This window comes from Heptranchias perlo, unplaced genomic scaffold (assembly GCF_035084215.1).
Source record: "Heptranchias perlo isolate sHepPer1 unplaced genomic scaffold, sHepPer1.hap1 HAP1_SCAFFOLD_55, whole genome shotgun sequence".
NCBI classification, from domain to species: domain Eukaryota; kingdom Metazoa; phylum Chordata; class Chondrichthyes; order Hexanchiformes; family Hexanchidae; genus Heptranchias; species Heptranchias perlo.
In genome coordinates this window covers 300,429-361,276 of record NW_027139570.1, presented here as the reverse complement: position 1 = coordinate 361,276, position 60,848 = coordinate 300,429, and the positions used below count along the sequence as shown (strand labels likewise).

General features: G+C 46.3%; 2 protein-coding genes and 1 long non-coding RNA gene across 9 annotated transcripts in view; 2 read left to right on the top strand and 1 right to left on the bottom strand.

The window, feature by feature from the left end:
• The first annotated feature begins 5,360 nt into the window (after positions 1-5,360).
• On the top strand, positions 5,361-41,997 carry LOC137315461 (NACHT, LRR and PYD domains-containing protein 4C-like). 7 transcript variants are annotated; one of them, XR_010961443.1, is made up of 10 exons: positions 5,377-5,958; positions 8,543-8,709; positions 12,125-12,291; positions 19,865-20,030; positions 29,589-29,684; positions 31,848-32,014; positions 32,330-32,501; positions 32,607-32,672; positions 38,780-38,866; positions 40,052-40,141. XR_010961443.1 is itself a non-coding variant. In XM_067980147.1 (9 exons), exons 5-9 carry the CDS (start codon positions 29,669-29,671, stop codon positions 35,829-35,831), a joined length of 777 nt encoding a protein of 258 aa, XP_067836248.1. In that variant the 5' UTR covers positions 5,370-5,958; positions 8,543-8,709; positions 12,125-12,291; positions 19,865-20,030; positions 29,589-29,668; the 3' UTR covers positions 35,832-36,990. The 7 variants fall into 7 exon arrangements, 5 of the variants coding, with proteins under 5 accessions (XP_067836251.1, XP_067836248.1, XP_067836249.1 ...); XM_067980147.1 differs by lacking the exons at positions 38,780-38,866; positions 40,052-40,141 and adding an exon at positions 35,476-36,990 and having other exon boundaries at positions 5,370-5,958; XM_067980150.1 differs by lacking the exons at positions 19,865-20,030; positions 38,780-38,866; positions 40,052-40,141 and adding an exon at positions 35,476-36,990 and having other exon boundaries at positions 5,361-5,958.
• LOC137315462 (uncharacterized) lies at positions 8,387-12,532 on the bottom strand. Its single transcript, XR_010961445.1, has 2 exons — positions 11,559-12,532; positions 8,387-9,956 (listed from the first exon to the last, which is right to left on the bottom strand). It is a non-coding gene; the product is annotated as an uncharacterized lncRNA (long non-coding RNA).
• An 11,351-nt stretch (positions 41,998-53,348) lies between the features above and the next one.
• LOC137315459 (NACHT, LRR and PYD domains-containing protein 3-like) overlaps positions 53,349-60,848 on the top strand; it is an 8,857-nt gene continuing 1,357 nt past the window's right edge. Inside the window, exons 1-6 of the mRNA XM_067980146.1 lie at positions 53,349-53,945; positions 57,398-59,135; positions 59,577-59,663; positions 59,783-59,953; positions 60,118-60,288; positions 60,516-60,683. Of these exons, the coding sequence (XP_067836247.1) occupies positions 53,411-53,945; positions 57,398-59,135; positions 59,577-59,663; positions 59,783-59,953; positions 60,118-60,288; positions 60,516-60,683 (2,870 nt within the window). The 5' untranslated portion in view covers positions 53,349-53,410. The remainder of the gene's footprint in view (positions 53,946-57,397; positions 59,136-59,576; positions 59,664-59,782; positions 59,954-60,117; positions 60,289-60,515; positions 60,684-60,848) is intronic.

Below are 60,848 nucleotides of genomic sequence, written 5' to 3'. Positions count from 1 at the left end.
ATTCTCCATTTGGAATCTATAATTAAGGATAGGGTGACTGAACACCTCGAGAATTTTCAGTTAATCAGAGAGAGCCAGCATGGATTTGTGAAAGGTAGGCCGGGCCTGACAAACCTGATTGAATTTTTTGAAGAGGTGAATAAAGTAGTGGACAGAGGAACGTCAATGGATGTTATTTATATGGACTTCCAGAAAGCATTTGATAAGGTCTCACATAAGAGATTGTTAGCTAAGTTGGAAGCCCATGGAATCGAGCGAAAATTACGGACTTGGTTAGGAAATTGGCTGAGCAAAAGACGACAGAGAGTAGGGATAATAGCTAAGTATTCAAATTTGCAGGACGGGACCAGTGGAGTCTCAATTATTCACAATATTTATTAACGATTTAGATGAAGGCATATCGAATTTGCCGATGACACAAAGATTGGTGGCATTGTAAGCAGTGCAGATGAAAACATAAAATTACAAAGGGATATTGATAGTTAAGGTGAATGGGCAAATCTGTGGCAAATGGAATTCAATGTGGACAAATGTGAGGTCATCCACTGAAGATCAAAAAAGGATAGAACAGGGTACTTTCTAAATGGTAAAAAGTTAAAAACAGTGGATGTCCAAAGTGACTTAAAGGTTCAGGTACATAGATCATTGAAGTGTCATGAACAGGTGCAGAAAATAATCAATAAGGCTAATAGAATGCTGGCCTTTATATCTGGAGGACTGGAGTTCAAGGGGGCAGAAGTTATGCTGCAGCTATACAAAACCCTGGTTAGACCGCACCTGGAGTAATGTGAGCAGTTCTGGGCACCGCACCTTCGGAAGGACAAATTGACCTTGGAGGAAGTGCAGCGTCGGTTTACTATAATGATACCCTGACTTCAAGGATTAAGTTACAAGGAGAGATTACACAAATTGGGGTTGTATTCTCGAGAGTTTCGAAGGTTAAGGGGTGATCTGATCGAAGTTTATAAGATATTAAGGGAAACGAATAGGGTGGATAGAGAGAACCTATTTCTCCTGGTTGGGGACTCTAGGAGTAGGGGGCAGAGTCTAAGAATTAGAGCCAGACCTTGCAGGAGGGAGATTAAAAAACATTTCTACACACAAAGGGTGGTAGAAGTTTGGAACTCTCTTCAGCAAACGGCAATTGATACTAGCTCAATTGCTACATTTAAATGTGAGATGGATAGCTTTTTGGCAACCAAAGGTATTAAGGGATATGAGCCAAAGGCAGGTACATGGAGCTAGATCACAGATCAGCCATGATCTTATGAAATGGCAGAGCAGGCAGGAGTGGCTGAATGGCCTACTGCTGTTCCTATGTTCCTAACCCCTGGAGTCTGTTACATCGGAAGGAGGAGTTCATTCAGGCCCAAGAGCCTTCTACAAATGAACAGGAGGAGGCCATTCAGCCCGTGAAGCCTGTTACACAGGTAAAGGAGGAGGCGTTTCAGACACTGGAGCCTGTTACATCGGAACAGAAGGAGACCATTTGGCCCCTCGAGTCTGTTGGACAGGAAGGAGGAGGTCATTCCGCCAGTAGACCCTGTTTCACAGGAACTGGAGGAGGCTTTCAGCCCCTCGAGCCTATTATACAGGAACAAGAAGAGTCCAGTCAGCCCCTTAGAAAGTTTTACATAGGAACAGGTGTAGACCGTTCAGTCCCTCTGACCTGGTACCATGAACAGGATGTGGCCATTCAATGCCGCGAGCCTGTTACAAAGAGCAGTAGGTGGCCTTTCAGACCCTCGAGCCTGTAACAGAAGAATAGGAGAAGACATTAAGCCTGCGTGAGCCTATTACAAAGGAACAGGAGGCCATTCAACCCCTGGAGCCTATTACACAGGTATAGGAGGCTATTCAACGTCTCGACCCTGTTACACAGGAACTGGAGGAGGCCATTCAGCCCCTCGAGACTTTTACAAAGGAACAGGAGGACGCCGTTCAGTCCATCGAGCCTGTTATACAGGAGCAGGAGGAGGCCATTCAGCCACTGAAGCCTGTTGTACAGGAACCGGAGGCCAGTTTGCTTCTGGAGCCTGTTACATAGGAGCAGGTGCGGAAAATTCAGTCACTCTGGCCTGGTACCAGGAATAGGACGTGGTCATTCAACGCCTCGAGCCTGTTACACATCAGAGGCAGACTTCAGGAGGACATAGACAGATTGTTGACATGGGCAGGCACATGACAGATGCAATTTCACACGGATAAGTGTGAAGTGATGCACTTTGTGTGGAACAACATGGAGAAACAGTATAATCTGAATGGTATTTTAAGGGAGGTGGAAGAGCACAGGGGCCTGGCGGCGCATATGCACAAATCTTTGAAAGTGACAGGGCAAGTTGATAATGCGGTTAAGAAAGCGCCTGGGATAATTCGATTAGTGAATAGGGACATTGAATACAAAAACAAGTAAGCCATGCTATACCCCAGCTGGAGTATTGTGTACAATTCTGGTCATCACACTTTAGGAAGAATGTCAAGGCCTTGAAGAGGGTACAGAGGAGATTTACCAGGATGATACCAGGGGTGAGCGACTTCAGTTATGTGGAGAGATTGGAGAAGCTGGGATTGTTCTCTTTAGAGCAGAGAAGGTTATGGGGAGAACTAATAGAGGTGTTCAAAATTATGAGGGGTTTTGACAGAGCAAATAGGGAGAAACTGTTTCCTTTGGCAACTTGGTCAGTGACCAGAGGTCATCGATTTAAAATAAAATCAAACGAACTAGAGGGAAATTGAGGAGAAATCTTTTCACACAGATGTTTGTGAAGATCTGGAACGCACTTCCTGAAAGGAGCTTTCAAAAGGTAATGGGACAAGTAATTGAAGAGGATTAATTTGCAGGGTGATGGGGATAAAAGTTGGGATGTGGGACTAAATTGCACTGCTCTTCCAAACAGCTAGCAAAGGCAAGATAGACTGAATGGCCTCCTTCTGTGCTGTAAGATTCTATGGTTCTTTGATTTAGCCATAATCTTCCAAAGCTCTCTTGATTCAGGAAATTGTCCTTTTAGATTGGAACTGGAGGAGGCCATTCAGCCCCTCGAGCCTTTTACACAGGAACAGGAGGCCATTTAGCCCCTCGAGCCTGTCACATCGGAACAGGAGGCGGCCATTTAGCAACTGGAGCCTGTTAAATAGCACGAGAAAGGGACCATTCCGGCCGTCGAACCTGTTACGTTGGAACAGAAGGAGGCCATTTCGTCCCTTGAGCCTGTAACATAACAACAGGCGGCGGTCATTCAATCGCTCAAGCCTGTTTTTTCGGAACAGAAGGAGGTCATTCAGCCCCTCGAGCCTGTTACATAGGAAAAGGTGAAGGTCATTCAGTGCCTGGAGCCTGTTTGCTGGTGGTGCACTGCTCAGATCTGTGCACCTGTGTTGACGTTTATGGTTAAGTTAAAAAAAATCCTTCCCCATTGATTTCTTATTTAAATGATGCATTAGGACCGTAACTGGCAGGGTTCGAACCTGCAAAATGAAACCCCAGTGGAATTCACCGTTTGTCCACGATTAGGAGCAAGACAGTAGGGAAGTGAGATGATGGCGGTGGATGGGGACCGGCTGATCCTCTCCAGGGGGAAGATGGCGGTGTATTGAAATGATGGCGGTGGATGGGGACCGGTTGATTCTCTCCAGGGGGAGGAAGGCGGTGGATTGAGATGATGGCGTTGGAAGGGGACCGGTTGATCCTCTCCGGGGGAATATGGCGGTAGATTGAAATGATGGAGGTGGATGGGGACCGTTTGATCCTCTCCAGGGGGAGGATGGCGGTGGATTGAGATAATGGCGGTGGATGGGGACCGTTTGATCCTCTCCGGGGGAATATGGCGGTGGATTGAGATGATGGCGGTGGATGGGGACCGGTTGATCCTCTCCAGGGGGAGCATGGCGTTGGATTGAGATGATGGCGGTGGATGGGGACCGGTTGATCCTCTCCAGGGGGAGGATGGCGGTGGATTGAGATGATGGCGGTGGATGGGGACCGGTTGATCTTCTCCAGACCCCTGAACGCTCCCATCAGTCACCTCGCGACCACGCCCCTCGACACACGTCACACTCGCGCTGTTGCCGTGTTACTAACGACACACATGACAGCTTAAACCGCCGCACGCGTTTAAAAATCAGGAGCCACGTGACCCCTGTGCGGGTGTGGGGCGGTGTTCGTGGGCTGGGCCGGGCACCTGATTATTGGACAGAGATGTCAATCAGGTTTGACCCAATGGCATGGACCGACTCTATGGTGGCGGGGGGAGAGGGCGTTTATTGCTGCCGAGTCCGCAGCGCGCATGACCAGCCGCGCCGCCCCCGATCATCGGATGGTCCCAAGGGGGAGTGGGAAGAGGGAAAATGACAGAGAGCCCGTTACTTTAATCAGTGAAGGGCGTGGGGTGGGGGAAAAGGAGAATGAGATGGAGCCCCTTACATTTATCAGTGATGGGTGGGATGGGGGGAAGAGGGAGAACGACAGAGACTTCAATAACATTAATTTCCAGCAACTATCCTGCAACCTAATTTTCTGAGTCTGGCCCTCACTGTTGTTGTTTGTTTTTTATACTACTGTTTTCACAACACGGGAGGGTCTAAATCATTGGGGGTAAAATTGGACACTGGCAGCGGGCGTAAAATATTCGGAATCGCTTTTCCCGCCACTTACACCATTCACCTGATATTGAGCTGTATTGAATTCAATGGGACTGTATAACGGGTCAGCCATGAGAAACCGCTACTTTTTCGTCCACGCCCATGTTCAATTTCACCCCATTCAGCGTGTAAGAGCGTCCAAGACCATAGACTTCCCTACAAATTAGAGGGGAGGTGGTTGTCCATAACTTGGAGAGGATGCAGAAAGGATTTCCCAGAACCGTACCAGGGATGAGGGACTTCAGTTATGTAGCGAAACTGGAGAAGCTGGGGTTGTTCTCCTTGGAGCAGGATAAGGGGAGATTTAATCGAGGAGTTTTGATTGGGTCGATAGGGAGAAACTGTTTCCACTGGCAGGAGGGTCGGTAACCAGAGGGCGCAGAGTGATGATAATTGGCAAAGAAGCCAGGGGGAGATGAGTGGAATTTTCTTTACGCAGCGAGTTGTTCTGATCTGGAACCGAATACCTGAAAGGGCGGTGGAAGCAGATTCGTGTTTAAAATCTACCCCAATGACTCTGTGTATAACTGATGCTCTCTCTGTCCAGTCGGTCCCAGTGAAATAAAGCAGTTTAGTGATGTTCAAAATAGAATCGGATCAATAATTGTAAAGGAGAAAGTTTGCAGGGCCATGGGGAAAGTGCAGGGGAGCGGGACTAAATGGATCGCTCTTTTAAAGAGCCAGCACAGACACCAGGGGCCGAATGGCCTCCTTCTGTGCAGTTTGATTCAAATCAATGGGGTGATTGTAAATCGAAGCATTTACATCATTTGAGCATTTAATAGAAAATTTAACCCGCATCAAACCCACGTGAATCAGCTGGTAGGAAGAGTAAAGGGAACCCGAGGTTTCGGGTTTTGCCCCACACGAACTTTGTATGTCAGTAACATTTAGCGGAAGAGGTGACAGCGAGGTTGATGTGCGCTGACACTTCCTGGAGGCTCCACTCAGATTGTGTCGAGCGGACAGCAAAGAGGGGAGATCAGCCAAATCCCCGAGTACCAGAGTCCTGACTGGGGACAGGGAGAGCAAGGCGGGGAGATCAGCCGAATCACTGAGTATCAGCGTCTTCACTGGTGACCGGGAGAGCAAGGCGCGGAGATCAGCCGAATCCCCGAGTATCAGAGTCCTGACTGGGGACAGGGAGAGCAAGGCGGGGAGATCAGCCGAATCACCGAGTACCAGCGTCTTCACTGGTGACCGGGAGAGCAAGGCGCGGAGATCAGCCGAATCCCCGAGTATCAGAGCCTTCAGTGGGGACAGGAGCCGTGCGGACCGGATCTCATGTCGCTTCAGTCTTTTCAATGGATGAATTGGGTGAGTGACTGAGAATGTCTCAGAGTGGGGGATTATTTCGAAGGAAACACATTTCTACATTAAGTGCACAGCTCGTCGCACACACGGTTCTGGGTAGAAACCAGATGGTGATCAGAATTAAAGATAAAACCTTATGCAGAGAATGAATCAACACCAAATGCGGGTGATCCCATTATTCTCAGGTGAATGTTAGGGTCGAATTGAAACCCAGAGCTACTTTAATCAGAACACAGTGGGATTGAATAAACCTTCTGGTAAAAAAAAACAAATTGAAGGGGGAACTGAGTGCGTCTCAAAATGTCTGCCCCTGAGTGACACAAATTAAAAGCAACATGCTGAAACTTGCAGAGACAGAGGCGAACGGTTTCCATTTGTGGGAACTCACTTCCTCCAGCTTTTTATCGATAAGAGAAAGAGGTTTTTGCACTTTTCACGTTGTCTGCCCTTGCTATGTCTGATTCAACGTTTGATATGGACACGTGTCTTCTGGCAATTTAACTTGTTAAATACCTGTCTGTGTAGGATTTTAGATTTGGTTGATGGTTAAAGGTTAGATTTCATCATCCTGCTGCTTCTCCCCAACAGAAAATACACACAGGTACTCAGTCACTCACTTATATACAGAGGCATCCTCTGTCTCCCTCTCTGATGCGCATACTCACTCAGATATGGAGAGCCATTTTCTCTCTCTCTCTCTCTCTTCCTCTCACATACGCACACATTCAGTCAGTCCCTCACTGATACACTGTGTGTCTCCCTCCATCACATATGCACGCACCTGCTCAGAGTCACTCAGAAAAACAGAGCCATTTTCTCTTTCTCTCTCCTCTCTCTGCCTCTCACATACGCACACACTCAGTCAGTCCCTTACTGATACACTTTGTGTCTCCCTCCATCACATTACCACACACCTGCTCAGAGTCACTCAGATATACAGATGCATCCTCCCTCTCTCTCTTTGTCTCTCTCATACACACGCACTCACTCAGTTGTTCACTGATACACTATGTATCTGGCTCCCTCACATAAACACACATTCAGAGTCTCACAGTTATACAGAGGCATCCATTCTCTCTCTCATACTCACACAATCCTCAGTTGCCCACTGATAAAATCTGTTTCGCTCTCCCTCTCTCTCATATGCACACATACACATTCAGATTCATTCATTGATATAGATAAGTAAGCACTTCCCCTATCTCTCTCTATGAAACACACACAGAGTCACTGACTGATGTACACACGCCTCCTCTCTCTCTCATATGGTGCACTGCCATCGTTTGGGGTCGGTGCCCTCGAGTGCCTGCCCCGCCTCTTGTGTAAGGAACAGTAAACTGTCATCCTGTGGTAACACAGTGCCCTCCCCGCCCCGTTGTGTCAGGCACGGTACAACGTCATCCTTTGGTGACACCGTGCCCTCGCTAAAGTGTGAGTCCTTCGATCATATCCATTGTGTTTGGAGAGTGGCCCCGAGAAATCTTTCAACTCTAATTCCCCATCAACTACTGATATTTTTGGAGATAGTGATTTTATTTATCCTAAAACTAAGAGTAGGCCATATTTGTTTACACATTCTACTTCAAATCATTCACTTACTGATCCTGATTTTCTCTGATCAGAGATATTTTATTACAGGCATGTGAATGAGTTGTAATCTATCGTCCAGTTGTGTACATCAATGACCATTTATAGCAAAATAGAAACAAGTTAATTGCTGAGAGCTTCTATTTTCTTTTGTTCTCTTAAATATGGTCAAAGTTCCCTCCACATTCCCACACTGAGGTGTTGTTATTATAGTTAATATCTATTTGAGGGTAAAGTATTCTGATTAAAATGTCTCACTTGTCGTTACAAACGTTCCGTCCCCACCCACACATACCAGCACTTTGGAATTTGCAGCTAACTGGAGACACATCCAATCTCTGAGTCAGGAAATGTCAATTCAAGACGGTTGGAAACCCAGTCCACAGCTGTCAACAGGACTTTTACTCATCGGAGTGTCCACAATAAACAGTAACACTCACAGCAAGGGAAACCCCTTCTTTCTATGATAAATCAGTCCCATGTTATGTTATATAATTATTCAGTGAAGTGAACTCTCTACAATAGTGACACTTCCCAGTCACGGTGTTGGGGCAGTACAGCTGCCTTCTGTGGGTAGAACCATGTCGCTGAGGATATTGTCCCATCAACTCTCCCTGTTTGTCGATGATGCCACTAAAATACACTTGGAAACTAGGAGTCTGGCCCCTCGATGAAGTTCAGCCAGAAAATATAAAGGAATGGCCACTGATTCACAAATAGCAAATGTGATCCTAAAAACAGGGGCAGCACATGTAGAAGGAATTGCCTCTAATTGTGGCTGGACAATGAAACGATCACATATTGTGGTCGGGGTGGTAAAGAGACATGGAATGTGGGAACAGAGTTCATCAAACAGTGTGTTTATTCAATCAAATATTTGATATTCAATCGTTTCAGATTCAATTCCTTTTATTTTAATTCAATATTAAAGGAAAAGTGTATTTTGCATTCGACTTCACATCGTCAATATTGGTCTCATTTTCTCCCCTGCCATAATTAGATCTCCAGGTGAATGACAGAGTGATTGAGAAACGTCCACAGCTGGAAGTAAACAGGGATTGTAGACTGATGAACAACAGCATGTTAAACAGCACAGGATTGTGAGAGCAACAACCAGAGAGAACCCTTCCGATTCAAAGAGCTTCCAAAGTTCGACTGGGGAGAAAGGTAAGAGAAAGTCCCATTTCCTCAGATAAACACTGTTCCTGTAGACAGTCCACAAAGGTTACAAGGTAAGGGGGGAAATGTTGAGAATGAGACTGGGAGAGTCTGATCACCGAGTACAATTATCCAGCATGAGGCCGTGCAATGAAATGTGAAGTGAGATCAGTTTCTGTCTCAAAACACACAGTCACAAATTAATCTTGTTTGTATTTTAGAGTGAAGGGGTTTGATCTAAGAGGTGACTCCATTCTGAGGCAGAGCCCAGCAGATAAACTGTGTCTCCCCGCCCCCAGCACCAACTCGGAAATAACCCACCATTATCGCCCCGATAATATCGATATTGCACTGTATGTTAATGCAGTAGCAAACACTGTTACCGAATTCAAATATATTTCATATCCAAATATCAAAATCAGTCCTCTTACAATTCTGAACTGGTTGGTGGGTTTTACTTAATGTTATTTCCCATCAGTAAGTCTATTTCTGGATATCACAATTGGAGTTGAAATAAATGATAATTTAAATATAAATTGGTGATAAAATAATACGTAAATTGTATTCTAATATTGATTTGTAAAATTTTTCCATTTGATTATTTTTTGTGTTGTCAGAATAAATGTTCCGGGTGATCACCTGATCCATCTCCCGGCCTCGGCCGAGGGTTCTTTTTATTCAACTGAAAGCGATGTTTCTCCAGATACAATCTAGATTCATTTCCGTGCACTTTCAATACATTTACCTGATTATTATGGGGACCTGCTTCTGGCAGAAAATATAAACACCGACTTTCATCCCTTTTAACACTAACTGGAGGTTCCAGAAATGTGGTTGGTCCAAATTTTGTAACATTCCAGATGTACAAAGAATGTGACGATCAGATGTTTTGCCATCGAATTCAGTATTGTGGCAGTAATTTAAATGGTCCCTGTTAACTGTTACAGGTTTAGATGGCTTAAGACAATCAGATTTACAGAGCAGACGGGGTCTGTTTTTAACAATGTGACTATTTTATCGATGTCCTTCTGTAGATGCGGTGCTGCTTAATATTCTGAGAAGCTCGAACTGATAGTGAATTCAGTAAATCCCCAGTATCTGGTCTTGTGGTGTAAAAAATCCGTTACTGGAATCGCAGCTTCATGGGTAGAAAAAGTGTCTGAAAGTTTAGGGTTAATCTTCATCTTAACTGAACTCCAAGTACGTGATGGTGGTTTTTGTTATTTCCGGTTGAGTTATTTTCGTTGAGTGATTTCCTGTATTGCCAGGGAAACAATCTGTCAGATCTCAGTACAAGAGGCGTTGGTTCCAATTTATATCCGAAAGACCATGAAACATTCATTTTGAACTCCTATCGATATATTCTGACCATGAAACATTCAGTGTAAACTCCTATCGATATATTCTGACCATGAAACATTCAGTGTAAACGCCTATCTATATATTTAGACCATGAAACATTCAGTGTAAACTCCTATCGATATATTCAGGCCATGACACGTTCAGTGTAAACTCCTATCGATATATTCAGACCATAAAACATTCAATGTAAACTCCTATCGATATATTCAGACCATGATACATTCAGTGTAAACTACTATCTACATATTCAGACCATGAAACATTCAGTGTAAACTCCTATCTATATATTTTTAGTGTAACATTGAGCACTGTTGCCTTTGCTGATTATAATATTCAATAACCTTTTAAGTGTTCTGTTATATATTTCAGAAATCTTATATCAGTAAATTTAAATTCATAATTCCTCATTACTTTAATTTAGGCAAATGTTACGCAGTAAGGATTTTTTATTAACACTTTGACATTTCACCAAATATTTCAAACTGAAATGTATGGCCTGATTTGTTACTGTTCTCTAGATATTACATTTCTAAACTTCCAGTTTAAGCTGAACAATTCTCAAAACTAGTCATCTGTTTTTTCTGTTTATGATCTTAAAGGAAAGTTTGGAAAACTGCAAAACAGTTTTGCACTGATCAGTAAAGAAGGTTTCTGTAGTTGAACTCTGAGTAACTTATTGAACTAAACTTCCCCATTTATAGAACATATCTTCTGGCAACACGCAGAGAGGGAAGGGATCGTGTCCTTTAATGGGGTGGTTTTAAAACCGTTACATTTTTCCGTGAAAAGTTGCTTACATCTTGTCCAAACGATATAGATCTGAAGCCTGAAATATAGAGTTTGTAAAACGTGCAGTTTATTGGGATAAAAAGCTGTGGCCTTTCAGTGGGATTTTCTTTTCCAGCTGAAGTGTGTGTCCCTCGGTCACATCCATTGTGTCTGGAGTGTGGCCCTGGTAAATCTTTCAACTCCAATTCGCCAGGAACTACTGATATTTTTAGTGATTTGATTTATCCTAAAACTAAGAGTGGGCCATATTTCATTAAACATTCTACTTTAAATCATTTGATTACTAATCCTGATTTTCTCTAAACAGAGATATTTTATTACAGCCATGAGAATGAGATGTAACCTGTTGTACAGTTGTCTACATGAATGACCATTTTTAGCAAAATAGAAAAAAATTAATTGCTGAGAGCTTTTATTTTCTCTTGTTCTCTTAAATATGGTCAACGTTCCCTCCACATTCCCACTCTGAGGTGTTGTTATTGCAGTTAATACCTATTTGACAGTTAAATATTCTTATTATAATGTCTCACTTGTAGTTACAAACGTTCCCACACCCACATGCCAAAACTTTGGAATTTGCAGCTAACTGGAGACACACCCAGCCTCTGAGTCAGGAATTGTCAATTCAAGACGGTTGGAAACCCAGTCCACAACTGTCAACAGGACTTTTACTCATCGGAGTGTCCACACTAAACAGTAATACTCACAGCAGGGGACACCTCTTCTTTCTGTGATAAATCCGTCCCATGTTATGTTATTTTGTGTAAATATTCAGTGAAGTGAACTCACTACAATAGTCCCACTTCCCAGTCACGATGTTGGGGCAGTACAGCTGCCTTCTGAGGGTAGAACCATGTCACTGAGGATATTGTCCTATCAACTCTCCCTGTTTGTCGATGATGCCATTCAAATGCACTTGGAAAATAGGAGTCTGGCCCCTGGATGGAGTTCAGCCAGAAAATATAAAGGAATGTTCACTGATTCACAAATAGCAAATGTGATCCTAAAAACAGGGGTGGGGCATGGAGAAGGAATTGTCTCGAACTGGGGCTGGAGAATGAAACGATCACATATTGTGGTCGGAGTGGTAAAGAGACATGGAATGTTGGAACAGAGTTCATCAAACAGTGTTTATTCAATCAAATATTTATAGTTTTTCAAATGTTTAAGTTTCAATTACTTTTATTTTAATTCAACATTAGAGGGCAACTGTATATTACATTCTCCTTCACACCATCAATATTGGTCTCATTTTCTGCCCTGTCATAATTAGAGCACCCGGTGAATGGCCGAGTGATTGAGAAAAGTCCACAGCTGGAAGTATACAGGGATTGTCGACTGAGGAGCAACAGCAGGTGAACCAGCACATGATTGTGAGAGCAGCAACCAGAGACAACCCTTCCGATTCAAAGAGCTTCCATCGATCGAATGGGGAGAAAGGTAAGAGAAAGTCCCATTTCCTCAGATAAACACTGGTCCTCTAGACAGCCCACAAAGGTTACAAGGTAAGGGGGGAAATGGTGAGAATGAGACTGGGAGAGTCTGATCACCGATTACAATTATCCAGCATGAGGCCGTGTAAAGAAACGTGAAATGAGATGTTTCTGTCTCAAAACACACAGTTACAAATGAATCTTGTGTGTGTTTTAGAGTGAAGGGGTTTGATCTAAGAGGTGACTCCATTCTGAGGCAGAGCCCAGCAGATATACAGTGCCTCCACCCCCTCCCCGCCACCCTCCAACCCCACCCCGACCCAGCACCAACTCGGAAAGACACCACCTTCATGGCCCCGATAATATCGATATTAGGCTGTGTGTTCAGGTAGTACCAGACAGTGTTATTGAATTCAAATATATTTCATATCCAACTATCAAAATCAATCATCTTACAATTCTGCACTGGAAACTGAGTTTTACTTAATGTTATTTCGTATTAGTAAATCTATTTCAGCATTTCACAATTACGGTTGAATTAAATGATAATTTAAATATAAGCTGGTGATAAAATGATACGTAAATCGTATTCTGATAATGATTTGTCAAATTTCTTCCAATTGATTATTTTGTGTGTTGTCAGAATAAATGTTCTGGGTGATCACCTGATCCAGCTCACGGCCTCGGCCGAGGGTTCTTTCTATTAAACTGAGAGTGATTTTTTTCCACATACAATCTGGATTCATTTCCGTGCTCTTTCAACACAATTATTATGGGGACCTGCTTTTAGCAGAAAATATAAACACTGTCTTTCAGCCCTTTAAACACTAACTGGAGTTTGCCGAAATGACGCTTATCCAAATTTTGTAACATTCCAGATGTATAAAGAATGTGACGATCAGATGTTTCGCTCTCGAATCCAATATTGTGGCAGTAATTTAAACGGTCACTGTTAACAGTTACAGGTTTAGATGGTTCAAGACAATCAGATTTTCAGAGCAGACAGGGTCTGTTTTTAATAATGTGACTGTTTTATCCATGTCCTTCTGTAGATGCGGTGCTGCTTAATGTTCTGTAGGGCTGGCACTGATAGTGAATTCACTAAATCCCCACTATCCGGTCTTGTGGTGTAAAAAAATCCGTTATTGGAATCGCAGCTTCATGGTTCGAAGAAGTGTCTGAATGTTCAGGGTTAATCTTCATCTGAACTAAACTCCCAATACGATGGTGGTTTTTGTTATTTCCGTTTCGTTATTTTCGTTGAATGATTTCCTCTGTTGCCAGGGTAACAATCTGTCAGATCTCAGTACAAGAGGCGTTGGTTCAAATTTATATCCGAAAGGGAGGGAAGGGGATCAGGATCAGACTGTGCGGAGAGTGTCTGGGACTGGGGAGGGAGGGGGATCAGGATCAGACCGTGCGGGGAGTGTCTGGGACTGGGGGAGGGAGGGAGGGGGATCAGGATCAGACCGTGCGGGGAGTGTGTGGGACTGGGGGAGGGAGGGAGGGGGATCAGGATCAGACCATGCGGGGAGTGTCTGGGACTGGGGAGCGAGGGGGATCAGGGTCAGACCGTGCGGGGAGTGTCTGGGACTGTGGGAGGGAGGGAGGGGGATCAGGATCAGACTGTGCGGGGAGTGTCAGGGACTGGGGGAGGGAGGGAGGGGGATCAGGATCAGACCATGCGGGGAGTGTCTGGGACTGGGGAGGGAGGGGGATCAGGATCAGACTGTGCGGAGAGTGTCTGAGACTGGGGAGGCAGGGGGATCAGGATCAGACTGTGCAGGGAGTGTCTGGGACTGGGGGAGAGAGGGAGCGGGATCAGGATCAGACCGTGCGGGGAGTGTCTGGGACTGGGGGAGGGAGGGGGATCAGGATCAGACCGTGCGGGGAGTGTCTGGGACTGGGGGAGGGATGGAGGGGGATCAGGATCAGACCGTGCGGGGAGTGTGTGGGACTGGGGGTGGCAGGGAGGGGGATCAGTATCAGACAGTGCCGGGAGTGTCTGGGACTGTGGGAGGGAGGGAGGTGGATCAGGATCAGACTGTGCAGGGAGTGTCTGGGACTGGGGGAGGGAGGGAGCGGGATCAGGTTCAGACCGTGCGGGGAGTGACTGGGACTGGGGGAGGGAGTGTGGTTTTTGGGAGGTGTATGTGTGAGTGACGGTTGAGGGTGGAGGACATGTGATTGAGGGTGGAGGGTGGGTGACGTGAGTGAGGGTGGAGCGAGGAGGCTGTGTGAGTGATGGAGGTGGTGATATGTGAGTGAGGCTGGAGGGAGATGGATGTGAGTGAGGGTGGAGGGAGGTGAATGTGTGATTAACTGTGGATTGAGGAGGATGTGTGATTGAGGGTTGAGAGAGGGGGATGTGAGTGATGTTGGATGTAGAGCGATGTGAGGGGGAGGGAGGGAGGTGTGAGTGAGGGTGGATGGAGTGGGATGTATGAGTGACGGTGGAACGAGTTGGATGTGTGAGTGATGTTAGAGGGTGTGGGATGTCACTGAGGGTAGGGAGTGTGAGATAAGGTGGAGGGAGATGCATGTGAATGAGGGTTGTGTGTTTGGGATGTGCAAGTGAGGATGGACGGAGGGCGATGTGTGAGTGAGAGTGGAGGAAAGGTGATGTGTGAGTATCGGTGGACTGAGCGGGATGTGTGGTTGAGGATGCAGGGAGGGGGATTTGCGTGATGGTGGAGGGAGGTGGATGTGAGTGAGGGTGCAGACAGGGGGATATGTGAGTGAGGGTGGAGGTTGTGGGATGTGAGTGTGGAGGGAGGGGGATGTGACAGTGATGGTGGAGGGAGGCGAATGTGTGAGTGAGTGTTGCGGAAGGAGTGTGTGTGTGGGTGTAGGATAAGGAGGGAGATGTGTGAGTCAGGGTGGAGGGAGGGAAATGTAATTGAGGGTGCAGTGAAAGTGATGTGAGTGAGAGTGGAGGGAGGGAAATGTGAGTGAGGGTGGAGGGATGGGGATGTGAGTGAGGTTGATAGGGGTGACGTGAGTGAAGGGGAGTGAGGGGTTTGTGTGTGATGGTGGGGGGAGGGTGATGTGAGTGTGGATGGAGGGAGGGTGATGTGTGATTAAGAGTGGAGTGAGGTGTTTGTGGGTGAGAAGGGAGGGAGGGGATGTGAGTGTGGGTGGGGGATGTGAGTTAGAAAGGAGGGAGGGCATGTTAGTGAGCGTGGAGTGAGGGGTATGTGTGTAGTGTGGTGGGAGGGGGACGTGAGTGAAGGTGTAGGGAAGGGGCTGTGAGTAAGAATTCGAGAAGGGTGATGTGTGTCAGGGTGGAGAGACGGTGATGTGAGTGAGAAGGGAGGGAGGGGATGTGAGTGTGGGTGGTGGGTGGGGGATGTGAGTTAGAAAGGAGGGAGGGCATGTTAGTGAGCGTGGAGTGAGGGGTATGTGTGTAAGTGTGGTGGGAGGGGGACGTGAGTGAAGGTGTAGGGAAGGGGCTGTGTGTAAGATTTCGAGAAGGGTGATGTGTGTCAGGGTGGAGGGACGGTGATGTGAGTGAGAAGGGAGGGAGGGGGATGTGAGTGAGGATGGTTTGAGGGGGATGCTTGTGAGTGTGGAGGGAGAGTGATATGTGTGAGGGTCGGGGATGATTTGTGAGTGAGGGTGGAGGGAGGGGGATGTGAGTGAGGGTGGAGAGAGTTGATTTGTGAGTGAGGGTGGATGGAGGAGGATGTAAGTGGGGTTGGTGGAAGGGCTAAGTGACTGAGGTTGGAGGGCGGGGTATATGAGTGATGGTGGATGGTGAACAACATGACTGAGTGTTGGTTTAGTTAGTTCGGGAAGAAGGAGGAGTATGTGAGTGAGTGTGGAGGGAGTGGAATGTGAGTGAGCATGTAGTGAGGGGATGTTCATGAGTGTGGAATCTGGGAATGTGTGAGTGAGGTCGGAGGGAGGGTGACGTGAATGAGGGTAGAGGAAGGGTGACGTTGGTGAGGGTGCAGGGAGTTGGATGTGTGAGTAATGGGGTGGGAGAGGGAAGTATGTGTGAGTGTGGAGGGAGGGGGACGTGAGTGAAGGTGGAGTTAGGGGATGTGAGTGAGGGTGGAGGGACGGATATATGAGTGAGTGTGGTGGGAGTAGGATTTGAGTGAGGGTGGAGGGAAAGGGATGTGAGTGATAGTGGAGGGATGGGACGTGTGAGTGAGAGTGGAGGGAGAGTGATGTATGAATGAGGGTGGAATGAAGGGTATATGAGTGCGGGTGAAGGTGATGTGTTTGAGAGTGAGTGTGGAGGAACGGGATGTGAGTGAGGGTGGAGGGAGTGTGAAGAGAGTGAGGGTGGAAGAAGGGGTTTTGAGTGAGGATGGAGGGAGGGGAATATGTGTGTTTGGAGGGAGGAGTTTGTTATTGAGGGTGGAGGGAGTGGATGTCGATTGAGTGTGTAGGGAGGGGTTGTGAGTGAGGGTGGAGGGAGGGGGATGTGAGTGATGTTGGAGGGACGGGGAGGTGAGTGACGATAATGAGATGTTAATGTGAATGATGGTTGTGGGAGTGGGATGTGTGAGTGAGGTTGGTGGGATGGTGTGGGAGAGAAGCTGGAGAGAGAGAGATCTGAATTAGGATGGAGGGAGGGGGATGTGTGAGTGAGGCTGGAGGGAGAGGGATGTGAGTGAGGATGGAGGGAGGTGATTGTGTGAGTGAATGTGGAGTGAGGGGGATGTTTGATTAAGTGTGTAGGGAGGCAGATGTGAGTGATGTTGGATGTGGGGCGATGTGAGTGAGCATGGTGGGGAAGGGATGTGAGTGAGGGTGGAGGGAGGGAGATGTGTATTAGGGGGCGGGAGTGGGATGTCTGAGTTTGGTTTTTGGGAGGGGATTGTGTGAGTGACGTTTGAGGGTGGGGGGCGTGTGATTGAGGGTAGAGAGTGGGTGACGTGAGTGAGGGTGGACGGAGGAGGCTGTATGAGTGATGGAGGAGGGGGATATTGAGTGAGGCTGGAGGGAGAGGAATGTGAGTGAGGGTGGAGGGAGATAAATGTGTGAGTGACTGTGTGATTGAGGGTCGAGCGAGGGGAATGTGAGTGATTTTGGACGTAGGGCAATGTGAGAGAGGGTAGCGGGAGGGGGATGTGAGTGAGGGTGGAGGGGTGGGATGTGTGAGTGACGGTGGAACGAGGTGAATATGTGAGTGATGGTGGAGGGTGGGGGATGTGAATCAGTGTGGAGGGAGGGGCATGTGTCAGTGAGGGTGGAGGGAGGTGGATGTGTTGGTGGAGGTGGAGTGAGTGTTGTGGAAGGGGTTGTGGGTGGGGTGGGGGGTTAGGGAGGGAGATGTGTGAGTGTCGGTGAAGGTTGAATGAGGGTGGAGTGAAGGGGATGTGAATGAGGGTGGAGGGAGTGGAAGTCGAGTGAGGGTCTAGGGAAGGGATGTCAGTGAGGTTGGAGGGAGGGTGTTGTGAGTGAGGATGGAGGGAGGGGGATGAGAGTAAGTGCAGAGGGAGCTGATATTCAGTAAGGGTGGAGGGAAGGGTTTGTGAGTGAGGGTGGAGGGAAGGGGTTGTGAGTGAGGGTGGAGGGAGAGTGATTTGAGTGTGGGTGGAGCGAAAGTGGGTGTGAGCAAGGGTGGAGGGAGGGGTATGTGTGTGTGGCTGGACAGAAGTGAATGTGAGTGAGAGTGGAGTGAGGGGTATGTGAGTGAGAGTGGAGGGAAGGCGATGTGAAATAAGGTGGAGAGATAGGGATATAAGTGAGTGTTGAAGGAGTATGATGTGAGTGAGAGTGGAGTGAGGGGTATGTGAGTGAATGTGGAGGAAGGGGGATGTGATTGAGGGTGCAGGGAGGGGTATGTGTGTGAGGGTGGAGGGAGGGGGATGTGTGAGGGTAGAGGGTGGGGTATTAAGTGAGAGTGGAAAGAGGCTAAATGTGGGTGAGAGTGCAGGGAGAGGGATGTGAAAGAGGATGGAGAGATGGGGATGTGGGTGAATGTGGAGGGAGGGGCATGAGAGTGACTGCGTTGTCCCTCTCTCTGGGCCCGGGAAAGTTTGGTAGCTCCGGGAATTGTGGTTGTGGCTCAGAGAAATCTCCCCCTCCCTGAACCCTGGGCCTCAGTCAGTTTGGAGCTGCACTCCCGCTCACCCCGCCTGGTCTCACTGCCTGGTCTCACAGCCCAGTCCATGCCCTGGGTTACCTCATAAGAACGTAAGAAATAGGAGCAGGGGTGGGCCACAAGGCTCCTCGATCCTGCTCTGCCATTCAACTCCACTTTCCCGTCTGATCCCCATAGCCCTTGATTCCCTTAGAGTCCAAAAATTTATCCATCTAAGCCTTGAATATAGTCAACGACTGACCATCCACAAGTCCCTGGGGAAAAGAAAATCCATAGGTTCACAACCCTCTGAATGAAGATATTTCCCCTCCTCTCAGTCCTAAATGTCTGACCCCGTATCCTGAGAATATGCCCCTTGTTCTGGACTATCCATCCAGGGGAAACAACCTCTCAGCATCTACCCTGTCAAAAACCCTCAGAATCTTATATGATTCAATGAGATCACCTCTCACTATTCGAAACTCCAGAGAGTATAGGCCCATTCTACTCAATCTCTCCTCATAGGAGAACCCTCTCATCCCAGGAATCATTCCAGTGAACCTTTGTTGCTGTGCCTGTAAGACAATACACCCTTCCTTAGATAAGGAGACCAAAACTGTACACAGTACTCCAGGTGAGGTCTCACCAGACCCCTGTACAATTGTAGGAAGACTTCCTTACAATAAAGGCCAACATGCCATTTGCCTTCATAATTGTTTGCTGCACCTGTATGTTAACTTTTTGTGTTTCTTGTACGAGGACACCCAGATCTCTCTGAACACTAATATTTAATAGTTTCTCACCATTTAAAACTTATTCAGTTTTTCTTTTCTTCTTACAAAAGTGAATAACCTCACATTTCCCCACATTATATTCCATCTGCCACTTTCTTGCCCACTCACTGAACCTGTCCATACCCCTTTGCAGACTCTTTATGTCCTCCTCATAGCTAACTTTCCCAACTAGCTTTGTATTGTCAGCAAACTTGGATACATTGCACTCGGTACCTTCATCTAAGTTATCAATATATATTGTAAATAGCTGAGGCCCAAGGATTGATCCTTGTGTCACTCCACCAGTTACAGCCTGCCAACCTGAAAATGACCCGTTTATCCCTACTTTCTGTTTTCTGTCCGTTAACCAATTCTCAATCCTCAATATTACCTCCAACCCAATGAGCCCTTATCTTGTGTAACAAACTCTAATGTGGTAACTTATCGAATGCCTTTGAAAATCCAAATACACAACATCCACTGGTTCCCCTTTATCTGGACTGCCAGTTTCATCCTCAAACAACTCCAATACAGATTGTCATCAACGAGTGAATTCCGCCCTTTCTGTTGCTTCAAAACTAGCGGGGGTGGTGCTGTGAAAGGGACCAGGCTCTGATTGGCGGGTGGGGGTATCAATCACTTGTTTTGAACCAATAGAAGGGGCGGACTCCGTGAGGGACATTAATTTCTGCAGCGAGGAAAAGTGCAGATTAGATTCTCCTTCACACCGTCAATATTGGTCTCATTTTCTGCCCTGCCATAATTAGATCTCCGGTGAATGATGGAGTGATTGAGAAAAGTCCACAGCTGGAAGTAAACAGGGATTGTAGACTGAGGAACAACAGCAGGGGAATCAGCACAGGATTGTGAGAGCAGCAACCAGAGAGAACCCTTCCGATTCAAAGAGCTTCCAGAGATCGACTGGGGAGAAAGGTAAGAGAAAGTCCCATTTCCTCAGATAAACACTGGTCTTGTTGACAGTCCACAAAGGTTACAAGGTAAGGGGGGAAATGGTGAGAATGAGACTGGGAGAGTCTGATCACCAAGTACAATTATCCAGCATGAGGCCGTGTAATGAAACGTGAAGTGAGATCAGTTTCTGTCTCAAAACACACAGTCACAAATTAATCTTGTTTGTATTTTAGAGTGAAGGGGTTTGATCTAAGAGGTAACTCCATTCTGAGGCAGAGCCCAGCAGATCTCCAGTGTCTCCCCGTCCCCAGCACCAACTCGGAAAGAACCCACCTTTCTGTCTCCCATGATGTGAATATTACACTGTGTGTTAATGTAGTACCAGACAGCGTTAATGAATTCAAGTATATTTCAGATCCAACTATCAAAATAAATCATCTGACAATTCTGAACTGGATACTTAATGTTATTTCCTATCAGTAAATCTATTTCTGGATTTCACAATTACTGTTGAATTAAATGATAATTTAAATACAAACTTGTGAGAAACTGATACGTAAATCGGATTCTTATAATAATTTTTAAAATTTCTTCCAATTGATTATTTTGTCTGTTGTCAGAATAAATGTTCTGGGTGATCACTTATCCATCTCCCGGCCTCGGCCGAGGGTTCTTTTTATTAAACTGAGAGTGAAGTTTGTCCCGATACAATCCAGATTCATTTCCGTGCTCTTTCAACACAATCACCTGATTATTATGGGGACCTGCTTTTGGCAGAAAATATAAACAGGTCTTTCAGCCCTTTAAACACTAACTGGAGTTTGCGGAAATATTGTTCATCCAAATGTTGTAACATGTACAAAGAATGTGACGATCAGATGTTTCGCCATCGAATTCAGTATTGTGGCAGTAATTTAAATGGTCACTGTTAACAGTTACAGGTTTAGATGGTATAAGACAATCAGATTTTCAGAGCAGACGTGGTCTGTTTTTAACAATGTGACTATTTTATCGATGTCCTTCTGTAGATGCGGTGCTGCTTAATGTTCTGTCGAGCTCAAACTGCTGGTGAATTCACTAAATCCCCATTATCAGGCCTTGTGATGTAAAAAATCCGTTATTGGAATCGCAGCTTCATGGTTAGAAAAAGTGTCTGAATGTTCAGGGTTAATCTTCATCTTAACTAAACTCCAAACACGTGATGGTGGTTTTCGTTATGTCCTTTTCAGCAACTATCGTTGAGTGAGTTCCTCTATGCCAGGTGAACAATCTGTCAGATCTCAGTACAAGAGGCGTTGTTTCCAAATTATATCCGAAAGACCATGAAACGTTCAGTGTAAACTCCTATCTATATATTCAGAACCTGACACGTTCAGTGTAAACGCCTATCTGTCTATTCAGACTATGAAACAGTCAGTGTAAACTCCTATCTACATATTCAGACCATGAAACAATCAGTGTAAACTCCTATCTATGTATTCAGACCATGAAACATTCAGTGTAAACTCCTATCTATATATTCAGACCATGAAACATTCAGTGTAAACTCCTATCTATATATTCAGACCATGAAACATTCAATATAAACTCCTATCTATGTATTCGGCATACCAGGAGTAGGGACATCGTCTGGATACGATGAAAACATTTTAAGAGTTGCTTTTACTCCAGAAGAATAATATTATAATACAGCAGTAGGTTGTGTAGATATATATAATTCATAAGACTTCCTGTTGCCATGGTTTAATGATCATTTTCTGAAATCGATAACTCCTGCGTGAATACTTTTTTAATGGAGATTATTATTCCACCAGTTATTCAGTCCTCCCAGCACTGCTGGCACTGTAGTGAACATTCACACATGTCCTCCTCCCATTCTGGCCTGTTTCAACAAACAGTGAGAACACATTCCAGTTCATCTATGCCAGTGTGAGCAAGGCCATCGAGATGCACTAGTAATGAATTAAAAGTCTTATTTCCAACGCACACTTCCTGTAAGTGTCACACTTAATGCTGCACTCGTCTCCTGTCACATTCACTCGCTGTTACACATCAAACTTCATAATTCAGAAATTAAACTTGGAGTATAACCTCTCGCTCCCTGTCAGTGGCGTATGGGTGTGGGGCCGGGTCAGTTGTGTGTGTGTGTGGGGCCGGGTCAGTAGGGTGTGGATGTTGGGCTGTGTCAGTGGCGTTTGGTTGTGGGGCCGGGTCAGTGGGGTATGGTTGTGGGGCTGGGTCAGAGATGTATGGGTGTGGGACTGGGTCAATGGGGTTTGGGTTTGGGGCCGGATCAGTGGGGTGTGGGTGTGGGGCCGGGTCAGTGGGGCGTGGGTGTGGGGCCGGGTCATAGATGTATGGTTGTGGTACCTGGTCAGTGAGGTATGGGTGTGGGGCCGGGTCAGGTGGGTATGGGTGTGGGGCCGTGTCAGTGAGGGATGGGTATGGGGCCGGGTCAGGTGGGTATGGGTGTGGGGCCGTGTCAGTGAGGTATGGGTGTGTGGCCGGGTCAAATGGGTATGGGTGTGGGGTCGTGTCAGTGAGGGATGAGTATGGTGCCGGGTCAGGTGGGTATGGGTGTGGGGCCGTTTCAGTGAGGTATGGGTGTGGGGCCGGGTCAGGTGGGTATGGGTGTGGGGCCGTGTCAGTGAGGTATGGGTGTGGGGCCGGGTCAAATGGGTATGGGTGTGGGGTCGTGTCAGTGAGGGATGAGTATGGGGCCGGGTCAGGTGGGTATGGGTGTGGGGCCGTGTCAGTGAGGTATGGGTGTGGGGCCGGGTCAAATGGGTATGGGTGTGGGGCCATGTCAGTGAGGTATGGGTGTGGGTCCGGCTCAGGTGGGTATGGGTGTGGGGCCGTGTCAGTGAGGGGTGGGTATGGGGCCGGGTCAGGTGGGTATGGGTGTGGGGCCGTGTCAGTGAGGTATGGGTGTGGGGCCGGGTCAAATGCGTATGGGTGTGGGGCCGGGTCAGATGGGTATGGGTGTGTGGCCGTGTCAGGGGGTATGGGTGTGGGTCCGGGTCAAATGGGTAATGGTGTGGGGCCAGGTCAGTGAGGTTTGGGTGTGGGTCCGGATCAGAGGGGTATGGGTGTGGGGCCAGGTCAGTGAGGTATGGGTGTGGGTCCGGATCAGAGGGGTATGGGTGTGGGGCCAGGTCAATGGGGTGTGGGTGTGGGTCCGGATCAGAGGGGTATTGGTGTGGGGCCAGGTCAATGGGGTGTGGGTGTGCGAGGCCGGATCAGTGGGATATGGGCACGGTGCCGGGTCGGTTCGGAATGGGTGTGAGGCTAGTTCAGTCGGGTATGGGTTTGGGGCCGAGTCAATGGAGTGTGAGCGCGGGGCCGTGTCGGTGGGGTGTGAATTTTGGGCCGGATCGTGGGGTGTGGGCGCTGGGCCGGGTCAGTGGGGTGTAGGATTGGGGCCTGATCGGTGGGGTGCGGGTTTGGGGCCGTGTCAGTGGGGTACGGATGTGGGGCCAAATCAGTGGGGCGTGGGCACGGGGCCGTGTAGGTGGGGTGTTCGTTTGGGGCCGTGTGGGTGGGGTATGGGCGCGGGGCCGTGTTGGTGGGTTGTGGGCGCGGGGTCGTGTCGGTGGGGTGTGGGCGCGGAATTATATTTGTAGGACGGTGGAACAGCAGCGTATGAACTGTACAGGGTCGATGAGAAGGCAATCTCCAGGTAACAGAGCCTCACTGCAAAGAAAATATGTTTTTAAGGAGAAGGCCGATAAACACGAGGGAGAAAGATAGAAGGATATACTGATAGAGTGAGATGCAAGAGGGAGGTTGGAGGCTGACGAGGTGCAGAAACACCGGCATGGTTCAGTTGGGCCCAATGGCCTATTTCTGTGCTGTACATCCTGCATAATTCTACGTAAAATAAAGGGAATTGACGAGGCTGCGTTTTCTGCAGCAGTTTTGTAGAATGCGAATATCGGAATCTTTTCTCTCATTCTGTAGTCTGGAACACGTGAACTCTTCGAGTGGAACGGAGAGATTCTAGTCGCCCAGTCAGAGAGTTATGTGATGCACAAGTGAAATGAGTTTAACTTGTTCTATAACATTAAACCACCAATGAGACTTTTGTATTACAGACGAGAGGGTTTGATCAAAGAGACACGCCCAGTTTGACACGTGGGTGAATAGGTGGACTCGTGCATCTCGATCTCTTCCTCCAACGCCTCTCCTCCATTGTCCAGCTCAGTGGGGCTCCCCTCGCTTGGTTCCAACTATAACCTTTGACTCCCTTGTTAATCAGGAATCTATTCAACTCAAAATATTTAAATGGAGAGAGATATTAAAAATATTTAATGACCCTGCCTCCACCACTCACTGGGGAAGGGATTCCACAGACTCACAACCCTCTGAGAGAAAACATTTCTCCTCATCTCCGACTTGAATGGGAGACCCCTTATTTTTAAACTGTGGCCCCCTAGTTCTAGTCTCTCCCACAAGGGGAAACATCCTCTCAGCATCTACCCCTTCTAGTCTCCTCAGGATCTTATATGTTTAAATAAGATCACCTCTCATTCTTCTAAACTCCAATGTATACAGGCCCAACTTGTCCAACTTTCCTCATAAGATAACCCCCTCATCCCAGGAATCAGTCGAGTGAACCTTCTCTGAACCGCCTACAAAGCAGTTATGTCCTTTCCCAAATAAGGAGACCAAAACTGCACACAGTATTCGAGATGTGGTCTCGCCAATGCCCTGAACAACTATAGCAAAACATCTCAACTTTTACATTCCATTCCCCTTGCAATACATGGCAACATTCCATGTGCCTTCCGAATCACTTGCTGTACCTGCATACTAATTTTTTGTGATTCATGTACTAGGACACCCAGATCCCTCTGGACCTCAGAGTTCTGCAATCTCTCTCCATTTAAATAATATACTGCTTTTCTAATCCTTGTGGACAAGTTCATATTATCCAACATTATACTCCATCTCCCTAATTTTTCCCTACTCACTTAACCTATCCCTATCGCTTTGCAGACTCCTTATGTCGTCTTCACAAATTACTTTCCTACCTCCCTTTGTGTCATCAGCAAATTTAACAACCATACATTAGGTCCCTTCATCCAAGTATAATTGTATAAATGCAGAGATTAGACAAGCGTGTAAGAAAGGCATAGTGGTCTTCATGGGGGACTTTAACCTTCACATAGATTGGGAAAAGCAGACTAGCAACTGTCAGAAAGGTAGTGAATTTCTTGCGTGTGTCCGGGATAGTTTTCTACTGCAGTATGTCCAAGAGGCAACAAGGGGCAAACCATACTGGATTTAGTAATGAGTAATTAACTAGATTTAGTTAACGGCTTAACTGTGTGTGAACATCGATCCAATAGTGATCATAACATGAACAAATTCAATGTAGTGTTTGAAAGGAAAAAAAGTGAATCAGCTGCTAAGATTCCAGACTTGGGCAAGGCCGATTTCAATGGAATGAGACAGAGACTGTCCACAGTAAACTGGGCAAATCTGTTAATAGGTAAAACGACTGATGATCAGTGGGAAATGTTTAAAGAAACATTGAACGTGATCGAGAATCGGTTTATACCCATGAGGGGCAAGAACTCTACTTGACAAAAAAAAAGCCATGGACAACTAAAGAGGTAAGGGATAGTATAAGACATAAGGAAAGGGCATACAAAAAGGCAAAAAATGGCACAGATCCTGGCGAATGGGAAAGATACAAAGATCAACAAAGTGTCACAAAACAGATAGTAAGAGCTACAAAAAGAGAGTATGAAAAGAAACTCACAAGGGATATCAAAACCAATACGAAGAACATTGATAGTTATATTAGGAAAAAGAGGGTGGTCAGGAGCAGTGTTGGCCCCTTAAAAACTGAAAGTCAGGATATTGCCATTGACAATGGGGAAATGGCGGACATGTTAAACAATTACTTTGCGTCAGTATTTACAGTCGAAAAAGAGGATAGCATGCTGGAAATCCCAAGAAAACGTATATTGAATCGGGGACAGGGACTCGATAAAATTAACATAAGTAAAGCAACAGTAATGAAGAAAATAATAGCACTAAAGAGCGACAAATCCCCAGGACCAGATGGTTTCCATCCCAGGGTTTTAAAGGAAGGAGGTGAGCACATTGTGGATGCCCTAATTATAATCTTTCAAAGTTCTCTAGATTCAGGAACTGTCCCTCCAGGTTGGAAAATTGCACATGTCACTCCGCTTTTTAAGAAAGAAGAGAGAGGGAAACCGGAGAAATATAGACCAGTTAGCCTCACATCTGTTGTGGGGAAAATGCTGGAGTCTATAATTAAGGATAGGATGACTGAACACATCGAGAACTTTCAGTTAATCAGTGAGAGCCAGCATGGATGTGTGAAATGTCGGTCGTGCCTGACAAACCTGATTGAATTTTTTGAAGAGGTGACTAAAGTAGTGGACAGGGGAAGGTCAATGGGTGTTATTTATTTGGACTTCCAGAAGGCATGTGTTAAGGTCCCACATAAGAGAATGTTAGCTTAGATAGAAGCTCATGGAATCGGGGGAAAAGTACGGACTTGGTTAGGAAGTTGGCTGAGCGAAAGGCGATAGAGAGTAGGGATAATGGGTAGGTACTCACATTGGCAGGATGTGACGAGTGGAGTCCCGCAGGGATCTGTCTTGGGACCTCAATTATTCACAATATTTATTAACGACTTAGATGAAGGCATAGAAAGTCTCATATCTAAGTTTGCCGATGACACAAAGATTGGTGGCATTGTAAGCAGTGTAGATGAAAACATAAAATTGCATAGGGATATTAATAGATTAGGTGAATGGGCAAAACTGTGGCAAATGGAATTCAATGTAGACAAATGTGAGGTCATCCACTTTGGATCAAAAAAGGATAGTACAGGGTACTTTCTAAATGGTAAAAAGTTAAAAACAGTGGATGTCCAAAGGGACCTCGGGGTTCAGGTACATAGTTCATTGAAGTATCATAAACAGGTGCAGAAAATAATCAAGAGAGCAAATGGAATGCTGGCCTTTATATCTAGAGGACCAGAGTACAAGGGGGCAGAAGTTATGCTGCAGCTATCCAAAACCCTGGTTAGACCGCACCTGGAGTACTGTGAGCAGTTCTGGGCACCGCACCTTCGGAAGGACATATTGGCCTTGGTGGGAGTGCAGCACAGGTTTAGTTGAATGATACCCGGAATTCAAGGGTTAAGTTACGAGGAGAGATTACATAATGTGGGGTTGTATTCTCTGAAGTTTCGAAGGTTAAGGGGTGATCTAATCGAGGTTTATAAGATATTAAGGGAAACGGATAGGGTGGATAGAGAGAAACTATTTCCGCTGGTTGGGGATTTTAGGAGTCGGGGCACAGTCTAATAATTAGAGCCAGACCTTTCAGGAGCGAGATTAGAAAAAATTTCTACACACAAAGTGTTGTAGAAGTTTGGAACTCTTCCACAAACGGCAATTGATACTAGCTCAATTGCTAAATTTAAACCTGAGATCGATAGCTTTTTGGCAACCAAAGGTATTCAGGGATGTGGGCCAAAGGCAGGTATATGGAGTTCGATCACAGCTCAGCCATGATCTTATCAAATGGCGGAGCAGGCACGAGGGGTTGAATGGCCTACTCCTGTTCCTATGTTCCTACGTCATTGATAAAGATTGTGAATAGTTGAGGCCCAAGCACTGATCCCTGTGGCACTCCACTCGTTACATCTTTCCAACCTGAAATTGAACCATTTGTGCCTATTCTCTGTTTCCTGTTAGCTAACCAATTCTTTATCCATGCTAATATTTTACCCCCTCCACCATGAGCTCTTATTTTGTGTAGTAGCCTTTGATGTGGCACCTTGCCAAAAGCCTTTTGGAAATCCAAGTGCACAACATCCACAGGATCCTCTTTATCCATGTTGCTTGTTGCTTCCACAAAGAACTCTAATAAATTAGTCAAACACAATTCCAGCCGTACAAGCCCCACCACCAGGATCTCTATGAGCCTCCGACTCTGGCCTCTTTCACATTTCACCCATTCTTCACCCGATCTATGGCTGCCGGGCCTTCAGCTGTCCCGGCTCTATGTTCTGCAATTCTCACCCGAAACCTCTCCACCTCCCTCTCATCCTTTACGATCCTTCTAAACCCACTTCTTTGACCAAACTTTTGCCACCCCTCCCTCTACCTCCTTTATTCAGCGCCCATCTTTTGTCTGATTCGGGGTCTGTGAAAGGCTTTGGGATGTTTTTCGATGTTAAAGGGTCTGTGGTAATGCAAGTTGTTGCTGTTTTGTGTTTATTATACTAATGTCAGTGTGAGTGAAACAAGAGTAACTCAATTTTACAATGTCTCAAATTTAGTTACAAATTAATGCCGGAGAATAACTTCAACTCTAGTTTGGTAGGACGTCCGTTCGTGGGCATACACACCGCGAGACACACACACGTGGAGAATCTTCATTGTAAAGTAGCAGTAAAATCGACCACTTATATATTGATGGTGTTTTCTGAGATTGTAAGACCCCGAAAGATATACAACAAATAAATTCCGTACATCACCGAATGGTTTAACGTTACACGATTGATAACATTTCAATTAGTGTTAATATTAAAACATTGGTAATTCTCTTCATCTCCGAACAGTGCTTATTAGTGTTAATGTTAGAATAGTGGTGAATCTCCTCACCTCTTACAGTGCTCATTAATGTTAATATTAGAACAGTGGTAAATCTCCTCACCTCCTACAATGCTCATTAGTGTTAATATTAGAACAGTGGTAAATCTCCTCACCTCCTACAGTGCTCATTAATGTTAATATTAGAACAGTGGTAAATCTCCTCACCTCCTACAATGCTCATTAGTGTTAATATTAGAACAGTGGTAAATCTCCTCACTTCCTACAGTGCTCTTTAGTGTTGATATTAGATCATTGGTAAATCTCCTCACCTCCTACGGTTCTCATTAGGTGCTGACACCATGAGAAATATGGTAAATATATATATATCCAATAGAAGCACCAACCAGGACACATCTCCTTGAACTCAGGGAGGCTGTCACTGCCTATAAACACCAGAGGAATCACACCCAGCTGGATATTGTGCATGTCGATAGATATCATATTCATAAAGTACCAGGATTTAATATCAAAACACAACTGATCAAAAATATGAAACACTTCTGTGAATAAAATAATACAATAGCGCCAGAATGTAAAACCGAGTGAGGGGTCATTTAATACATCAATGATCACCCAGCTCCATATTTCCCTCCAGAATATTCACTAACTCAGGAATAAGGCTGATGCTGGCCTGCACTGTGAGTAAATCTTACTAATGGGCGCTCCCAGTGCAGAGTCTCTGCCGACGGGAGCCCGTCTGGAACTGGGTTGTTGAGATCAGCGGGACTCACTGGATTTCACTGGGCAGCTGACTGTGTCACACCTGATGTGGAGTATTGATCATCACACTCGGGAAATGCTCCATCCCAGAGCTAACAACTGTTGTACTGATGGGAGAGGAGGGATTTGGTATCATGTTTAACAATGCAAAGCTCTCCTGCTCATTGTAATATTGCTGCCTAACCTCCTATTAATATCATATTGATTACAGAGCATTATAATCCAGGAACGTCTGTCACCACCATGGCTGAAGGTTGAAACAGGGGAGAAGATCCAACATCTTCAAAAAGAATGAGAATGGACACAGGTAGGTTCAGAAAATTCATCAAAATATAATTTCTGTCCTGACAAAGGGTCCAGATCACGAGCAGGAACCTCAGCTCACACAGGAAGAGGTAACAGCACAGATACTGTGTAGATAGAGAGAAGTGAGTGGCCATCTAGAGGGACGGTGCAGTCACAGGTAGAGGGATCTCCTGAGTACTGGAACTGGCTAATGGATACCTGGTGTTGGGGGCTGTAAGGTGGACAGAGACAGTGACTCAGAGGATGGTCTTCCTGAGTAACAGTGTGAGACCAGGGAGCAGGGGGACACCCCGAGTGGGGCGGGGGTGAGAGACAGGTGGGACACAGGAATAGGAGAGCGATAGTGGTGGGAGATTCTATAGTCAGGGGAATGGACTGACTCTTCTGCAGCCCTGGTGTCAAAGGGAAGAACATCCTGGAACGTGTGGGACCATCTTTTGGAAGGAAAGGAGAACAGAGAATAGCCATGGTCGGAACAAATAACAAGGATAGAAATACGTGTATCGAGGGAACACTGAGACTTAGCACTAGACTAAAAAACAAGGTTTAGAGTCGGCCATCTCCGGATTGCTTTACGCTGGGCTGTTTAAGGGGGGAAATATCAGTCAGGTCAATCTGTGGCTGCAGTGCTGGAGCAGGAGGGAAGGGTTCACGGTCTTGGGGACTGGAGTGAGTTCAGGGAGAAGGGAAGGGATGGTCACGGTCTGAACCGACCAACAATGGTTTTACAGACTGGGTGAATGGAGCAATGGGAGGGTTTCAACTCATAAGACTGCATGGTGGGAAATCACAGGTTCTGAGACTAGAGAGTGAAATTAATAAAACTGTTGGAGCAGAACAGAAGATTTATGAAATTGTGAAAAGTTATTAGCAGGAAAAAAAGAAGGTTGTTTTGAAATATTGAGAGATCAATTCATTTGGTATTTAAAAAAGCAAAGAAACGGAAACGGGTCAACATTCCAAAAAATCGGAGTTCGGATTGTGTGTTATGTCTGTGAATATACAAATAATTCCAAACATATTCGGAAAATCAGAAGTATAAGAGATGTGATCTAGTATCAGGAAGACAAGGCCTGAGCTTTCACAGGGCTCAGAGCGAAATGTTTCTCATTAAAACATTTTGAGGGGAGAGAAAAATAGTTCTGGACGCCAGTATTAATAAAGGTTCTATGACAGAGCTAGAACAATAACAGCTTGCATTTATATACTGCCTTTAATGTAAAACGACCCAGGGTGCGTGACAGGAGCGATTATCATACAAAAATTGACACCGAGTCAAATAAGGAGATATTAGGACGGGTGACCAAAAGCTTGGTCAAATAGGTAGGTTTTAAGGAGCGCCGTAAAGGAGAAGAGAGAAAAGGAGAGGTTTCGAACATCAGAATGTTCCAGGGTGCTATGTTAAGGTCGATTCCTTATGAACGCAGTTAAGCAATAGGAAGGGAAATAGCACAATTCTCGGTGTGTTTTGCAGGACAGCAATCAGTGAAGGTGAGATGGAGGAGGAACTGGGGGAAACGAGTTGTGGATGAAGGTTTGGGGAGATAAAAAATATTTCATTTCGTTTCTAAAAATGATGGTGGAAGTGAAAATGTTGGTGTACGAGAGGAGGATGTGGACACATAGTTAGTGATAACTGTAGAGAAGGATTTGGATCGCCGAGGTGGATAAATCACTGGGCCCAGAGATAACACACCCGAGGCTGTTAAATTGAGTCAGAGAGGAGATAAGAGGGACTCTGATCACAATTTCTCAATCCTCGATTGTTGTCAAAAATATCCAGGTGGACCGAAGCAGAACAAGTAATGTCTCTGTTAAAATAGGGAGAGAGAGTCAACGGGTAACTGGAGACCAATTAATCTCCGTCAGTCGTGGTCTGTAATTCCAGGTCGAATTAGCGAACATTTAGAGATACAGGGGATGATGAGCGGAGGCTGGAACTGATTCGCTGCAGTCAGTCGTATTTGACAAATCTGATACAGCTTTGTTGAGAGATGACTATATCGATCGATGGGATGTAGCACAGGCGGTGTATATATGGGTTTTCAGAAGGTGTTTGATAATGTGGCTCACAGGAGGCTTCAGCCGTTTGGTTGCAGAGGAAATGTAGCCGCCCGGATAGAAAGTCGATAATGTGTTTAGTTTTCTCCATTTTTGTTCACAGATCCGAACACTGCAATCACTGAGTTGCTGACAAAGTGCGACGATTACCAACTGTTCCAGTTGACGAAATTCTACCGGGACAGATTGGAACAGGCGATTGAAGAGGGGGTGGAGGGCGTCAGCTCGTTGTTAACATACGAGAGACATTTCAGTGGACAGGAACATCAGGTAAGTGGGAAGGATACAGAATGAATTTGGTCATTTAAACATCACATAACTAACAGGATATCAGATCTTAGAATCAGAGAATGTTACAGAAGAGAAACTGGTCAAATAGGAAAGAAATGGATCAAACTGAAAATACAGTGAATCTGAAACAATGATACGAAATGGTGAAAATACCCAATGGATCGTTCAGTCTCTGTACAAAGGAGAGGGGAACGGTTCGGGTATAACTCTTGTGTGGACTGAAAACAAAAGGGAATCAGTTTAAGTGGGAATGGGAAAAGGAGGTACCAATATATTCATTATAATTATTTACAGAAAGTCACTGGTCTCGTGGAGAAGGGAAACAGGGCGGACAGTTCCAACCTTCTCCTAAATCTGGTGATGGAGAACGGCTCTCGGGCCCGAAGGGTGATGTGGGAATCCTTTGTGAAAATGCACCATGCGGTACCAAAGTTGGACAAAATACTGAACGAGATGCAGGAACTTGGTACGGTAATATCACACACTGAATTCAATTTCAGATTGAAACACTGCAGAATTTACCAACATATTACACAGATCTTATCTCATGAAAGCTCATTGATTTAAACAGGTCCTGATCCATTTGATTATATGAACATCGGACGAAGTTTAACTGAAATACCCAGTCATCTGAAAGGTAAGTGACGACATGGAGATTTCAAACTGTTTATTTCACTTCTGAGAATCAGAATGTTTGACTGTAGCCTTTTGTTTAGAGATTGTCAGAATCTGTGAATCAGAAGTTGAAAGGTTGGAGGGAACAGAATAAAGTTTGATTTTGATTTGTTAATAATCTTCAGATCGTCTGCACGATCTTTTACTATTCACGTTTCCCAATTATTTGTAAATTTGTAGATGTTTTATTACTCCAACTAATCCAGGTGCTGATTGCTAACAGCTGTGAAAAACCGTTCATACCTGGGAGGATCCCGATACACCGTGAATCCCCATACACACCTGGGAGGATCGTGATACAGCTTTAATCCCCATACACACCTGGCAGGATCCTGATACACTGTGACTACCCATACACATCTGGCAGGATCCTGATATACTGTGACTCCCCATACACACCTGGCAGGATCCTGATACACTGTGAATCCCCATACACACCGGGCAGACCCTGTTACACTGTGAACCCCCATACACATCTGGCAGGATCCTGATACACTGTGAATCTCCATACACACCTGGCAGGACCCAGATACAGTGTGAATCCACATGCACACCTGGCAGGATCCAGATACAGTGTGAATCCCCATGCACACCTGGCAGGATCCTGATCCACTGTGAATCCCCATGCACAACTGGCAGGATCCTGATACACTGTGAATCCCCATACACACCTGTCAGGATCCTGATATATTGTGAATCCTACACACAACTCCAGTGTGCCTCACAGATCCTTTCGGCTCACAATTAATGAGCAGTGCTTTGTGCCAGACGTCACGGTTTACCTGCGCCCCTAGAAATCTGCTCCCAATCACCTGTAGGGAACGAGGTGGAGAAATGCGAAATATTGAAAATGTTATCTTTTCACAGACGTCAAAGTATTCGATCTGATCTGAGAAGATTTGCGGATTTTCACACAATAGATCATTAATCCGTGGAGAAATGTGAGGGAAAGACAATGTTCAGGGTAATTCGGAAGTTATGGGCTAGCTTCCTAATGGCAGGGAAAGGGAGAACTTATTCTACTCAAAGAATAGTCCTTTAACTCAGGGTCTTTTTGGACCCAATGGAATGACTAATGGCAGTGAAAGGGAAAACTTATTCTATTCAAAGAATAGTCCTTTAACTCAGGGTCTTTCTGAACCCAATGTAATGAATGATGGCAGTGAAAGAGAGGACCTATACTGCTCAAATAATAGTATTTAACTCAGGGCCTTTTTAGACCCAATGGAATGAATAATGGCAGTGAAAGAGAGAACTTATTCTGCTCAAAGCATAGTCCTTTAACTCAGGGTCTTTTTTAGACCCAATGGAATGACTGATGGGAACAGATTTGTAATTTCCCAAACCTACAATGTGGGGAATTCTGACCGAAATGAAACAACTGAGTGTAATTATTGGGAGAACAGTTGAAATGAACTGTGAATGTTTTCTGCTCGAACATTACACAGAATGATGTGTGCAGTAGTTGTATTTTTTAATTCTAATCGGTGTTATGACAGGAAAAAGCAATTTCGCCCAAATAAGCCTGTCCCTGTTAGATAGATGACCCCACCTACCCGTCGTCTCAATGTATCCAAAGAAACACGTCTGATTGTCTCTTGACCCACTTACACTGCCACTTTATTGTCTTCCCAAGTTTCTCTGGCACTTTGTGTGAGAAAATTACCCTGAATTCCCTTCTCCGTTATTAATTATTTTGTTGATTTTGAGCCTGTTTCCTGTTTCGGATGAGTATATTCAAGACTGTGATCGATAGATTTTTGGACACGAAGGAAATCAATGGAGAATAGGATCGGGCGGGCAAGTGGATTTGAGGTGGATCAGCCATGATCTCATTGACTGGCGGTGCAGGCTCGAAGGGCCGTATGGCCCACCCCTGCTCCTACTTCATATGTTCTTATGTCCTTACTAATGTTGGGAATTCCATTAAAACATTTCAATACTGAAATCTCTTAACCAAACAAAATACATCAAACCCTCGCACCATCGCCTCAGCCTAAACTCGTAATAAATTAAATCATCTTTCTGACTCCCCTCTGTACATACAGAATGGCAGTAATCTTTACCTGTGATCAGGTGACTATAGAAATGCAGGTAATACCCCAGACAACCTGCCCGAGTCCTAAAACAATAATAATTTAACTCCTGTCTATTCAGTCCGCCCCTCTCCCATTGCGCACAACACCCGAGATAACCTGCCCAAGACCTGATACAATAGGAGTGGAACTTCTGTTCGTTCACAGTCTGTCCCTCTCCCAGTGCCCACAATATCCCAGATAACCTGCCCGAGGTCTGATACAATAACAGTGGAATTTCTCTCCATTCAGAGTCTGTCCCTCTCCCAATGCAAACAATAACCTATTTCCAATTTCCGCAAAAGGTGAGCACCACTGACGGTTTCATAGGTTAATCCTCCAGAACCTCTAGTTTCGTATCACCAGAACCATGTGTGGATTTGAAATGAGATGTCCATGGTACAGGGCGGGGCTGATAAAATTAATCAGCCGAGGGAAAATATCACCTTCATAGAAATCTCCATGTTCAGTAAATATTAGAATCAAGTGAGAATTTGAAACTTTTCTCAGCCCTTGTTCACTTTCAAGCGAGGTTTCCAGTAACTGAGTTTAATTTCCTGCTCGCACCTCTATTGAAGATGTGAATTCAACCTCGGAACATTTTACTGACTAGGAAAGTGATATTGAGAATTTGTTTTTATATCAATACAACGAATATTGAGAACCACTTTCTGCCTGATCTTATTGAAGATGTTCAAGAGAAACACAAGGAAACACTCCGGGTCCAAACTGAAACACTGAGAGTGAACACAATCCTAATAAAGGAGAAGGTTAAGATTTTCCAGCTGGTCAATCCATACACTGAGCTAACGGTCATTTCTACTGTTCGAGATCGGACACTTGCAGAACATGAACTGCTGGCAAGAGGCCGAGAGCATGAAGAGTGGAGAGAGAAACATCTCCGGAGAGAACTGGAAAAAATCCAAACTGATCAATTGTTCCAGAGCAGTTTTTTCCCGGAGAAAATGCAAATCTGGGAGTTCAGCAGCGGTGAGCGGAGTCGCGGGGATTGGAAAAACAACAATGGTACAAAAGATTGTTTATGACTGAGGCCACTGGGAAAATATACCCACACTTTCAATTTGTTTTCAGTTTTAAATTCCGGGCTTTGAACGCTATTAACTGTAGAATAAACCTGAGGAATCTGATACTGAATCTGTATTCTTACTTTGGGAATATGTTGGGAGATCTCTGGAAGAACCCAGAGGGATTACTGTTTATATTCGATGGTTTAGATGAATTCAAGGACAGCATCCATTTTGCAAATAATCGGAGAAATACAGAACCTCAGTACATGTGCACAGATCCTGAAGACTGGTGTGAAGTGTCTGACATTGTGTACAGTTTAATACAGCACAAGCTGCTCCCAGGATGTTCAGTGCTAGTGACCAGCCGCCCCACTGCATTACATTTATTGGAAAACGCTGAGATCAGTGTCTGGGCTGAAATCCTGGGATTTGTTTGGTGAAGAACGGAAGGAATATTTCAACAAGTTTTTTGAAGATCAGGTGGTGGCAGCAGCTGTTTTCAAACACTGGAGGAGAACGAGATCCTGTACACCATGTGTTACAACCCTTCCTACTGCTGGATCCTCGGTCTGTCACTGGGTCCCTTCTTCACACAAAGAGACAGGAAACAGCAGCGAGTTCCCAAGACCATCACCCAACTATATTCCTACTATATTTACAACATTCTGAAAAACCATGGCCGAGAGATTGAATCCCCCCGTGATGTGTTACTGAAGATCGGTGAGATTGACTTCACTGGAGTCTCCGAGAAGAAGATTGGTGTTTCGAAATGGAGATTTGATCCAGTACAATCTGCAACCTTCCCAGTTCCTGTCTGGGTTCATGATGTAACTTTTGGAGAGAGATGATTCTGCCCAGAGTGTGGTTTACACATTCCCGCACCTCACCATCCAAGAGTTTGTAGCCGCTCTCGCACAATTCCTGACTCCAGATCCTGGGGACATCCGGAAACTCCTCCGTGAAGCCCACAGCAAGGAAGATGGGCGATTGGAGATATTTCTCCGTTTTGTTGCTGGTCTCTCATCCTCACAGTCAGCTCGGCCCCTGGAGGAGTTTCTGGGTCCATTTCTTCATCAAACAATCTGCGGAATGATTGATTGGCTGAAGGAGAAAGTTGAAGGAGAGATTGGAAATACAGCTTGTGAATCTGATGAAAGGGACCTCCTGAACACATTCCACTACCTGTTTGAGTTTCAGAATAAAACACTGTCTCGGGTCACAGTGGGATCTGTGGAAACAATTACATTTAATGGATTGCGACTGACCCCTATTTACTGTGCGCTGCTGTCTCATGGCATTGGACTCTGTGGTATAACAAAACACCTCGATCTGGAGAACTGCTCCATTCAGTGTGAAGGACTCCAGCGGCTGGGACCCGTACTACACAAATGCCAGGTGTTGAGGTAACTGTATATTTGTCTCTAACTGTTGGGCCAATTGTCCAACAGTCACAGATTGTATTGTTGCTCCGTAATGAAGGGAAACAAACAGTTCCGATAAACCAGAGAGAAGCAGATGCAACACAAATATGACAAATGATAAGAGGATCGGTTAGTAATTCCCTAAGGACTGGAGAATCTAAAATGGATCGTTGTGAAAAGTCGGGATTTTACAGTCTTTATCGGATCAGTAAATACATGTCACTGAAAGAGTCTGATAATTTAATTACAATAAATGATATTTATTGCTGTTTTTATCACTACCTGAGATACATCCATTGAAGAGGCTAATTCTCACTGTTACTCACACGTGGACCGATACTAACTGCAGCAGTCTTTGTGTCTGAGCATCCCACCCTCTTACCGAGGTTTGGGGGCAAGTGACAGTCACCGGACTGTGATCGTGTGTAGGAGAGGGAAGCAGAAACACCAAACATTCAGTAACAAAGAGCAAAACACAGCTTTCGGGCAGTCAACCGCCAGTGGGCGAGCTGAGCTTTCCCCGCAGGACGACGGTCCGTTATCTTAACTCATCAATGACACAGCCCTTCACACTCTCCAATACATCCACCTTCTCTTCACCCAGCTGGCAGCACTCGTGCCTCTGAATCAGAAGGTCGTGGATTCAGGCCCCTCGCTGATTAATCCAGGCCGACACTTCAGTGGGATTGGGGAACTAAAATCTGCCAGTAAAATGGTTCCAATCTAACGGGTTGTGGGGTATTAGCCCAGGAATACAGATACACACTGGTCAGCGGTGGGGCCTCCCACTCAGCAGGAGGCTCCTGGGTAAACCAGGTGCAGTCAACCCGTGAATTTCCCACAGTCTGCCCCCCGTGTGTGAGGTCCCGCTCGGGGAGGTAACCACAGAAAATTCCCCATAAACTGTCGGGCCCGTTATCCTGAAATAAGTAAAGAGCCAGTTCAATGGGAATAAAGAGAGAGACTCCCCTCCCCCGCCCCTATAAACTAGGAGTGCAGAGACATTTAAAACTTGTAACAAGCCAAAATAAACTCTCCTTATCACATGAAATCCTGGGGGACGGATTTTGCAACAGCAGTTAGCGCCGTTTCACAATATAATTCACCCCGAGATATTGTACAGTTTCATACAATACTGCATGAAGTACAGGTAATCACCGCTTTATCATTTATTTCGGGGAAAATCGCCGCATTCCCATAAAATCTGGGAATTAACAAGCATCAGAAATGAGACAAGTTTCCCCGAACATGAAGGGAGCGGTCATTGAACTCCAGGAGGGTAATTCTGATCATCAGGGAATGAGGCCGGACTAAGGGACACTTAATGGCTTCACACAGACAGCGCTTTATTTGATAAATACATTTACTGACAGTTCCTGAATCTATGGGGCGTTGGACAGAGAGAGATTCATTGTCAGCGACACGGAAATCTGGTTATTAATTTCCTGAATAGTTTTCAGTGTTTCCTGTAGTATCAGAGAGAAATTGTGTCAAATCGGGGATTGGATTCAGTATGTTTCTCACTCTCTGTCTGTTTGTGTTTAGACTGGGTAATAATAAACTGGGAGATTCAGGAGTGAAACTACTGTCTGCGACTCTGAGGAACCCGGACTGTAAAATACAGGAACTGGGGTAAGTATCAGACTGTGTGAGATTGTGTTTATCATAATTGGATGTCTAACACCGCACATTATTATTAATATCAGTGATGGTGTTGTTAATAAACACTGTACATTATTATTAGCATCAGTAATAGTGTTATTAATAAACACTGTACATTATTATTAGCATCAAAATAGTGTTATTAATAAACACTGTACATTATCATCAGTATCAGTGATAGTGTTATTAATAAACACTGTGCATTGTTATTAGTATCAGTGATAGTGTTAATAAACACTGTACATTGCTATTGGTATCAGTAATAGTGTTATTAATAAACACTCTACATTATTATTAGTATCGGTAATAGTGTTATTCATAAAAACTGTCCATTATTAGTATCAGTAATAGTGTTATTAATAAACACTGTACATCATTATTAGTATCAGTAATAGTGCTATTAATAAACACTGTACATCATTATTAGTATCAGTAATAGTGTTATTAATAAACACTACATTATTATTACTATCAGTTATAGTGTTATTAATAAACACTGTACATTATTATTAGTATTGGTAATAGTGTTATTAATAAACACTGTACATTATTATTAGAATCGGTAATAGTGTTATTAAGAAACACTACATTATTATTACTATCAGTAATAGTGTTATTAATAAACACTGTACATTATTATTAGTATCGGTAATAGTGTTATTAATAAACACTGTACATTATTATTCGTATCAGTAATAGTGTTATTAATAAATACTGTACATTATTATTAGTATCAGTAATAGTGTTGTTAATAAACACTGTACATTATTATTAGTATCGATAATAGTGTTATTAATAAACACTGTACATTATTATTAGTGTCAGTAAGTGTTATTAATAAACACTGTACATTATTATTAGTATCAGTAATTGTGCTATTAATGAATACTGTACATTATTATTAGTATCAGTAATAGTGTTATTAATAAACATTACATTATTATTACTATCAGTAATAGTGCTATCAATAATATAATGTACATTATTATTAGTACCAGTAATAGTGTTATTAATAAACACTGTACATTATTATTAGTATCAGTAATAGTGTTCTTAATAAACACTGTACATTATTATTAGTGTCAGCAATTGCGCTATTAATAAACACTGGGGATTTACTCTGATTCCTGTTATTTCTCTCTCTCTGATCCCCAGTTTGGATGATGTCGGTCTCACAGAATCTTGTACCGAGGATCTCGTCTCCGCTCTCAGTACAAACCGTAAACTGACGGGTCTGAACCTTGGATCAAACTACTTCGCTGACCGATCTGTCCCCGCTCACCGCTCCCTCATACTGACCCGTAGGAGTCTGGAGTGGATCTGGTGAGTGTTTGTGTTAATGTTTAATGTAATCAATAAAATATCACTGGGATTCAGGCCCTTTTATGGGTAATATTTGTCTGTAATTATTATTGAAATATTAACCCCAGTCTCCCTGTTATTTACAGTGTTGTTCAATCTGTTTATTTCCTGTTTAATCTTTAATCTGTTTCAGGCTTTGGAGGAATCAGTTCAGTTCAAACGGAAAGAGACACCTGGAGTCACTGCAGGAATCCAGACCCGGACTGAGTGTGGGAGTGTGATCATTTCAATTAATAACCATTCCTGGTCTCATGATATGAATATTTTTGGCCGATTCTCTGCCCCTCCCCTTTAACCGGCCGCGCTCCAGGTTGAAATCCGAACGGCCCTTTAACGGTTTCCAGCTCGAGCTGAGCGAGCGTCGTCTCCCATTGTGACGTCAGAGGCCCAGCGACAGGGTCACGAGACTCAGTCACCCGGTCCCACAGCGCTGATTCTGCCGGATATCCGGGGCTGGATGGTCCCCAATGGGACACTGGGTCAATGTACAGACAGGAAGGGCACAGGGTGGGGCTCAGTCTGGGCTGCAGTGGGACACTGGGTCAATGTACAGAGAGGAAGGGCCCAGGGTGGGACTCAGTCTGGGCTGCAGTGGGACACTGGGTCAATGTACAGACAGGAAGGGCCCAGGGTGGGGCTCAGTCTGGGCTGCAGTGGGGCACTGGGTCAATGTACAGACAGGAAGGGCCCAGGGTGGGGCTCAGTCTGGGCTGCAGTGGGACACTGGGTCAATGTACAGACAGGAAGGGCCCAGGGTGGGGCTCAGTCTGGGCTGCAGTGGGACACTGGGTCAATGTACAGAGAGGAAGGGCCCAGGGTGGGGCTCAGTCTGGGCTGTAGGGGGACACTGGGTCAATGCAGAGACAGGAAGTCCCAGGGTGGGGCGCAGTCTGGGCTGCAGTGGGACACTGGGTCAATGTACAGACAGGAAGGGCCCAGGGTGGGGCTCAGTCTGGGCTGCAGTGGGACACTGGGTCAATGTACAGACAGGAAGGGCCCAGGGTGGGGCTCAGTCTGGGCTGCAGTGGGACACTGGGTCAATGTACAGAGAGGAAGGGCCCAGGGTGGGGCTCAGTCTGGGCTGTAGGGGGACACTGGGTCAATGCAGAGACAGGAAGTCCCAGGGTGGGGCGCAGTCTGGGCTGCAGTGGGACACTGGGTCAATGTACAGACAGGAAGGGCCCAGGGTGGGGCTCAGTCTGGGCTGCAGTGGGGCACTGGGTCAATGTACAGACAGGAAGGGCCCAGGGTGGGGCTCAATCTGGGCTGTCGGGGGACACTGGGTCAATGTACAGACAGGAAGGGCCCAGTGTGGGGCTCAGTCTGGGCTGCAGTGGGACACTGAGTCAAAGTACAGATAGGAAGGGCTTAGAGTTGGCTCAGTCTAGACTGCAGTAGGACAGTGATAATTGGGCTCCTCTCCCAGTGAGGAGTCAGAATCTGGACCGTGTCCCTGTGTACCGTGCCTTCAGCTGCCGAGGCCCGAAGCTCTGGAATTCACTCCCTAAACCTTTCCACCTCTCTCCATCTCTCCCCTCCTTTAAGATGCTCCTTAAAACCTACCTCTTTGACCAAGATTTTTGGTCACCTGTCCTAATATTTCCTTATGCTGCTCAGTGTCAAATTTTGCCTTAATACTCCTGCAAAGTACCTTGGGACGTTTTACTGCTATAAAGGCGCTATATAAATGTAATTTGTTGTCCATGTGCTGTGTTATTAAAACTCCACCATTTATTTCAGCTCAGGCCTGGACTCCTCATTATTTAAAATAAAAATATTGGTGTTCGTATTTTAAAATATTGAATAAATGTTCCTGGAAAAGACGTCACACCTCCTCCAACTGGCATCATAGATGTGACCGGTCGGTCCATTGAACCGGTTTGGTCTTACACGGGGATATGCATTTTCACAAATTAGTGAGACGGACTGTAAGCAAAAGGCTCAGCTGGGACTCCACAAAATGTCCTCCCGACATGCAAGGCAAAATGTCCGCCATGCACCTGCCGCAATATCACAGAATGATACGTTACAGTATTTATCCAATTCTCGTTTGAAATTTACTGTTGAATCGGCTTCCACCTCCCTTTCAGGCAGTAAATTCCAGATCATAACAACTTGCTGCATAAAAATAATCCTCTTGTCACCTCTGTCTCTTTTGACAATTATTTTGAATCTGTGTCATTTGGTTACCGACCCCCTGCCACTGGAAACAGTTTCTCCTCATTTACTCCATCAAAACCCCTCAAATGGCCGCTTTGTCCCCTCAAAGTTGTCCCATCTCTCCGAAACACAAGCATCATTTTGAAATTATAACAAACCCTCGAAGCCCGGACAGGGGTTCACGTTTCCGACGTTAATCTCCTCTCGGCCCCTGTTTGTCTCACAGTGGGTTAACGTGTTTGTATAACATTGCAGGCCGGGCTATTTTAACCCCAGGCTTTAACCTGGTTAAATCACAATCGGTTACAATCGAACAGGAACATGTTACACCGAGGCCCCAAAACCATGGCCCAGAGAGGAAATTACACCCCAGGGCAATAAAAAGACCAAACTCACGTGGGCCCTGTTTGGGTGCAGCCTGTGGAGGAGGCCTCGGTCGGTCCCCTCTGGGGGAGCCTCAGACGCTTCCCTTTGTGGGAGGCCTTGGTCGCTCCCATTTGGGAGTGGAGTCCTCGGCCGGTCTCCTCTCGGGGAGGCAATGGGCACCCCAGAGTGGCAGTCTTAATATTTAGACTACCACCACAACACTAACTTCTATTTATAATGTATATCTATGTCTATTTACATACGGCCAGCACGGCAGTATCTTGGACAAATTGGCGGAAAGCACAGTGGCCATCTTGGACAAATTGGCGGCAAGTACAGCGGCCATCTTGCACAAAATTGCGGAACGTACGGCGGCCAACTTAGACAAAATGGCGGCAAGTATCGCACAGACTGTCCCCAGTGATATCACAGTGACAGAAAAGTGCACCCAGTCACCCCAGTGTGATCCCAGACTGCTCCCAGGGATCCCACAGTGCACTCAATCAGCCCAGATGGATCCCACAGTGCATCCAATTACCCCAGAGGGATCGCAGAGTTGCAGTCTTTATATTTGGACCACCACCACAAAAACTACTACAACAACAACTTGCATTTATGATATATAATATAGATATACTGCATAAATCTATTTGCACTCGGCCAAAATGACGGCATTTTGGACTAAATGGCTCTAAGTACGCAGGACATCTTGGAAAAATGCGGCAAGTACGGCGGCCATCTTGTACAAAACGGAGGCAAATATTGCGCACAGAGTGCGCAGTGATCGCACAGTGACCCCAGAATGCCCCAGTTACCCAACAGTGACCCCAGAGTGCACCCAATCACACCAGAGTGATTCCAGAGTGCATCCAGTGATCCAAGAGTGCACCCAGTCAACCCAAAGTGATCCCAGAGTGCAACCGGGATGACAGCGTGCATCCAGTCACTCCAGAGTACAGCCAGTCATCCAGAGTGAAACCAGCCTGCACCGCAAGTACGGCGGCCATCTTGGACAAAATGGAGGCAAATACGGCAGCCATCATGGACGAAATATCGGCAAGTACCGCGCAGAGTGTCCCCAGTGATGCTACAGTGACCCCAGAATGTCCGAGTGACAGTGCAATGACCCCGAAGTGCAACCAGTCACCCCAGAGAGATTTCAGAGTATTTACACACGGCCAGCATGGCGGCAAGTACGGCAGCCATCTTGGACAAGAAGGCGTCAAATACAGCGACCGTCTTGGACAAAATGGCAGCATGTGCGGCGGCCGTCTTGGACAAAAAGGCGGCAAGCACGGCGGCATCTTCGACAAAATGGCAGCAAGTACGGCGGTCACCTTGGACAAAATGGCGGCAAGTGCGGCGGCCATCTTGGACAAAAATGCTGCAAAGACGGCCGCCAATTTGGACAAAATGGAGGCGAGTACAGCAGCCATCTTGGTCGAAATGGAGGCAAGTTTGGCACAGAGTGTCCCCAGTGACCCTAGAGTTAACCCAGAGTCACACCCAGTGATCCCAGAGCGCACCCTGGGATCCCAGAGTACACTCATTCACTTCAGAGTAATCCCAGTGTGCACCCAGGGATCTCAGAGTACACCCAGTCAGTCCAGAGTAATCCCATTGTGCACTCAGGGATCTTAGAGTGCACCCAGCCTTACCAGCATGATTACAGAGTGCACCCAGTGATCCCAGAATGCACCCCGTCAACCAGAATTGATAGCAGAGTGTGTCCTGGGATCCCAGAGTGAAAGCAGTCAACCCTAAAAGATCCCAGAGTGCACCCAGGGATCACAGAGTGCACCCACTCACCCCGAGTGATCCCAGAGAATTACACACGGCCAGCATGGCGGCAAGTACGGCAGCCATCTTAGACAAGATGGCATCAAGTACATCTACCGCCTTGGACAAAATAGCGGAAACTACGACGGCCATCATGGACAAAATGACCGCAACTACGGCGAACATCTTGGCAAAATGGTGATATGTATGGAAGCCAGCTTGGACAAAATGGCAACAAGTCCGGCGTCCTTGTTGGATAAAATGGCCGTAAGTATAGCGGTTATCTTGGTAAAAATGGTGGGAGGTAATGCTGCCATCGTGGAAAAAATGGCGGCAAGCACGGCAGCCATCTGGGACAAAATGGCGGCAAGTGCAGCGGCCTTCTTGGACAAAATGGCCCAAATACGGCAGAAATCTTCGAAAAATGGCGGCGAGTACGGCAGCCATCTTGGTCGAAATGGCGGCAAATACCCCGCAGAGTGCCCACAGTGATACCACAGTGACCCCAGAATGTCCCAGTAACCCCCGAGTTAAACTAGAGTCCCACCCAGTGATTCCAGACTGATAGCAGAATGTCCCAGGGATCCCAGAGTGATCAGAGAGAGCACTCAGGGATTACAGAATGCAACCAGTCACTGCTCAGTGATCCCAGATTGCATCCAGGGAACCCAGAGAGCACCCAGTCACAACAGAGTGATCCCAGAGAGCACCCAGTCACCCCAGATTGATCCCAGAGAGAGCCCAGTCACCCTCGAGTGATCCCAGATTGAACACAGAATGGCGGCAAGTACGGCGGCTCTCTGGGACAATATGGCGGCAAGTACGACGGCCATCGTAGAAAAAGTTGCCACAAATATGACGGCCATTTTGGAAAAAATGGCGGTAATACGACGGCCATCATGGACAAAATGGCGGCAAGTACAGCAGCCATCCTGGACAAAATGGAGGCAAATACGAAGCCACCTCCAACAAAATGGCGGAAAGTATCGCACAGACTGCCCCAGTGATCCCACAGTGATCCCACAATGTCCAAGTGACCCAGGAGTTAGCGCAGAGTCGCACCAAGTGATTCCAGGGGATACCCAGGGATGCCAGAGTACACACAGTCAACCCAGAGTGATCCCAGAGTGCACTCAGGGATCACAGAGTGAACCCAGTCACCCCAGAGTGATCGCAGAGTATACACACGGCCAGCATGGAGGCATGTACAGTAGCCATCTTAGACAAGATGGCGTCAAGTACAGCGACGATCATGGACAAAATGGTGGCATATATGGCGGCAATCATGGACAAAATGGCGGAATGTAATGCTGCAACACTGGACAAAAATAGCGGCAAGTACAACGTCATTCTTGGATAAAATGGCCGTAAGTATGGCAGCCATGTTGTACAAAATGTCGGCAAATAGCACTGCCATCTTGGCCAAAATGGACACATGTACGGCGGCCATCTTGAAAAGATGGTGGCAAGTGCAGCCGCCTGCTTGGACAAAATAGCCGCAGGTACGGCAGAAATCATGGAAAAAATGGCGGCGTGTACGGCAGCTAACTTGGACGAAATGATGGCAAGTACCGCCCAGAGGGTGCCCAGTGATCTCACACTGACCCCAGAATGTCCCAGTGAGCCCAGAGTTAAACAAAAGTCGCACCCAGTGATCACAGAAGGCACTCAGTCAACCCAGAATGATCCCAGAGTGCATTCAGGGATATCAGAATGCACCCAGTCACCCCAGAGTGATCCCACTGTGCAGTAGTGATCCAAGAGTGGCTGCAAGTACGCTGGCTCTCTGGGACAAAATGACCGAAAGTTCAGTGGCCATCTTAGAAAAAATCGCCACAAGTATGGCAGTCATTTAGGACAAAATGGCGACAAGTATTGTATCCATCTTGGACAAAATGGCCGAAAGTATGGCAACCAGCTTGGAGAAAATGGCGCCAAATACAGCGGTCATCTTGAACAAAATAGCGGCAAGTACACAGCCATCTTGGACAAAATGGCACAAATTACCACGCAGCGTGTCGACAGTGATATGACAGTCACCCCAGAACGTCTCAGTGAACGCACAATGACCCTAGATTACACCGAGTCACCACAGACTGATCCCCGAGTTCACCCAGGGATCCAAGAGCGCACTCAGTCATCCAAAACTGATCCCAGAATAATCGTGGTATCCCAGAATGAACGCTGTCACATCAGATTGATCCCAAAATCACCAGTTACTCCAGAGTGATCCCAGAGTACACCCACGGATCCCAGAATGCACCCAGTCACTCCACAGTGATAACAGAGTGGCACCAAGTACGGCGGACCTCTGGGATAAAATAGCGTCAAGTACAGCAGCCGTCTTGGACAAAGCGGCCATATGTTCGGCGGCCATCTTGGTAACGGCCTTCTTGGAAAAATTGCTGCAGTTATGGCAGCCATCTTGGACAAAATGGCCGCAAAGACGGCGGCCATCTTGATCAAAATGGCGGCAGGAACGACGGCCATTTTGGAAATAATCACCGCAAGTATGGCAGCCATCGTGGAAAAACTGAAGGCAAATATGTCGGCTATGTTTGACAAAATGGCGGCAAGTACGACCGCCAGCTTGGCCAAAATGTCGGCAAGTACGGCAGACATCTTGGACAAAATGGCGGCAAGTACGCAGAAATCAGGGACAAAATAACCGCAAGTTCAGTGGCCATCTTAGAAAAATCGCCACAAATATGGCAGCCATTTTGGACAAAATGGCCATAAATATGGCAACCATTTTGGACAAAATGGCGCCAAGTACAGCGGTCATCTTGAACAAAATAACGGCAAGTACACAGCCATCTTGGACAAAATGGCGGCAATTACCACGTAGTGTGTCGACAGTGATATGACAGTCACCTCAGAACGTCTCAGTGAACCCACAGTGACCCCAGATTACACCTAGTCACCAGAGGCTCATCCCAGAGTTCACCCAGGTATCCAAGAGCGCAGCAGGTCATCCAAAAGTGATCCCAGAGTACTCGTAGTATCCCAGAGTGAACCGTGGCACATCAGATTGATCCCAAAATTCATCCAGTCACTCGAGAGTGATCCCAGATACACCCAGTGATCCCAGAATGCACCCAGTCACCCCACAGTGACACCAGAGTGGCACCAAGTACGGCGGACCTCTGGGATAAAATGGCGTCAAGTACAGCAGCCATCTTGGACAAAACGGCAGCATGTTCGGCGGCCATCTTGGTAAAAATTGCTGCACGTATGACAGCCATCTTGGACAAAATGGCGGATTGAACGACGTCCATTTTGGAAATAATCACTGCAAGTATGGCAGTCATCGTGGAAAAACTGGAGGCAAATATGTCGTCCATCTTTAACAAAATGGCGGCAAGTACGACCGCCATCTTGGCCAAAATGGCGGCAAGTGCGGCAGACATCTTGGACAAAATGGCGGCAGGTACGCAGCAATCTTGGACAAAATGGGGGAAATTACAATGCAGAGTGTCGACAGTGATACGACAGTGATCCCAGAATGTTCCAGTGAACAGACAGTGATCCAAGAGTTCACCTAGTCACCACAGAGTGATCCCAGACTGCACCCAGTCACCTCAGATTGATCCCAGAGTGCACCAGGGATCCCAGAATGCTCCCAGTTATCCCAGAGTGCAACCAGTTCCACCAGAGTGATCCCAGAGTGGCAGTCTTTATATTTAGAGCACCACCACAACAACTACAACTAAAACCACTTGTATTTATAAGATGTGTATAATATATTTTTGATATGTATGTTAACACACGGCCAACATGATGGCAAGTACGGCAGCCATCATGAAAAAAACGGCGGCCAGCATGGAGGCCATCTGGACAAAATGGCAGCAAGTAAGGCGGCCACCTTAAACAAAATGGCGGCAAGTACGGCAGCCATCTATGGAAAAATGACGGCATGTACGGCGTCCACCTTGGATAAAATGGCCGCAAGTACGGCGGTCATATTGGACAAAATGGAAGGCAAGTAAGGTGATCATCTTGGATAAAATGGCGGCAAGACGTCAAGGCTGTTAGACAGGAACAGCAGGAGGCCATTGAGCCCTTCGAGCCTGTTACACAGTAACAGGAGGAGGTCATTCAACCCCTTGATGCTGTTACACTGTAGCAGGAGGCCAATCAGCCCATCAAGCCTGTTAGATAGGAACAGGATGAATCTTTTCAGCCCTTGGAGCCTGTTATACAGGAACTGGAGGTCATGCAGCCTCTCAAGCCTATGACACTGAAATAGGACAAGGCCATTTAGCCCTTGGAGCCTGTTACACACGAACAGGAGGCGAACCTGCACCTCAAGATTGTCAGATAGCAACAAGAGGAGGCCATTCTAACCCTCGAGCCTGTTACTCAGGAAGAGGAGGCCAATCAGCCCCACAAGCTTGTTAGATTGTATCAGAGGGAGGCCATTCAGCCCCATAAGTCTGTTATACAGGAACTGAAAGCCATTCAGCTCCTCGAGCCTGTTATACAGGAACTTGAGGCCACTCAACGCTTCAAGCTTTTCAGATAGCAAAAGGAGGAGGCCATTCAGCCCCTCGAGCTTTTTACATGGGAACTGAAGTCCATTCAGCTCCTCGACCCCATTACACAGGAACAGAACGAAGCCACTCAGGCTCTCCAGCCTGTCACACAGGAACTGGAGGAGATTTCGCCTCTGAAGCCTGTTAAGTAGGAACAGGAGGAGGCTATTCAGCCCCTCATAACTGTTGTACATGAGCTGGAGGAGGCTATTCAGCCACACGATCCTGTTACATAGCAACAGGTGGAGGCCATTCAGACCCTCGAGCCTATTGCATTGGAGCAATAGGAGGTCAATAAGCTCCTTGAGCCTGTTCCACCACTCATTCAGATCATGGCTGATCTGTATCTTAACTCCATCTGCCGCCTTGGTTCCAGAATCCTGAATACGATAACCTAACAAAAATTTATCAATCTCAATTTTGAAATTTCGTATTGACACCATGCCTCAATTTACTTTTGTGGGAGAGAGTTCCAGGTTTCCACTACCCTATGTGTGAAGAAGTGCTTCCAGACATGAACCCTGAACGGCCTAGCTCCAATTTTAAGGTTATGTCCCCCTTGTGCTGGACTCCCCCACCAGAGGAAGGAGTTTCTCTCTATCTACCCTATCAACTCCTTTAATCATCTTAAAACACCTCAATTAGATCGCCCCTTAATCTTCTATATTCAGGGAAATACAAGTCTCGTCTAATCAACCTGTCCTCATAATTTAACCCTTTAAGCCCCGATATAATACTGGTAAATCTGCGCTGTACCCCTTCCAAGGGCAATATATCCTTCCTGAGGTGCAGTGCCCAGAACTGAATGCAGTCCTCCAGATGGGGTCCAACCAGAGCTCTGTACAGCTGGAACATAACTTCCACCCCTTAAGATTCCAACCCTCTTGAAATAAAGGCCGACATTCTATTAGCCTTTTTAATTAAGAGAAGACATGACCCCGGAGATTTGTATCTGAATCAAATGCTTGACTTTGTGAGGTGCAGCCTGCCTTTAAGAAGTGCAGTCTGCCTTTAAGAGGTTCTAACCACTCACACAATATTCCCCCCAATCTACCACCACCACCCTCCCACCTCCCCCCACCCCCCCCCCCCCACCACACCCCCCACCAACCCACAACCCGCTCCACCCCCCCCCCCCCCGCCAGTGCGAGTGAGGATGTACCTTTATATCAGTGAGTTTGAGCGAGGATGCCCCTTTATATCAGAGTGTGAGCGAGATTGCCCCTTGAAATCAGTGAGTGTGAGCGAGAATGCCCCTGTATATGAGTGAGTGAGAGTGAGATTGAGCGAGGATGCCCCTGTATATCAGTGAGTGTGAGCGAGGATGCCCCTGTCTATCAGTGAGTGTGAGCGAGGATGCCCCTTTATATCAGTGAGTGGGAGCGAGGATGCCCCTGTATATCAGTGAGTGTGAGCGCGGATGCCCCTGTATATCAGTGAGTGTGAGCGAGGATGCCCCTGTATATCAGTGAGTGTGAGAAGAAAGCCCCTGTATATCATTGAGTTGGAGCGAGGATGCCCCTGTATATCAGTGAGTGTGAGTGAGGATGCCCCTGTATATCAATGAGTGGGAGCGAGGATGCCCCTGTATATGAGTGAGTGAGAGTGAGATTGAGCGAGGATGCCCCTGTCTATCAGTGAGTGTGAGCGAGGATGCCCCTTTATATCAGAGTGTGATCGAGATTGCCCCTTGAAATCAGTGAGTGTGAGCGAGAATGCCCCTATATATGAGTGAGTGAGAGTGAGATTGAGCGAGGATGCCCCTGTATATCACTGAGTGTGAGCGAGGATGCCCCTGTCTATCAGTGAGTGTGAGCGAGGATGCCCCTGTCTATCAGTGAGTGTGAGCGAGGATGCCCCTTTATATCAGTGAGTGGGAGCGAGGATGCCCCTGTATATCAGTGAGTGTGAGAGAGAAAGCCCCTGTATATCATTGAGTGGGAGCGAGGATGCCCCTGTATATCAGTGAGTGTGAGCGAGGATGCCCCTGTGTATCAGTGAGTGTGAGAGAGAAAGCCCCTGTATATCATTGAGTGTGAGCGAGGATGCCCCTTTATATCAGTGAGTGTGAGCGCGGATGCCCCTCTATATCAGTGAATGTGAGCGAGGATGCCCCTTTATATCAGTCAGTGTGAGCGAGGATGTCCGTTCATATCAGTGAGTGTGACGAGGATGCCCTGTGTATCGGTGAGTGTGAGCGAGGATGCCCCTGTATATCGGTGAGTGTGAGCGAGGATGCCCCTGTATATCAGTGAGTGTGAGCGAGGATGCCCCTTTACATCAATACACCATCGGTTTGCTCTGGGATCGAGCATTTCTCGAGTGTCCTGATTTAACGCTCCACGTCAGGTGGGACACAGACAGCTGCCCTTGAACCCAGTCAGTCCTCGTTCCCCACAATAAATTCTCCCCTTTCTGAACGTCAGGGACCCACACTTGTCTTCCTAATCTTTTTCTTTTTACATACTTGTAGAATCTTTTCCAGTCCGCTTTTATCTTCCTTCCACCTTTACTCTCATACTCTGGTTTTCCTCTCAATCAATCTCTTGCTCCTTTTTGCTGAATTCTAAACTGCTCCCAATCCTCAGGCTTCCTGCTTTTTCTGCTCACTTTATCTCACTCCTCTTTCGATCTAATCCTATCCTTCAATTCTTTTATTCGTCACGGTGGGGCCGCTTTTCCTTTGGTGTTTTTGCCCAGAAAGAAGTGAATGACCGGAAATACAATCAGAAGTAGCTGATTGACATCCCTGCTCACCAATCGGGGCTCAGCACCCGCCCCGCGTTTGATTGATTGACCTCGAGTTGGGGACGTCGGCTCGGGTCATGTGGCTGCTAATTTTAAAGTTGCGCGGCAGTTAAACCGACACAGCGTGCGTGTGACGTGTGTCGAGCGGCGGGGCCGCGAGCTGACTGATGGGAGAGTCCAGGAGAAGATCAACCGGTCCCAATCCACCGCCATCATCTCAATCCATCACCCTTGGAGAAGATCAACTGGTCCGCATCCACCGCCATCATCTCAATCCATCGCCTTCCTCCCCCTGGAGAAGATCAACTGGTCCACATCCACCGCCATCCTCTCAATCCACTGCCATCCTCCCCTGGAGAGGATCAACCTCTTTGTGAAGGCTTTGTGGAGTGAGGAGGTGAGTCACTCGCCGCAGAATACCCAGCCTCTGACCTGCTCTTGTAGCCACAGTGTTTATATGGCTGGTCCAGCTAATTTTCTGGTCAATGGTGACCCCCAGGATGTTGATGGTGGGGGATTCGGTGATGGTAATGCCATTGAATGTCAAGTGGAGGTGGTCAGACTGTCTCTTGTTCGAGATGGTCATGGCCTGGCACTTGTCCAGCGCGAATGTTACTTGCCATTTATCAGCCCAAGTCTGGATGTTGTCCATGTCTTGCTGCATGCGGGCTTGGACTGCTTCATCATTTGAGGGGTTGCGAATGGAACTGAAGATTCTGCAATCATCAGCGAATATCCCCATTTCTGACCTGACGATGGAGGGAAGGTCATTGATGAAGCAGCTGAAGATGGTTGGGCCTAGGACACTGCCCTGAGGAACTCCTGCAGCAATGCCCTGGGGCTGAGATGATTGGCCTCCAACAACCAATACCATTTTCCTTTGTGCTAGGTATGACTCCAGCCACTGGAGAGTTTTCCCCCTAATTCCCATTTACTTCAATTTTACGAGGGCTCCATGGTGCCACACTTGGTCAAATGCTGCCTTGATATCATGGGCAGTCACTCTCACCTCACCTCTGGAATTCAGCTCTTTTGTCCATTTTTGGACCAAGGCTGTAATGAGGTCTGGAGCCGAGTGGTTCTGGCGGAACCCAAACTGAGCATCGGTGAGCAGTTTATTGGTGAGTAACTGCCGCTTGATGGGACTGTCGACGATACCTTCCATCACTTTGCTGATGATTGAGAGTGGACTGATGGGGCGATAATTGGCCAGATTGGATTTGTCCTGCTATTTGTGGACAGGACATAACTGGGCAATTTTCCACATTGTTGGGTAGATGCCAGTGTTGTAGCTGTACTGAAACAGCTTGGCTAGAGACGCAGCCAATTCTGGAGCACAAGTCTTCAGTACGAAAGCTGGGATGCTTTTTCGTCAGGCTGCAGGAGGTTTCAGTTTCGGTCCCAGCTATTAGGTTCAATCTGATTGACATCTCTGTCCAACAATCAGGAGCCCGGTCCCGCCCCACTGATTCACTGCCTGCACGGAGGGGGTCACGTGGCTCCTGTTATTTAAACCCCTGTTCAGGGAGTGGGAGGCGGAGAGGCAAGTGGTCGGGGAGTTGTGATGGCGGTGGAAGAGCGGGCCCAGGCCGCGGAAGAACGGGCCCAGGCCGAGGAAGTACGGGCCCAGGCGGCGGAAGAGCGGGCCCAGGCAGCGGAAGAGCGAGCCCAGGCCTCGGAAGAGCGGGCCCAGGCCGCGGAGCATCGACTCCAGGCCGCGGAACAGCCGGCCCATGCCGCGGAAGAGCGAGCAGAGGCCGCAGAAGAGCGAGCAGAGGCCGCGGAAGAGCGGGCCCAGGCCGCGGAGCGGCGACTGCAGGCCGTGGCGGAGCGGGCCCAGGCCGCGGAAGAGCGGGCCCAGGCAGCGGAGCGCCGACCCCAGGCCGCGGAAGAGAGAACCCATGCCGCGGCGGATCGGCGACTCCAGGCCGCGGAAAAGCGAGCAGAGGCCGCGAAAGAGCGGTCCCAGGCCGCGGTGCGCCGACTCCAGGTTGCGGAAGAGCGTGCCCAGGCCGCTGACCGGCGACTACAGGCTGCAATGCCGATTTCCCCTTTGATGAAGCGGAGGCTGCAGTCCAGGGTGGCGGAGAAAGTGGCAGGTGGGTGCTGCAGAGCAGGGAGTGGGCAGTACCGAGAGTGAGGGTAATGGAGCGGGGGAGTGTTTGGGAGGATTCATACCATCGTGGCCGGAACTGCGGATGATTATTGTCAATATCACACCGTATCTGTGTGAGGTAGTGTATTAATACTGTCCGTTCTTCTCCATATCAGCTAAAGGTTGTATTACCGGTGTGGGGCGCTGTCGGTCGGTGGGGGTGGTGTTTCAGTCGGTCGGGGCGTGGGGCGGTGTCGGTCGGTCGGGGGCGGTATGTCGATCTGTCGGGGCGTGCAGCGGTGTCGGTCCGTACGGCGGAGTCGGGCTGTGTCATCAAGCTGAGCTTCCGATCTGATATTCTCTCCACCGCAAGGACCGCCTACTTCCACATTTTTTTTTATTCGTTCATGGGATGTGGGCGTCGCTGGCGAGTCCGGCATTTATTGCCCATTCCTAATTGCCCTTGAGAAGGTGGTGGTGAGCTGCCTTCTTAAACCGCTGCAGTCCGTGTGGTGAAGGTTCACCCACAGTGCTGTAAGGGAGTTCCAGGATTTTGACCCAGCGACGATGAAGGAACCTCGATATATTTCCAATTCGGGATGGTGTGTGACTTGGATGGGAACGTCCAGGTGGTGTTGTTCCCATGTGCCTGCTGCTCTTGTCCTTCTTGGTGGTGAAGGTTCCAGGATTGGAAGAAGCTGTCGAAGAAGCCGTTTCGAGTTGCTGCAGTGCATCATGTGGACTCAGTAACATCGTCCATCTCCATCCCTTCTTGAGCTCATCTGCTGCTGAAACCCTCCTCCGTGCTTTGATCACCTGCAGACTCGATTTTTCCAATACTCTCCGAGCCGGCTTTGCTCCTTTCATCCTCCGTAAACTTAAGTGAATCCAAAACACTGCTCACCGATCACTGTGAATTCCCATGCACACATGGCAGGATCCTGATACATTGTGAATCCGCATACACACCTGGAAGGATCCCGATACACTGTGAATCCATATGCATACCTGGCAGGATCCCGATACACTGTGAATCCCCATAAACACCTGGCAGGTGCCTGGTACATTGTGAATCCCCAAACACAAATTGGAGAATCCTGATGCACTGTCAATCCCCATAGACATATGGCAGGATCCTGATACACTGTGAATCCTCATACACAACTGGCAGGATCCTGATACACTGTGAATCCACATACACATCTGGCAGGATGCTCGTACACTGTGAATACTCCTACACATCTGGCAGGATCCTGATACACTGTGAATCCCAATACACACCTGGCAGGATCCTGATTCACTCTGAATCCTAATACACACCTGGCAGGCTCCTGATTAGCTGTGAATCCCCTTAAACACCTGGCAGGATCCTGATGCACTGTGAATTCCCATATACACGTGGAAGGATCCTGATAAACTGTGAATTCCCATGCACACTTGGCAGGAACCTGATAGATTGTGAATCCCCGTACAGATCTGGCCGGTTCTTGATGTATTCTGAATCCCCATATGCACCTGACAGAAACCTGATACACTGTGAGCCCCCATACACAACTGGCAGGATGCTGATACACTGTGAATCCCCATACACAACTGGTAGGATCCCGACACTTCCTGCCTCCAAACACACCTGCTAAGTGCTGCCCAGATGTTCTGTGCTCACAAGTAAAAAGCAGTGCCGTGGATTAATGTGAGGGAAAGACAATGTTCAGTGTAATTTGGAGTTACGGACTGGCTTCCTAATGGCAGTGGAAGAGAGAACTTATTCCACTCAAAGAACAGTCCTTTAACTCATGGTCTTTTTAGACCCAATGGAATGACTGATGGCAGTGAAAGAGAGAATTTATTCAATTCAAGAATAGCCCTTTAACTCAGGGTCTTTTTAGATCCAATATAATGACTGATGGCAGTGAAAGAGAGAACTTATTCAATTCAAGAATAGCCCTTTAACTCAGGGTCTTTTTAGACCCAATATAATGACTGATGGCAGTGAAAGAGAGAACTCATTCCACGAAAAGAACAGTCCTTTAAATCAGGGTCATTTTAGACCCAAGGGAATGACTGGTGGCAGTGGAAGAGAGAACTTATTCTACTCAGAGAATAGTCCTTTAACTCAGGGTCTCTGTGGAGCCAATGGAATGACTGATGGAAATATATTTTAATTTCCCAAACCTGCATTAGAGGAAATTCAGACCAAAATGAAACAACGGCGTATCATTATTGGGAGAACAGTTGATATGAACTGTGAGTGTTTTCTGCTCTAACATTATTCTGAGTGATGTGGGCAGCAGTTCTAATCCTAATTCTAATCGGTGATATGACAGGACTGTTTTAAGAACACATTCAATCTAGATGTAAAATGGTGAAAAATTGTTCACAATTTCTGAAACACAATATAACAGGAGAATGATGAGGGACAGGAAAAGGCCATTTTGCGCAAATAAGCCTGTCCCTGTTCGAGAGATGACCCCACCTACCACTCCTCTCAGTGTATCCACAGAAACACGTTCAATTATGTCTTGACCCCACTTACACTGCCCTTTTAGTGTCTTTCCTTGGTACCTGGGTCCCCCGAACCCCACCACATTGGGTGAGAAAATTACTCTAATTTCCATTCTTATTTCTGACTTTCAATTTTCTCCGTTATTAATTATTTTGGTGATTGTGAGCCTGTTTCCTGCACTAATGTTGGGAATTCGATTGAAACTTTCCAATACCGAAGTCCCTTGTCCAAACGAAATACATCAAACCTCCTCACCCTAACCTCAACCCAAACTCGAATACCTGAAATCATCTTTCTGATTCCCCTCTGTACCTTCAGAATTGCTGTAATCATTACTTGTGCTCAGGTGACGATAGAAGTTCAGAAAATATTCCAGATGGCCAACCCGAGTCCAGTTTCTAAAAGCTGCCCTAACACATAGGTTAAACAGTGGAACTTCTGTCCATTCACAGACTGTCCCTCTCCCAATGCCCACAATATCCCAGATAACCTGCCAGAGGTCAGATACAATAACAGTGGGAGTCTGTCCATTCACGTCTGTCCCTCTCCCATTGATACCCAATACCCTATTTCCCATTTCCGCAGAATGTCAGCACCACTGACAATTTCATAGATTGATTCACGAGAACTTCTACTGTCACATAACGAGGATAATGCGTGGATTTGAAACGAGACGTCTATAGTGCATGTCAGGGCTGATGGTATGAACCATCAGAGGGAAATAACACCTTCAAAGAAATCTCCATGTTCACTAAATATTACAATCAAGTGACGATTTGAAACTTCTCTCAGCCCTTGTTCACTTTCAAACGAGGTTTTCAGTAACTGAGTTAAATTTCCTGCTCGCACCTCGATTGAAGCTGTGAAACTGAATATTAAAGAGATATTGAGAATTTGTTTTCATATTAATATAACTAACATTGAGAACCACTTTCTGTCTGTTCTCATTGAAGATGTTCAACAGAAACACAAGGAAACACTCCGGGTCCAAACTGAAACATTGAGAGTGAACACGATCATAATAAACGAGAAGGTTAAGATTTTCCAGTTGGTCAATTTATACACTGAGCTAACAGTCATTTCAACTGTTCGAGATCGGACACTTGCAGAACATGAACTGCTGGCAAAAGGCCGAGACCATGAAGAGTGGAGAGAGAAACATCGCCGGAGAGAATTGGAAAAAATCCGAACTGACCAATTGTTCCAGAGCAGTTTTTCCCAGAGAAAATCCAAATCTGGGAGTTCAGCAGCAGTGAGCGGAGTCGCGGGGATTGGAAAAACAACAATGGTTCAAAAGATTGTTTATGACTGGGCCACTGGGAAAATATACCCACACTTTCAATTTGTTTTCAGTTTTAAATTCCGCGATTTGAACGCAATTAACTGTAAAATAAACCTGAGGAATCTGATATTGGATCTGTATCCTTACTTTGGGGATATTCTGAGAGATCTCTGGAAGCACCCAGAGGGATTACTGTTTATATTTGATGGTTTAGATGAATTCAAGGACAGTATCGATTTTGCTGACAATCGGAGAAATACAGAACCTCAGTACATGTGCACAGATCCTGAAGACTGGTGTGAAGTGTCTGACATTGTGTACAGTTTAATACAGCACAAGCTGCTCCCAGGATGTTCAGTGCTCGTGACCAGCCGCCCCACTGCATTACATTTATTGGAAAAGGCTGAGATCAATATCTGGGCTGAAATCATGGGATTTGTTGGTGAGGAACGGAAGGAATATTTCAACAAGTTTTTTGAAGATCAGGCGGTGGCAGCAGCTGTTTTCAAACATGTGGAGGAGAACGAGATCCTGTACACTATGTGTTACAACCCTTTCCACTGCTGTATCCTCGGTCTGTTACTGGGTCCCTTCTTCACACAAAGAGACAGGAAACAGCAGCGAGTTCCCAAGACCATCACCCAACTATATTCCTGCTATATTTACAACATTCTGAAAAACGATGGCCGAGAGATTAAATCCCCCCGTGATGTGTTACTGAAGATCGGTGAGATGGCCTTCACTGGAGTCTCCGAGAAGAAGATTGTGTTTAGAAATGGAGATTTGATCAAGTACAATCTGCAACCTTCCCAGTTCCTGTCTGGGTTCATGATGGAACTTTTGGAGAGAGATGATTCTGCCCAGAGTGTGGTTTACACATTCCCGCACCTCACCATCCAAGAGTTTATAGCCGCACTCGCACAATTCCTGACTCCAGATCCAGGGGACATCCGGAAACTCCTCCGTGAAGCCCACAGCAAGGAAGATGGGCGATTTGAGATATTTCTCCGTTTTGTTGTTGGTCTCTCCTCCTCACAGTCAGCTCAGCCCCTGGTGGAGTTTCTGGGTCCATTTCTTCATCAAACAATCTGCCGAGTGATTGAATGGGTGAAGAAGGAGGTTGAAGGACAGATTGGAAAGACATATAGTAAAACTGCGAAACGGGACCTCCTGAACACATTCCACTACCTGTTTGAGTCTCAGGATGAAACACTGGCTCTGGTCTCAGTGGGATCTGTGGAAAGACTTACATTTAGTGGATTGCGACTGACCCCGATTGACTGTGCAGTGCTGTCTCATGTCATTGGACTCTGTGATACAATAAAAGAACTCAATCTGGAGGACTGCTCCATTCATTGTGAGGGACTCCAGCGGCTGGGACCCGCACTGTACAAATGCCAGGTGTTGAGGTAACTGTTTATTTGTCTCTAACTGTTAGCCCAATTGTAGAACATTTACAGATTTTGTTCTTGCTCCCCAATGAAGGGAAGCAAACAGTTCAGATAAAACAGAGAAAAGCAGACAATTTTCCCCAAACATGACGGGACCAGTCATTGACCTCCAGGAGGGTAATTCTGATCAGCAGGGAATGAGACCGGACTGAAGTACATTAAAAGGATTCACACAAACAGCAGTTTATTTGAAAAAACATTTACTGACAGTCCCTGATTCAGTCCTTGAATCTCACTCTATCCATTCCCTGGCTAGAGTGAGATTCATTGTCAGAGACAGGGAAATCTGGGAATTAATTTCCTGAAGATTTTTCAGTGTTTCCTGTAATATCAGAGACATATTGTCAGATCGGGAATGTGGTTCAGTTTGTTACTCACTCTTTGTCTGTTTGTGTTCAGACTGGGGAGAAATAAACTGGGAGATTCAGGAGTGAAACCGTTGTCTGCGGCTCTGAGGAACCCGGACTGTAAAATACAGGAACTGCGGTAAGTACCAAACTGTGTGAGATTGTATTTATAATAACTGGATGTCGAACACTGTACATTAGTGTCAGTATAAATAATAATAATACAAATAAATACTGGGAATTCACTCTGATCTCCAGGTTATGGGATAACGATCTCACAAATTCATGTACCAAGGATCTCTCCTCCGCTCTCAGTGCAAACCGGTCACTGACGGGTCTGAACCTGGGTAATAATAAACTGGGAGATTCAGGAGTGAAACTGCTGTCACCGGCTCTGAGGAATCCGAACTGTAAAATACAGGAACTGGAGTGAGTATAAAACTGTGCGAGATTGTGTTTATAATAACTGGATGCTGAAAACGGTGCATTAATGTCAGCATAAGTAATAATAATACAAATAAATACTGGGAATGTTCTCTGATTCCTGTTATCCCTGCTCGTCTCTGTCTCTCTCCTCTCTCTCTGATCTCCAGGTTGTGGGATAACAATCTCACAGCTTCTTGTACGGAGGATCTCGTCTCCGCTCTGAGTACAAACCTGTCACTGACGGTTCTGCACCTGGGTAATAATAAACTGGGAGATTCAGGAGTGAAACTACTGTCTGCGGCTCTGAGGAACCCGGACTGTAAAATACAGGAACTGCGGTAAGTACCAGACTGTGTGAGTTTGTGTATATAATAACTGGATGTCTAACACAGTAGATTATTATTAGTATCAGCAATAGTGTTACTAATAAAGTACATTATTATCAGTATCAGTAATAGCGTTATTAATAAATACTGTACATTATTATTAGTATCAGTAATCGTGTTATTAATAAACACTGGGAATTTACTCTGATTCTTGTTATTTCTCTCCCTCCGATCCCCAGTCTGTATAATGTCGGTCTCACAGATTCTTGCACCGATGATCTAGTCTCCGCTCTCAGTGCAAATCGGTCACTGACGGATCTGAACCTGGGATCAAACTCCTTCACAGACCGATCTGCGCCCGCTCTCCGCTCCCTCATACAGACCTGCAGGAGTCTGGAGTGGATCGGGTGAGTGTTTGTGTTAATGTTTAATGTAATAAATAAAATATCAATGGGATTCAGTCCGTTTTATGGGTAATATTTGTTTGTAATTATTATTGAAATATTAACCACAGTCTCCCTGTTATTTACACTGTTGTTAAATATTTTACTTTCTGTTTAATCTTTAATCCA

Coding starts and splice junctions, on each gene's coding strand:
- LOC137315461 (XM_067980150.1), top strand. Junction 32,015..32,329: donor TCAGTGGACAGGAACATCAG/GTAAGTGGGAAG, acceptor AATTATTTACAG/AAAGTCACTGGTCTCGTGGA. Junction 32,673..35,475: donor AATACCCAGTCATCTGAAAG/GTAAGTGACGAC, acceptor ATCTTATTGAAG/ATGTTCAAGAGAAACACAAG.